Source organism: Manihot esculenta, chromosome 1 (assembly GCF_001659605.2).
Source record: "Manihot esculenta cultivar AM560-2 chromosome 1, M.esculenta_v8, whole genome shotgun sequence".
NCBI classification, from domain to species: domain Eukaryota; kingdom Viridiplantae; phylum Streptophyta; class Magnoliopsida; order Malpighiales; family Euphorbiaceae; genus Manihot; species Manihot esculenta.
Window position 1 is genome coordinate 19,619,010 of NC_035161.2, and position 72,089 is coordinate 19,691,098.

General features: G+C 33.8%; 2 protein-coding genes across 3 annotated transcripts; both read left to right on the forward strand.

Annotated features, from left to right (window-relative positions):
* The first annotated feature begins 21,687 nt into the window (after positions 1-21,687).
* On the forward strand, positions 21,688-26,426 carry LOC110626519 (rab GTPase-activating protein 22). 2 transcript variants are annotated; one of them, XM_021772476.2, is made up of 5 exons: positions 21,688-22,076; positions 23,665-23,800; positions 23,902-23,951; positions 24,755-24,808; positions 24,923-26,426. In XM_021772476.2, the coding sequence occupies exons 1-5, from the start codon at positions 21,769-21,771 to the stop codon at positions 26,163-26,165; spliced, it is 1,791 nt and encodes a 596-aa protein (XP_021628168.1). In that variant the 5' UTR covers positions 21,688-21,768; the 3' UTR covers positions 26,166-26,426. The 2 variants fall into 2 exon arrangements, with proteins under 2 accessions (XP_021628168.1, XP_021628177.1); XM_021772485.2 differs by having other exon boundaries at positions 21,722-22,400.
* Positions 26,427-29,236: 2,810 nt separating this feature from the next.
* On the forward strand, positions 29,237-48,919 carry LOC110626531 (protein HLB1). Its single transcript, XM_021772497.2, has 14 exons — positions 29,237-29,806; positions 32,575-32,700; positions 32,982-33,051; positions 34,952-35,065; positions 35,543-35,626; positions 35,991-36,041; positions 36,161-36,190; positions 36,401-36,463; positions 36,606-36,671; positions 36,831-36,959; positions 37,160-37,195; positions 38,847-38,966; positions 47,650-47,832; positions 48,644-48,919. Exons 1-14 carry the CDS (start codon positions 29,460-29,462, stop codon positions 48,752-48,754), a joined length of 1,530 nt encoding a protein of 509 aa, XP_021628189.1. The 5' UTR covers positions 29,237-29,459; the 3' UTR covers positions 48,755-48,919.
* Positions 48,920-72,089: the final 23,170 nt, after the last annotated feature.

The following is a 72,089-nucleotide window of genomic DNA, read 5'->3' on the forward strand; positions in this document are numbered from 1 at the left end:
TGTAAAAGTTGTTTAGAGTATTGTAAAAGTTGTTTGGTCCCTCATTTGAGTCCATCTATGTAGGATCTAACTTGGAAGACCGTAGAGGCTTGCAGTGAGATATCTATGTCAATTTTAAGCAAGCGTCAGCCAGAGTTGAGTAGAACTGAACTGATATATTATTTTAAAGAAATTAAACTTTTTAAGCATGCTCATGCATCACGAATGCCATGTACATGTAATTAGGTTGTTTGCATTAGAATTCACTAATATGATGCAATGCATAATTTATTTGTTGTTGTGGATGGATGTTGGATGACCCACTAGCCCTCGAGTATGATATGATATGCTATGACGGATATGGAAAGACCAGGACTGTCCATTCTACACCCCTGGCATTATGTAAGGGAAAGAACAAGGCTGTCCATTCTACACCCCTAACATTATGGACATGCTATGATATGTTCAATAGGAAGTCCTAATGAGCACCCGTCGTGGGCCGGACACTATTGAAATTTGTAGAGGGTTACTAGTGACAAATTCATCTTGATGTAAATTGTTTGTGTTGTGAAACATTCATACGATCATATATTTATTGAAATATTTTTATATTCTGCTCACTAGACTCTTATAGCTTATCCCTTTCCCCTAATCCCAAGTTTGCAGGATCAGAGTTAGCTCGAAAAAGTCAGTTGAGTTGCTAGTATAGTTTTTGTAATAGTATAGTTTTTGTAATAGTATAGTTGTGGACATGTATTGTTTTATGGATTAAAATTGTGTTTTACCCTAGTGTTTATCTTTCTAATCCCTGCTTTCATGATTCTTTATGTAAAAGTTTTTAAATGAGTTTATGTTTGAACTAAACTTGAAGTATGTTATATTGACTATACTGGAGTATTTGATAAGGGCTCTAATATGGGTTTTATATCTTCAGTTATGATACATACACAAGTCGAGTCTTAGTTCATGAAATATTTAAATTTTTTATATCATGTGATCATGTATGGAAATTTTATCAAGTATAACAGTATGTACAGTAGGCTTGCTACGGATTTAAGTCGATTTGAACCCTAACGCCAATAGCGATTCGATTTCCGAGTCGTTACAGTCGTATACATGCTCATCTTGGGACTTGTATTCTTCAGCAACAATCTCATAAGTAACTTAATTATTATGTCTTTGATCCAAACATAATTCTATATTAATTAAATATATATATATATATATATCATAATTGGATTGATTGCCTCTAATAACCACAAATACCCAACCAAATGAACATCCCCAATCTATTTTCTCTTATTTATTTTAATTTTTTTTATCTCTTTATAATTTATATTTTTATACTAGGCAATCTTATATTTAGCACTAGAGAATTATCTTTTAGCATTGGGCTAATAAAATTTTAACATATAAATAATTTTAATTTATATATTCTTAATTTTAATATTAAAATTAGAATAATATTTAATTCTATCATTAAGTAATCCATATTTTATTTTTATTGCTTTTATATAAACTAAATTTGTTTCTCTCAATTTTTTACAGAAGATTTCATAATAAAATAATAAAAATATAACATTATAATATTATTGATTAAATATATAAAAATTTGGGTTCGATTAATTAATTATATGATTATATCATCATTTTAAAATACTAAAAAAATTACATGTTCTTGATAATGATTTATAATGTATATAGTTATATTAATGTTATTTTAAAATAATATTAATAATTTGAAAATTACAAATGAACCAAAAAATAAATAATTAAAACAAAGTTATATGTATATACCATATACAATTATAAATATGTGAAATAAATATATTTTCTTAGATTATAATTTATATAATAACAATGACTAGTTATTATAGCATTAAGAGAATAACTTATATTTACATGATTAAAGAAGTAATAACTTAATCATAATTTAAACCAATTAAATATAGTTAAACAATGTCAAACGAAAATTATAATAAAATTCACTTCCTTTATATAAATAGATAGGTATTATTATAGATATAAATCAATATTTGTTAAATAAAAAATAAAATTATTTATATATGATGTTGCAGAAATTAAATTGATGATGTGGTCGGAATAGGATCATACTACGATTGACCAGAATCTACAAGGGAAATAACATAAGGTGGAAGTGGGCGTCCACAGCAGCCACTTCAACGCTTAAGTTAGTATACTAAAGAAGATAGTGAATGTAATGAATGATTTAGAACATTAGTATAAGAGAATAGTGTACCTTAGTATCTATTGTTATTCTACCTTTATGTTGTAAGAGATAGAGATGAGCATTGTATCTTTCTGATATGTCGATAGTAATGTAGCCATTTACTTGCTAGGGGGCATCGCCAGCATTTAGATAAAAATTTTGTGATTATAAGCATAATTTGAGGATACACTGGACCATGCCTAATAACAGTAACTTCGTGTCAAGACTCGCCCTATCCTGGGGAAGGCCGGTCTTATTGATGAATCGAATGTTAAGGTGTCCAAGTCTTATCGAATTCTTGCCACGTGATCCTGTCCTATGGTGACAGCTCATGGCTTACTTTGGGCAATCGCTATGTAGCATCGGAGGTCCCTCACTGGTCTTTGATTCTTTAGGTTCGAAGGTGGTAATTTTCCTTTTCGGTTTAGGACACGTGGCGCTTACTTTAGTTTATTTTTGTTATGAGCATCGTTTTACTTACTTGTGGTTACGCTAGTTGCCTTATCTTTTGTACCACATTCAAAGCTTTTTCGGCTATTTCGCTATATAAGAACCCTTCTTTCTTTCTTTTGGCTTACAATAGTTTCTTATGGGAGAGATGAATGGTGGTCCTTCTTTTTCTATTTTTGAGGATAACCAGATCTATGTGGAGGATATCATCATGCTTTTCAAAGAGCAACTGAAGCCGCCTCTTCATAAAGGTGCAAGTATATTGCTTAGCTATGAAAATTGCAACCAGTCCAACTATAGCGGCTTTTCGGCTACGACCCTTGGGGCAGGATTTGGTTTCTACAATATTGATTTTGAGGGCAAGGCTAGAAAGGTAGTTGGAGAGATAGCTCTTCTCATGACCTTTCAAACGGTACATTCCCATAGGGTGAGATAAATTTTGAAGATTCTGATGTAATAGAGACTTTATTCAAGTCTCTTTTTGTCTCCTAATATTTTGTAATGAAAATATATATTTCGTATGCTTTTGTTTGTTTTCTTTATCGCCACCATTTTTGCCGAAAGGAGGGGCTAAAGAGTATTTTATTTGCAGAGCTTTAACACTGACTGTGCGGTTGTCGAAGCCGGTAAAAAATAACCTTTTTGGTTACCCACAATTTTACAACTATAGATAGTGGTAAAATGATCGAATCCACAGGGAATTGATACTTACCTATTTTCCTTATTAAGACCAAGTAAATAAACTGAAAGTAAAATAAAATGGGGGTTTTGAGATTGATGAATTGAACTAGAATTAAAAGCAACAAAGTGAAGCAAATAATTAAAGTAAAGAAGATTCAAATATGAGAAAAGCTCTAGTTGAAGAATTGGATCAACTTCAGTTGTCGGGATTGATCATTGACACTTAGGTTCCTTTATTTGATTCAATAAATTAGTTATAGAGGTGAAAGACGCTTCTCACCACCATATCCCTCCTTAAGCATAGATTAACTAGGGAACGTTCTCCAATTAATCACTAATCAACAAGTTGTCAAGGAACGTCCTTGGGCCTTTGGCATCTAACAACTGTCAATTGCATTAAGAAATAGAGAGACCTAATTCTAGCTACCCAAACGTATGGTGATATTGCTAGATCATGCAATTTTCTTAGTTTTTACACCAAGAGTTACTTGTGTTTGAATAATCCAAGTAATTACGGACTTAAAACTATCCAAACTAACAAATTATCACTTTGCAATCAAGAATCAATGGGACCTATTGATCTAAACAATAAAGCAACAATGGAATTAAGCATGAAATTGCATAAATATTGATAAACAAAAGATAAACATAATATGTTCAAATCTCTCAATCCATAAAACAACTAAAGTTTCACCTAATCTTCAACTAGAAAAAGAGGTTTCAACCACTCATGGCTGAAACAAAACACAAAAAATAAAAGAAAGAGAAGAGGAAGAGGAATCGGTCGGCGGCTTGGAGAGGGAGGCGTGCGGCTCTTTAATCCGAAAGGTGTCCAAGCTTCTCTCTTGCTTGTTTGTGATCCTTTTATAGCTAAAAGTGTTGCCCTGGGTTTCCTTGTTGAGATGGGTTTTGAATTTTAAATTTTGAATTTTGAATTCTTGGAAGGCAAGTGTATCTAAATAGGCAGAATTGAGTGCTGAGGTGTCTTCACATTTTTAATAAGGGAAAGACTTCTTGAAAATTTTAAATTTGAATTTTTCACTACTCTGCTGTCTGTACTTTTCTTATTTATCTTCACTTCAGCTGCAACTTGGCTTGGGCAAACCATGTTTGTTCTCCTTTATCCTCTTTTAGACAGTTTTAAGAGCATTTTCATCAAATTACCTCTTTACACCGTTTTCTGCAAAATAATATCAAAACCACAGAATTAAGCAGAAAATGTGTAAATTAACATTAATAATAATATGATAAATGGGTCTAAATTTGGTCTGATCAAACACCCATTTTAATAATCATAAAATAGTTTTGAAGAATTTTCTGAAAAATAGAATTAATACTTGGACCTGTGGCCTAGCAGACTGTCGTGAATGCCTTGGGGGAATTTGGTAATAAGAAACTTTCACCGGATCTAGGTCTTTAGTTGACACATTCGTCCTTTGTCTTTTGGAGACTGGTATACCCGCCTTTCCAGCTGTCTGGCATAGATGACTCGATTGATGGGACCAACGCCTGAATTCGTAGTCTGGCAGGAACCGCCTTGTGACCTGACCTAGTGAAACTTGCCTTGTGTCCTTGTTTAGTAGGACCAACACCCAAATGGTCTAGTGTAAAACTGCCTTGTGATCTTGTTTACTAGGACCAATGCTCGAATGGTCTAGTGAAAATCGCGTTATGACCTTGTTTAGTGGGACCAACGCTCGAATGATCTGATGAAAATCACCTTACAATCTTGTTTAGTGGAACCAACGCCCAAATGGTCTGGCGAAAACCGCCTTGTGATCTTGTTTAGTGGAACCAATGCCCGAATGGTCTGGCAAAAACCACCTTGTGACCTTTTTTGGTGGGATCAACGCCTAAATAGTCTATTAAAAACCTCCTTATGACCTTGTTTATTGGGACCAACACCCAAATAGTCTAGCGGGAACTACCTTATGACCTGGCTTGGTAAAAACTGTCTTGTGGCCTTGCTTAGTGGGACCAACGCCTGAATGGTCTAGCGGAAACCGCCTTGTGACCTAGCATGGCGAAACTGCCTTGTGGCCTTATTTAGTCTTTCTTTGAGGAAAGCAATCCCATCGTTCCTTGTTCCTGAAGAACACAACTTGGTTATTAATAAAATTTTCTCATATTACAGAGGTTCTAGGAATAGGGAATGACTCGACCATCTTACTTGGCCAGCTTATATGACCCTAGGTACATAAGCTTCGAGACCTTGAACTGTCATTTCCAGTTCTCGCTCAACTTACCAGACCCAGCACTGCCACCTGTTACATCTATTCTTTTAAGGACTAGATCCTCCATGTTAAAAGTGCATGGCTTGACCTTATTGTTGAATATTCTGGACATTTTATTTCTGTAAATCGCCATTCTGATTGCGGCCTTTTCTTACAGAAATTATGCTTGGTCCAAATTGAATTTCATTTCTTTAGAATTCTCTGGAATCTCAGGATGTTGTGTCCTGAAGCTGCCTACTTGGATTTCCATGTGAATGACGGCCTCGGCCCTGTATACAAGAGAAAATGGTATTTCTTCTGTAGCTATTCTGCATGTGGTTTTGTATGCCCAGAGTATGTGGGGCAACTCCTCGGGCTAGTTGCCTTTGGCTTGGTCGAGCCTTTTCTTTATCTCCTGTAGGATGATCTTGTTTGTCACTTCAGTCATACCATTGGTCTAAAGGTGATAGGCTGAGCTGAATCTTAAGTCAATTTCCCATTTATTGCAGAAGTCTTTGAACATGGAGCTTACAAACTGAGTTCCATTATCGGTGATCACTATCTTTGGTATTCCAAATCGAGTGAATATGCTTTTCCTAATGAAGAAAATCACTTGTTGGATGGTGATGGACTGTACTACCTCAGCCTCAGCTCATTTACTAAAATGATCTACCGCCACGATTATGAATTTTCTTGACTCGGATACTTTAGGGAACAAGCCAAAGATGTCTATCACCCACTAAAAGAAAGGTAGGGACTTCTAATAGTTGCCTGCATTTCTCTCAGAGTCCTTGAAATGTTTGCATGTACTTGACATCTTCGACACCTCTAGATAAGCTGCTTCACATCTTGGATTATCATTGGCTAGTGGAACTCTTGTCTGAATGCTTTTCGACTGATTGTTTGGGCTCCTTCATGGCTCCTGCAATCTCATTCATGGATATCCTTCAGGATTTTTTGGCCTTCCTCTTCTATAACACACCGCAACCATGGATGTGCCAAATTCCTCCTATACTAGATTAGAGCATATTTGGAGGACTTCCTTATTACTTGTCTAGCTGATAACTCATCAGCTAGAAGTTCATCTTGTGTCAAGAATTTATATTATGGCATCATCCATGACTCCCCCTCCTCTATAGGAAATTACTCTTCCACCTCCGTCGTTGGGGTGTGCAATTCCTCAAACTGGAATGGTTGGGTCAAGTGTTGTTCTTCCGCCGCTGCTATTTTGGTTAGAAAATCTACCTCTTTGTTGTTGCCTCTGACCACCTGGCGGAGTTCACAGCTGCTCTATTCGTCTTTGATCCTTTCCATTAGGGATCGAACATTTTCCTTGTACTTGATAAGATTTAGTTCTCGGATTTTAAATTGTCCTTGGCACTGATTAATAACTAATTGTGAGTCATTAAAAATAATAAATTTTTTATATACATATTTTCTTGATGATTCTTAGGGCCATTATTACAGCCTTGTATTCGACTATATTATTGGTGGCATTGAATGTGAGCTTTGCTGCATACTGAAATTTTGTGCCGGTTTGAGATTGCAACAGAATCCTTATCCCGAAACCCCCAACCCCTCAAGCTCTGTCTTCCTAGACTTTCCATTCCTTTATAATTGACTCAGGGGACTCCAAAGGTTCTAATGGTGGAGTCATTTTCGCAACAAAATCAACTAGTACCTATCCTTCATTACCTTTCTCAGAACATACCTGAAATCATAGGCTGAAAATATTACTGCCTAAGTGGATAGCTACTCTGACAACACCAGCCTGTGTAGAACCTTTCGCAAAGGGTAATCTGTTTTAAGTTCTATGGTATGTGATTTGAAGTATGGTTGCAACTTTATGGTTGACATCAGAACTATAAACGATAATTTTTCTAGGGAGGGTAATTCAATTATGCTCCTTTCAACATTAGGCTGGCATAATATATTGGGCTTTACTCTCCATTGTTTTCACAAACAAGTACCGAGTAAATTGTTTCCTGTGTCACAAACAAGTGTAGAAAAAAAAAATTTTGCCTTTAACAAGCAAGCTTAGCAACGGAGGGGATGATAAAAAAGTTTTAGACTTTTAAATTCCTCTGCACACTCTTCTCCCCATTCAAACTTACCTTTGCCTTTTAAGGCTTTGAAGAATGGAAGGCACCTTCTGGCTGAGCATGATATGAAACGACCCAGGGTAGTGACTCGCTCATTCAGCCTTTGTACCTCATTAATGGTTTTAGGTGCTTCCATATTTCGAATGGCGTTGATCTTCTCAAGTTTACCTCTATACTTTTTTCTGAGATTATATACCCCAGGAACTCTCCACCTTTTACTCTGAAGGTACACTTTTCAGGATTCAGCTTCAACTTGCCTTGTCCAAAGTCCAAATCTTTCTGGATATCTTCTAGATGGTCTTTCAAGGATTAGCTCTTTACTACCATATCATCCACATATATGTTGATTGTTAATCCCACCATTTCTTTGAAGATTCCTGAAATAGTCTTTGGTACATCGCCCCTGCTTTTTTAATCCAAAAGGCATTATTTTGTAGTAAACTCCTTTATCTGTTATGAACATAGTCTTCTCTGCATCCTCGGTATCCATTATGATTTAGAGGTATCCTGAAATGGCATCAAGGAAGGAGACCATTACATAACTTGAGGTCAAGTCCACTAATCTGTCGATGGACGGTACAGGTAATGATCTTTCGGACATGCTTTATTTAGATTAGTGAAATCTACACACATTCTCCAATTTTTGTTAGCCTTATTTACTAGGACCGCATTGGCCAACCATGTGGGATACAAATTTCTTTATCAATCCTGCACTTAAAAGCTTATTAACCTCTTCTTTGATCACTTGTTACGTCTCTGGTGAGAATTTTCTTTTCTTTTGTTAGACTAGTTTGACGATCTTGTCAATCGATAACTTATGGGTAATGAGTTTCGGGTCTACACTTGTTACATCTTTTAAAGACCAAGTGAAAGTGGTTACTCAACTCTTCAGCAACTCTATTAAATGAGCCTTCATTTCTCTAGTTAACACAGTGCCAAATCACACTTTTTGCTCCTTACCTACTTGGACCTCCTCTACTGGGTCCATAAGTTCTAGCTTTATGTGAGATTTCGGCTTCTCCATCAAGTTGATGGGCATGGTTGCTTTTTCAAAACTTTTTGTAGGGTGTCCATAATCTTCTTTGGCTAACCTCGGACTGCTTCAAACCACTGCTATTCCCTCTAGAGTTGGAAGGTTAAGACACATAGCACCCATGTTAATAACGATATCATGGCAATTTAGGACTGGACGACCGAGTATCATGTTGTATGCAAATGGGATGTCTACCACCACAAACTCTATATACAACTCTCACCTATACTTTTCGTCTCCTAGTACCAGAGGAAGATTAATGGTACCCAGCATTACCACGGTCTTATCTCCTAATCCTACTAAATGATAGGAGACTCTGATAAGGTTGTTTTTATCCAAGCCTAACTTGTTCAAAACATTTAGGATGAGAAGGTTAACAGAACTACTTGTATCCACTAATACCCTCCTTACCTCATACCATATTAGGAGGATTTTAATGACTAGCAGGTCATTTTGGAAGAATATGATCGCTTTGTCAGTGGGACTGAACCTTACTTTTTGCTTGGTCCATAGTTCTTAGTGGACAGATAGGACATCCTCTTCTACCCACTTATTTTTCCTTTTATCTTTGTAAGGTCCTCCAGTGATGACATGACAATTTCGACCATTTTCAGGAATAGGAAAGAAAAGTTCCTTCTTTAGAAAGAAAAAAGGGACAAGAGCCTGGTGTGAACCCAAATGAACAGAGAGAATCCAATGGATTTTCCGGTAGCGAGACCAAAAAATATTGCGAAAATTAGATTGATGACATGGCCGGAATGGGATCATGCTACGATTGGCTAGAACCTGTAAGGGAGACAACGTGAGGTGGCAGTGAGTGCTCACGACAGCCACTTTGACGCTCAAGTTAGTATACTGAAGAAGAAAGTGGATGTAATGAATGGTTTAAAACTTAAGAGTAAGAGAATAGCGTACCTTAGTATCTATTGTTCTTCTACCTTTATACTGTAAGAAATAGAGATGAACATGACATCTTCTGATACGTCGAGGTTAGTATAGCCGTCTGCTCGCTACGGAGCATCACCAGCCTTTAGATGGAAATTTCGCAATTATAGGCATAACTTGAGAATATGTTAGACTATGGCTGATAACAGTAATTTCATGCCAAGACTTGCCCTATTCTGATAAAGGCGGGTCTTGTTGATAAACCGAGTGTTAAAATATCCGTGCCTTATCGAATTCTTATCACGTGATCCTATTCAGTAGTAACATCTCATGACTTACTTTGAATTATCACTATAACATCAATATCTTTAATAACAAAATAGCAGAATAAAATTTTCAATACTTTCACAATGTCAATGACAATTATAATAAAATTTGCTTTTTTTGCAACCATCCTTGCGTGTTATTTTTAATCTTTGTATTAATGGTTTGATTTCTTTTATTATTTTTTATAATATATTGATTTTAATAACTTATAAAATTTAATTATTTATTATAATAAATTATTATTAATTATTTTTACATAAAAATCACTATCTAGTATTAATAGAAAGAATAAAAGATTAATAAATTAAATTAAATAATAGAAAATTTTGGTACAGATTATAAGCATTATTAAAATAATATTAAAAAAATACAAATTAAACATTAAACGTGAATAACTATATTTTTTTCACTTTTTAAATATTAATGATATTATTTTCATATTTATTTTATATTTAAATATTCTTATCATAATTATTCAATATTTTAATATTATCTATTAGTCAAATTTGCATCTATTTCAAAATAATCTAATATTTGAATTAATAACTCATTTTAATATTTGGTAATACTTATCTAAATTGTTTTATATTGTTAGATTTGTAATTATCAAAATAAATTATGGGCATTTAAGTTCTTTCAAAACTAAACTCTCTTTTAAATTTGATACAAGAAAAAATTAGAAATTTTCGATATTTTGTCCTATCGAATATATTATTTACTCTCACGGCTGAACTATATTATTACTTTATTATTCTATAATTTTTTTTTAAAAAATATTTGCTTATTATATAACAATTTAATATTATGACAATTATTTTAACATTTTGATGCGAAATGTCAGTATATTATAACCTTCTTCAAAAATCTATAATTGAAAATAATTAATATTTTAAAGTTTTAACATTATGAAAGTTATTAATTTTAATAATGACTCTAAAATTACATATTTTTATAATCCTTAAAGTTTTTATTAATATCAAAATCATTAGTATCGCTAGTGTAAAAATGAATCTAAAATAATAATAGTAAATTTTTATATATTTAGACTGTAATTATATAATAATTATAACAATTTCATTGTTATATTTATCTCTTCTATTATAGTGAATTAATTTTTTTATAATAAATAAAAAATATCACTGAAATTATAATTTTATTAAATATAAAATAGATTATATTTTTAAGTATGATTATTTTTTTATTTAGATCTTGAGAGAGAAATGCAACTGAGTATTATTATTTTTTAAGTAAAACTGTATGTATATTTGTCAAAGATAGGTTCCATTGCTAGAAGGCATAAGCCCAAAAAAGGATACACAACAACTGGACTAGCAAGGACAAGTATGTCAAGCCCAGTCTAAGGACCAAAAAAAAAGTCTAAAAATTTTATCTCATCATTTTAGAAAATTTTCTATTGGGAGAAATTTTTAAATTGATATTTAAATTTAATTAGAGCAATTGAAAAAAATATATTTTTTAATAATAAAAATAGTGTATAAAAATTAATTAAATAATAAGTGAATAAGTTATCTTAGGCCATCTCCAACCCTATGCACCATTTTTTGCACTATTTTTGTGCTTTGCATTAAAATGGTGTAATATTCTCTCCAACCTTCTGCACTAATTTTAACACCAAAAAAAATATTCTATTTATATTCTTCTATCTCTTTAATATTATATTATTTATTTTACTTTAATTTTATTTATATATTTCATTTAAAAAATTTATATAATTTTATATATTCACTCTAAATATTTATATATTTTATATTTTCATTCAATATTTAAATATTTAATTATTTTATAAATAAATAAAAAAAATTTAATAATTGTGAATATATTAATTTAAATTAAATTTCAATAATTATAAAATATAAAATAAATTAAAAATATAATAAATTATGAGAGTGAAAAAAATTAAACTTAATTAAAAATATATATAAATTTTAAATTATATTATAATTTAAAAAATAGAAAAAGATATAAATTTTAAATTATATTATAAATTAAAAAAAAAAAGAAAGAATGGCGCTGCAACAGTGTCACGCCATATTTGGCGTGACACTATAGCGGTGCGCCAAAATCCCGTAGGATTTTGGCGTGCGTTGGAGGGCCATCTCCAACGCCAAAATAGAAATTGGCGCAGCGTTGAAGATGGCTTTATAAATACTTTTAAAAAAAATTAAATAAAATATCTGGAGTTAAAATTTTAAAATTTAGAAATAAATTTTTTGAATTGAAAAAAATAAAGATGGAGAGGAATATATAGGTGAGGATAGTTGCTATGAAAATAATATTGAGAGTTAGAAGTTTTATTTATGAATTATTATTGAATTTTTAAGTTTTTAAAAAATTTATTAGTTCGTCCTTATATTAAAATCACTTTATTAAAATATTTTTATATTTTATAAAATTAAATTGTTTAATATATTTATAAAAAAATAATTAGTTAACTTATTTTAGTCTCAAACCAAATAATATAAATATTTGAAATTATAAAAACTAAATAATACATATAATTAAAATTTTATACACTAAATAATATAAATTAATAAATTTTTTAATATAAAAATTAAAGAATTTAATTTTATAAAATATAATGACTTTTTAATGAGGTAATTTTTAAATAGAGCTAAATTAATAAACTTTTTAAATTAAAAAAATTATTTAAATCTCCCTAAATAACTTAAAAAATTTCAGAGTTCCATAGCCCTTTGGTCCATACATAGATCCACCCTGACTATATCGTCTCTAAAAGAGAACGTTACTAAACACTGTAAGCCTAACAAGTAAAACCAGAATCTAAGGAAAACCCAACCCAATAGAAATTGCCAAAAAGAAGCAGACAACCACCGTCTGGTTTCTAAATATAAAAAACAAAAGCATGTAAACCAAATTATAATAGCCTAAAGCGTACCCTAGAAGAAAAATAAGCAATAAAAAGTCCCAAATGTGCCAACCATAGAAGAAGCAAGATTTTAACCAAGAGAAATACCATTTAGCTCTTAAGAGATTAAGAGTCAAGGATGAGCGATGATGGAAACATCTTAGAAGTTATTGGCCCTCTAAAACAGTCTTGACCATAAGTGGTGGAAGAAATTCAAAAGTCCACCTATAAACACAGAAAAACAGCTCAATGCAAATGCGGGAGAGGTTACAGAAATATATATAAATAAAAATTTGTCCCTTCAATTCTCTACGATGAGTTGAAGGAGAGAACCCACAATAGGACCTGTTATCACATGCAAGCCTTCCGAAGGTTTAATCTCCATGATCTAATGCAGAAGAGATGAAAAGACCCACATTGAAAGGGCAGAAGAGAGTTACACGCCTGCTATAACAAATGGCTGCAATTTAAAAAGAATAAAGGAAAGGTGGTAATTAAAATAAATTGACTAATAGTTATTTTAATAAATAGACTAAATAATTTTATTTTATTAAATACATGAACGTTTTAATCGAGTAATTTTTATAAAAATAAGAATTAATAAAATTTTTAAAAATTTAAAATTTAATAATAATTCTCTTATAAATAAAGTTTTAATATCAATACTATTTTAAAGCCACCATTTTAATTTATGTCCCTTTTCTTCTCTATTTTTTTTATTTAAAAATTTACGTTTAATTTTTGAAATTTTAACTTTACATATTTTATTTATTTTTTTATTTTTAAAATATTTATAAAGTAAATTATTCACTAATTTTTTTATTTTTAAAATATTTATAAAATAAATTATTTATTAATTATTTAATTTATAATTTAATATATTCGTGTATTCCAAAAGAGTTGAAATTAACTCATTAAATATTTAAAATTATAAAATTATGATAATTAAATATAAATTAACTATTATTAGTGGAATGTTAAATTGATTATATATATTATTAATTATGCTCTAAATTTATTAATTGTATTCTAAATTTTTATAAATTGATAAAATTTAAACGATAATTATTTTATAATTTCATAAAAAATTAAAATATAATCAACCTCACTATTTAGTGTAAATATATATTTAACTTAATTTATTTATATACACCACTTGTTATCTTTTTATTATTAAGAAGTGAAGATATTTTTATTTATGTTTAATCACGTAATTAAAATTATATATTAGACTATTTAAATTTAGAAAATAAATCTTAAATTTATGGAAAAAATAGTTTTAAGAGTAATAGTTAGATTGTTTAATGAATTTTATGAACTATTTAGATTTAGAAAAAAAATAAAAAATAATAATTTAATGGTACACAGTTATATTTAAAATTTTAAAAATTTTAAATATAAATTAAAATATTAAAATCAAATAATATTTTTTAATAAATAAAAGTTTAAGCAATTCATGTTAAAAATTTTAAAAATTCATATTAATATTTAATATAAATAAATTATTTTAATTTATTTAAAATTAAATTTTACTTTAAGAATAGTATGTATATAAATAAATATTTTTTATGAATTAAGTGAAATTAGAGTTTTATAAAAATAAAATTAAATCACTAACTTAAATTTTCACATCCGTTGGGTTGCTGCGTGACCAGCTCATTCAGATAATCAAATCCATACACAAATAAAATGTTTCAATTTTCAAGCATATTGCCATATCCTCCTTTTTTTTCTATTTTTTTTTTAAAAAAAAAAGAAATTTACATTAATATCACGGCATAGAATCTCTTTTTGCAAACACCATGATTCCATGTCGGCTCAAACACCATGATTCCATGTCGGCTCAAACACCGTAACTATCGGTGGCCAAGAGGACAAAAGAGGCTGCATTTGATCCTTTTACAACCTAAAACAACTACCAATGGACATAAACTACGTCATTTTTAATGAACTGCTCAAAGAAGGGCGGCTGCCCATCTCTCTACTTCTCGTATCAACCAAAAACAAACAAAATAGACAGCATCAGCCTCTCTCCTTGTAACATATTTGCTATTAGCAGTCGATTCCCATCAAAGATTCTATTTACTCTGCTGGCTATACCTGTGAAATACGCAGCATCCTGATATGAAGAAATTAAAGTGGTTTTGTTATAATTCTTTATTAAAGTGGTCCAGATCCAGCATACATGAGTGTGTCCTTGATCTCTATGGGGTCTTTTACTTTCAAGTTTCATCCGTATTTGCGGTGGGGGCGTGCGATAGCATTCACCTTCATATTTGCTTCTTTATCTTTGTTTACTTTTGTTTTATGCCTACTCCTTTTGCTTTCCCTACCATGTTTAGGATATTTTACTCCAACATCAAGGGAACAAACATTCGATCGATTCGGTTTAAAATCAAATTGAATTGAAATAATAAAAAATTAAATTGAAAAATTTTATAAAAACCGAATCAAATCGAATAAGAGGGATAATTGAATCGAACTGAATCGATCTGATTCGGTCGGTTCGATCAGTTGAACCGATTTTTAAACTTTTCATTATTTTTTGTTGGCATTGATTTTTAGTGTTCTAAAATTCAATTGTTTTAATATTACATTTTACGAATAAAAAATTAATAATAATTATAAAATAATATAAAAATTAAAATTTAACATCTCTAGTCTACTACTATAATAATCTGTTTTACTATTTTACAATTTACACATTATATTCATACATGATATAAAATATAGTCTATAGTCCAATATAAATATAAAGAAAATTACATAATCCAAAAGTCCAAAATTACATGATCCAAACTACTGAACGAACATAAAATTAAACAATAAAAACATCTTCATTTTTGCCATCAAGTCTCCAACCACCATATTCTTCAAACTTAAATTAATATTTCATTTACAATTATAAAAAATATTAGAATAGCTACAAAAAATTGTCAGAATCAATTCAATAATAACAAGAAAAAAAAATCTACCTTAAAATCATTCCATTTTATATCAATCATCCAAATGGATGGTATTTTGACTGTTTTCATTAGTACTGCTATTTACCTCACAATTTGCAAATTCTGAAAAAATAAGAGAAAAATAATTTAATATTTATCGTATGAAACATTTAAACCAATAATAATATAAAAAGTTAAATAAGATTCTACATACTTTCTTCAAATCTTTCCATATCTGCTATTTGTTCTTCAATGGACTCATGACAATGAGATTTTCGAAGCCAATCTTGTGCACATATTAAAGTTTCAACAACTTTAGGAGTCAAAGAACTCTTAAAAGGATCAAGTACTCTACCCCTAGTACTAAAAGTTTATTCTGATGCAACAGTAGAACTAGGAACTGCTAAAATATCTCTAGCCATATGGGAAAGGATAGGAAACCTATTAGAATTAAGTTTCCACCAAAGTAAATGTCAAATCCATCCTTCTCATCCACTACTTGAATACTTTCATTAAGATAGCAATCTAGATCTGACTTATTTTTAGTTTTTCCAATCTCAATTTTATGTTTCAAAAATTGACTACCCAAATTCATCCTTGATCTCTTTTTTTATCCTTCCTCATCCAAAATTTCAATTGCAATTGAATGTGCATGACCATCATTTATGTTTGCATTTTCATTAGCAAATATTCTCTTATATTAATCAAACAACTTATACGCAACTGATTTAATCTTATGTATTAAATCCAAACCCTTTTCATTCCTATACACAACAAAGAGTGCAAAACCCATAAATTCCATCTTATATCTAGGATCCATCACAACCGAGAGTGCAAACCCATGAATTCCATCTTATATCTAGGATCCATCATAACTGCAATATAAATAAGTTTGTTTATTTTATCAGGATCCCCCCAATATTTATCAAACTTCACTTTCATCTTCTCACCCATATTTGTCAGTGAAAAAAGGGTCCATGGAGAATTGAAGACTCGCCTTCAATTGCTCTCGTAAACCATGATGGTATCCTCCACAGGGATCTAGTCATTTGTGCAAACGCTCGGGGATGGAGCAAAGATGTGAAAGGTTTCTTGAGAAATTTAGTATTTTTCGTGAAGGTAATCTATATCTTTCTATGTCAGTATGGAGGGGATGTCGCTGATCAGGCTGCCTTTGCTTTCATGAGCCACCCTTAGTGAAATGATAGGAGCTGCGGCGCTAATAGGGCCGTCGGAGGAAGAGCTTGAAGCAGAATTTTCATTGAGAGCAAGGGAAGAAGAGGAAGTATTCCTATTCATTTTAAAAGGGAAAGCAAACAGAAATAACTTTAAAAGCAAGGAAGTGTGAACGAAAAAAGATGAATGGTCAAGTTTTTCTAAAGCCAAAATGTCAATTGTGAGCAAAAGTGATATCTGGAGGAGAAGAATGGTTCTTATATGGTGGCTTCACCGGCAAGTTTTGAATACAGTTCGAGAAACAGGGCAGTCATTATTGATGGGCAGGAGCAGGCGAAGCGACGTGAGCAGGAAAAGGCCAATCTAAATTAGCCACGTGCCCCAGATTGTGAAGGCAACTATCACCTTCGAATATGAAGAATCGAAAACCAGTGGGAAACCTCTGATATAACACAACAATCGCTCAAAATAAGTCATGAGTTGTCACCGTAAGACAGGGCCACATGGCAAGGGTCTAATAAGCCGATACGTGGTCCTCTCGTAGAAAGGAAGATCCGGACTGTGACATTCGGTTTGTTGAGTTCAAAGAAATGCTCCGTTTTAGCTAATACGCAGCGTTTTATTAATATACAATGGGAGATGTGATCACGTGTTGGTCACGTGCTCATGTCGGAATATATAAGGAAGCGAAACTTCCAGACATTGTAATTTTTCTCATTTTTACAGAAATAAAGATTTCAAATGTTTTCTTCTCTCTCTGTACGCTCCTGTTCGTACACGGTTCTTCATCAATACTCGCTCTCTCTTGAAATGGTCGAGTGCTCTCTCTTGAAATGGTCGAGTCTTCATATAAAGTTACCATTGACAGGCACAATTCAGCAGATCCTCATTACGCCTATAATTACGAGATCCCAATCAATTAGCTAGTGGGATCCCTTATCAATTAGTCGGTATACGCCGAATTTCTAGAAAATACTATAATTAACTCCATTTTTTTACAATATAAAAACTAATGATCACAAAAAAAGGTACGTATTCTCTTACACTATTACTCTTAAATTCTAAATAATTCCTTATACTCATCCTATTTTTCGGCTTACTGATTTGAGTATCGAAATGGTTACCGTAGACGTCAACCACCTCACATTCTTTTTATTTACAGAATTGACAAATCACAGTACAGTTCTATTTCGATTACATCAATAAAAAAATCTATTATTGTTTAGTAAGAAATCTATTTATTCTATTTGTTCATGAAATAGACTTAATTTTCTATTTTTATCTATCTTAAATTATAGATTTTCTTTTTAAAATATAAATTTATTTATAAATTTACTTATATTCTCCTATTCAATATATGACTTGAACAAAAATTATTATCTTAAAAATAATTAATAATACAAGTTATTGATTTTGATAAAATAATATGAACCGAATGTATATTAAAAATAATTGAATAAGATTTATTTTTAATTATATTAATGTTATTTTCTTAGATTAAATGAAAGTGAAAACATATTTATTTTTATGGAACAGGGTGTGTGTGTGCGTATATAGCATTTTTCTTGTAATTACAAATTATAGGTAATAATAGCCTAATCAATTATTACAGATGATAATTCAACAAAACAATGAAGAAAGCTTAAGAAACAAGATAACTCCGAATTCAATTGACTTCAAATTCTTTTTGGACCTCTTGTAGAATAATTTTTATTTATTTATTTTCATTTAGTTTTACTTTTTTCAACTTATCAAAATCACCGTACAACGCAAGCTTCTTGAAGACTTCAACACATGAATACTGAAGGTGGTTATTAGATATTAGCAAAACAAATGGCCAAAATAATACTGTATCAGTATTCAGTTCAAATCGAAAAAATTAATTAAATTGAATTAATTTAAAAATTCAGTTTGATTTTTTATTTATTTCAATTCAATTTGATTTTTAATTTCAAAATTTTCAATTATTTCGATTCGGTTTATTTTAATTAAAAAAACCGAACCGAATCGATTTAGTAATAATAATATATTATTTTTAATAATATAGAAAAATTAAATCATATTAAAATTAAAATATTTTAATTAAATTTTAAAATATTAAAAATAAAGTGTAAAAAATAAAAAATTTATTAAAAATCGAAACCGATCAAACCGAATCGAATCGAATTAAATCAGACCGGTTCGGTTCAATTTGATTTCTGACCAAAATTAATTCGGTTCGATTTTTATAAATATTAAAATTTTGATTTTCGATTTATTCAATTCGATTCGATTTTAAATCGAACCGACCGAATGCTCACCCTAGACCAAAAGCCTCCCAATAATTAATTATTTAATGGAAGTTTTCTAGTAAGGACTTGCTAAGTAGGAGGTTGCAGAATCCCCCCTCTCCAGATTTCCTTCATTGTGGTGAAGAGGGACAGTAAAGTCCTTATATTTTACATGCTTAACATAGAGGTTTGGGTCAATTCCCTCTCAGGTTGGATTAACTTTGATTGAGGGATATGCTGTGAAGCATATCTGGGAAGGAATATTCCGTATGCAGTGATCCGCTTGTCTTGGAAGGGATGCCTTCTCTTGGTCAGAAGCATTGGGTTTTAACGAGTTACAATTGGAAGGGACTCTTTAAAGGTGATTTAGGCCTTATCAAGTTTACATGCCCTTTTGGGCAGGTGAGCATTCGGTCGGTTCGGTTTAAAATCGAACCGAATTGAATAAACTGAAATCCGAAATTTTAGTGTTTATAAAAATCGAACCGAATCGATTTTGATCAGAAACCGAACCAAACCAAACCGGTCTGATTCGGTTCGGTTTGATCGGTTTCGATTTTTAATAATTTTTTATTTTTTACACTTTATTTTTAGTATTTTAAAATTTAATTAAAATATTTTAATCTTAATATAATTTATTTTTCTATATTATTGAAAAAATATATTATTATCACTAATACGTTCGATTCGATTTTTTTTTATCAAAATCAAACCGAATCGAAATAATTAAAATTTCTGAAATTAAAAATCAAACCGAACCAAAATATATAAAAAAATCAAACTAAATTTTCAATTCAATTCGGTTCGGTCAATTTTTTCGATTTGAATCGAATACTGCTCACCCCTACTTTTGGATATTTAAGACTTATTTGCGAATATGAAAATATCAATTTATTGTATAAGACGTATTATAGTTAAAAATAAAAATTTAAAATATAATAACTTTTTCCACATATATAATTTTTATCATAAAATAATGAATAATATAATTAGTTTAATTATTATTTATAATATCTTTAATTTATGTATTATGCATTATAATTTTAATTTCTTAAAATAAAAAATTTTAATTTTAAAATATTATTATTAATAAATTTTAAAAATAATATAATTTAAATAAAAAATAAAATCAAAATAGAAAACAACTCAAAATTTAGAGATGATCCGAAATGCATGTGAAAATGTCTCGTATTAGCTATTCACAATTATCTTTTATCATTTTTTGAAGTTATCAAATATTTTCATTTATCTATTTAGATATTTATTAACTGTATGCTGCATCTTACAGATAAATCAAATATCCCATAAAACTATTTTTTTTTTTTAAAATATTCTTTCTGTATTTAAATTAATTGAAAAATATTTCAAAAGATTGACTCTATTTGGTGATTGAGATGATAAAATTATCTTAATTTTACTTTAAGTAGTTAAAGTATGTTATCTCTAATAAAATTTATATACATTCTGTTAAGTTTTTGTTTATTAGTTGTTTTTTTTAGTTTCTTTACCTTTCTCTTATTATTTATTTGTGTGGTAGGTTTTGTGTTCGTTGATGGTTGTTTGAGAGTAATCAATTTTTAATGATTTTGAGATAAAATCGATAATTGTTATTATATTTTTTAAAAGTTATACGCTATTAATTAGTTGTAGGTAGTTTTAAGATAAAATTAGTGATTACGCATATTAGAGTATCATTTGCTCTCTTAAAACATCAATATGACCGGATGAAATTGTGAATATTATGAGTCGATTTCTCTATGTGGTGAATAATGGCGATAGTCCATGGTAAATTGTGATTTCGGTCCACTTTTCTTTGATTTCGGTTCACTTCTCTTCAGCGAGTTAGTTCTGACTTTTTTATATTGCTTGTCCTAATAAATTTAGTATTATTGATGTTTAGTTAGTTTTTTTTAACTAGAGAGAGCGTCGTCATGGCATGTCTTTTCTTGATTTAGAGTTATAATTATGTTGAGTTTTTATTAATTTATTAGATTTTTTTATTTATGTTCTGTGAATTTATTTTTTGAATTATCAACCACTTTCTTTGAGTTGTATTTTTTACAAAACCGGTTAAGCTTTTTTTAAGTAACTTCTCTTACATATAAAAAAAATAAAAATTCAAAATAAAATATATTTATAATTAATAATGAAAATTGAGAAAAATAAATAAAAAAATAAAAAATTTACAAAAAAATAAATGCGGTAGCGAATTGTTTGACTAATTTAACTATTGGTGATGATTTTAATTTGAAAATTCATCAATGGCCTCCTATTTCTATTAAATTTTTACGGATGCTGATAGATTGAAACTTTCATAGCCTAAATTAATAAATCAAGGTCTCTATCCCTCTTTTTCTACAAACAAAAAAGGAATGAAAATGTATGAGGGAACAAAAGTTAAAATTAATAAATATATTTTTTAAACAATACCAAAACTAATTATTTTGTCCCGCAGGATTAAATAGTATTTTTACAATGAAAATAATATTTTAGTGGCTTCCTAACCGCTGTACTTATTTCGTTTCATGGAAAAGGAGAAAAAGAAGCTCAAAGACCAGGACTAAGGCCTCCAAGGGTTCTCACTTTGGTGATGGTGGTGTGGAAGAAACAGGAACAACCTAGGGGCTTTACTGTAATTTCGTTGCTGATCCTCTCATTGATGCGCTTCTCTGCCTTGGGTAGAAGCAGCATCAACGTTGGTGGCGCTGGGAAATGGATCGTGTTTGCCGAAGCTAGCACTGGAATCGGTGGGAGAGGGAGGGGTGCTTCGTTCGTCGGAAGTGGAGCCGGCGGCGGGTTCCGGGGTGTTGCGGCGACTTCTTCTAATGTTGGTATAGCTATCGCCGTGACGGTCATGGCCGGTCTCGCCTTGGCTGCCAGTGTCGTCTATTCTCATAGGTAAAGCAGCAAAAAACTTCAAGAGAAAAGAAAATTCTACTTCAAATCCTAGCCAAAATTTCAAATCAAAGGCTCCAGTCAAAGTTGTTCCCTTCTTCATTTTTATCACCAAAGAATTTAGACGCTAGGTAGGGAGATGTTATCGGAACGGAAACCATTAATGAGAGCCCTAAGGCGAAGCCACACTTCAGCTTCGTCGACGTTAAATTCTTCGTCACCGTCGTCGTCTTCTTCGTGGATTCATCTGCGATCAGTCTTTTTAGTTGTTGCTTTCTCATCGTCGTCGTCTGCATCATCATCTTCCTCACCTCTTTCCACTGACCGGTGAGTTCCTTTCCGGCTCTCTCTAATTCTCCTTTCCATTTTAATCAACTTTGCTTTCATTTTTTTTCTTCATCCATATGAAATGAATAGTACTTACAGTATGGTGGACTTAGATGCTTCCTTCTCTTTATAGAACAATTTTGATATTAAATCTTAATCTTCAATGAGATGAATTCTGATTCTTAGATCTGATCTGAAACTGCTTTAATAGTATCTCTGTTTTAGTACTTAGGTATAGGTTTCTACATATTTTATAATTTCTTCGTTTGATGAGGAAGATTACCCTGTGTTTGGATCCTTAATTGTGCATGAGAATTGGAGAGAAATTTAAGAGAGGAATGAAGGGAAAATAGAAGAAAAGAAATATGATTTCTTTTATGTTGTTTGCATAGATTAATAATTTAGAGTAGAAATGAAGTTTTTCTCTTAAAAGGATGCAGGAGAAATAACAATTATACCCATGATTCTTCGGTAGAACTTAATCATCTATTCTTTATAAGTGTTTCCAGAATATGAACTCAGAACTGAAATTGACATTGAAACTAACACACACAAAAAAAAAAGTCTGAGATGTAAAACTAGCACTGAAGAGTCAAAATATCCATAGTTTTATTCCCAAAAAAAATAAAAAAAGGAGAAAAGAGCAAAACCAACAATATTGCAGCACAATGATCAATGATGCAAAGGACATTGTTGGCTTAAATTGGAAAGAACATTGCTGAACCAGAAAAAGAAAATGAAAGCAAATACATACTTGCTTCACTAAAATGCAGAGCATAAATGGTAGAGAAAACCACAGATTCACGATTTTCTTATATTTGGAGAAGAGAATTAAAGTATGTTTCCTTATTTCTTTCCAATTCCCACCATTTTGGATGGAAATAAATTGGGCCATTTGCATCTGATTGGGAAATGTAATTTGCATCTTTTTCCTCTCCTTTCTCTTCATTTCTCTCCTTATTTTCTGTCCAAACAAGAGAAATTTCATAATTTTCATTTCTTTTCCTTTCTCTTCTCTCTCCATTTCTGCCCATCCAAACTAAGGGTTAGTGTTTTTCTCTCCTATCTTTGAATGTGATTTACTGTCTGTGCACAAACGCCAATTGGCTGATTACTCTTGCCCTTAATTTATTTTGGGATAGAGTCCAATTTAATCCTTTTTTTCGCTTTTCAATTTCCATATTGGAGTTTTCGTTACTGTCTGTACATAATTGGTAATTGCTGTTGGTTTATACTGATGAAATTAATTATGCTTTTGTTTCAGGGGTGGTCATAAATCACCTTGGTCATTTAGAAGAAGAAAACACGCACTTCTTCCAAAACAATGGAAGGGCTTTTTTACATCTGATGGAAGACTCTATGATGGTGGTATTAAGTTCTTAAAGAAAGCCCGCAGCGGAGTATGTTATTGATTTTACTGGAGCCTTCTCTTATCCCTATTTTCCCCACTGCTGATGGATTGCATTTTCACTTTTTTTTTTCTTAAAATAAAAACCTCCAGGGTGTTGATCCAAGCATTAGAGCAGAGGTTTGGCCGTTTCTTCTTGGAGTGTAAGAATTATCATTCATGCAGTAGTTTATAGTCTTTTTTCATAACATCAAAGTACCATATTTTTGTATAATGAGTGATCTTTTCCATTACAAAGAAAATATTGCATTTTTTTATTCAGCAAGAGAAGTTTTCTGTCATGTTAGGGAAGTTCTAGTTCGGTTTTCATTGGCGAGCCTGGTTTTAAGAATACTATGAACCTGGTTTATGATGTCCTTACTCCTTAGTCCTCACTCCTTAGTCCTCACTCTTTCCAGCTTATTATTATTTTCCACTATTTTATAGTCTTGTCCAGCTTACCTTCCCCTATAAATTGTTGGTCATTTGGATGTTTGAAGTGCGTAGGTCTTGACAAAAATCATGTTTCTGTCATGGTTTTGATGGACTCAATATCAGGTAGAGTGCAGTTGTTCAGTAAGTTTTCAATGTCAAAATGAGCTAGATCGACAGGGGCTTGTGTGATAGCTTCCATATTTATTCAAGTCATTCGATATTGATATTGTCAGGGTGTAGGATGATACAGAGGTGTAGGTTGAGTAGGAAACCTCAATCTTTAATCTATGAGTCTCAATGGTTGAGCAACTCATCAAAGTCATTTCTGGGCAAGAACCATGCAGTTGCTACCTTTGTGTCTACTTAATTTTACTGTTCTTGTAGAAAATACCTTGAAATGTATAATGCTCTTTGCAAAATGCAGTTGCAATTTAATGATTTTCTTTAGTTTGTGCTTCTGGATTTTCAATTGATGGCATGGATCCATTGGCAATTCTCATGTGTCTTGATTTTTTTTTTTCCCGTTCAACAGCTATGATGTGAATAGTTCTAAGGAAGAAAGAGATCATACTCGAGCCCAGAAGAGGTATCGTAATTCTGTGACTACACTAGGGTTTATTTCCCTCTTTTTCTTTTCTTCCTAATTTCCACTTTTTGAGTCTTCCCCTGACTTAATTTTTTCCTTGTATTGTGGATGCAGGAAAGAATATGAGAATCTTCGGAAACAGTGCCAGCGAAATATCAAACGTAGAGAAAAGGGCTTGAAGTTGAAGGAAACTGCTCTAATCAGCAGCAATGAGGAGAGCGGAGAGTTTAATCAAGTTATGGATACTCCTGAATTTGAAGATGATGTTAGTGCTACAAGGTCATCCTTCACCGAGGGATGCAGCTTAGCTGCTGAGGGTTTGGATAACTGTGATAAAATTTTGCAGAAGTCTGACTCAATTTTGGAAGAAGACTGTGACAGGAGCATGCTTACATGTGAAGATGGCTTGGCTGGCAACACTGATTCTACTGTCTCAGACTCCTCTGAAGAATCTGAAAACATGGAACTTTTCTTTTTAACTGAAGTTATTGAGGAAAATGATCTTAGCATGCCTGCACTGGATAGTTCCCCATCTGATGCAGAAAGTGGATTCAAAAAGGAGGAAACTTTTGCCACATGGCAGAGAATCATCCGTGTTGATGCTGTGCGGGCAAATGGTGAATGGATCATGTATTCCCCAACTCAGGCTGCAATACCTGCGCTGAAGGCAAGGCAGTTGGCTGAGAGTGTTGGTTTGAAGGATTATGATCATTTGGAGCCTTGCAGGATATTTCATGCCACTCGCCTTGTGTCTATCCTCGAGGCCTATGCACTATATGATCCTGAGATTGGCTACTGTCAGGGAATGAGTGATTTACTCTCTCCAATTATTGCAGTGATAGAGGAGGATTATGAAGCCTTTTGGTGCTTTGTGGGCTTCATGAAGAAGGCCAGGCATAATTTCCGGCTTGATGAAGTGGGAATCCGGAGGCAACTGGGTATTATTGCAAAGATAATTAAGTGCAAGGATATCCATCTCTACAAGCACCTAGAGAATCTCCAAGCAGCGGACTGTTTTTTCGTGTACAGAATGGTGGTGGTGCTTTTCAGGCGAGAGTTAAACCTTGAGCAGACACTGTGCCTGTGGGAGGTGATGTGGGCTGACCAAGCAGCAATATGTGCAGGGATTGCCAAGTCTGCTTGGGGGAGGATAAGGTTGAGAGCCCCTCCTACCGATGATCTGCTCCTTTATGCAATAGCAGCCTGTGTATTGCAGAGGAGGAAACTTATCATCGAGAAGTATAGCAGTGTTGATGATATCATGAGAGATTGCAACAACATGGCTGGGCAATTGGATGTATGGAAGCTTCTTGACGATGCACATGACTTGATTGTCACACTGCATGACAAGATATAGGAAAACTTCCCTTTGTTTGGCCATTGTTTCCAATCTTCTTACTAATTTGCCATTTCCCATTTTCTTATCATCTGTTATGAACTACACCACTTGGATGTTCCTTCTAAAATATGGTCTCTGGGATCAGCTTTGAAGAGCTGCATGAGACGAGCGTCTGATAGGCAATTTGTTTTTAGGGTAAATTATGCAGTAATGAATGCTTTGCCCGCACCCAACCCTCCTTGGAGTGATAGTGGCATCTCTGCGAAATTAGCATCTTAATCATCTTTTCACTTTTCCTTGTTATTTTCATGTGCTTTCATTGCCTTGATGCACTCGTTGGGGATGGTATTTAGATGCATCCCTCATTGTACGCAATAAAATACACTCGCTGATTGTGTCCTTCAGAAGAAGAATCAATTTACCTAGAATTGGGACCATGGTCATTTGAGGCTAAAATTAAGGTGCTTTTTCAAGCAGCCTCCCAATTATTAGATTGCCAACCCCAACAAATAATGTTTGATTTGGTATTCATGGATTGCAACCTTTGGCTTGCTTCTAGTCTGAATGTCAAGCTAACTACAAGACTTCAGACGAAATTGTGGATGAGTTCTATTTATGATTGCTTTTACCTTGTCTTAATTTGTTTGTAGTTTAATGACCGATATTTCAAATCATATCATCCCCAACGCATTTTAGTCTTGAAGTCTGTTAATTAGTACCTCCCTGATCAAATCGTTTATAAGATTGCAGATTTATCGCAACCTGGTGTAGGCTTCAGTGATCGGTTAACACTACCAACATCTTCATGTCTTGGAGGTCTTGCATCACTGCCAGTCAAAATACTTCAATTATTTTAAAACAAAAGACATTAATTTTAATGTATGAAGGATAAACAAGTAATTTACCATTTATCATTAGAATGCTTATATATACATATATATAAATTGGTTAAAAAAAAACTAACATTTACATTATTTTACATTTTAATTTTAGATAAATTGATTTATTTTTTATATTTAAATATAATTTTAGCTATTTTTAAAAATAAAAAAAATACAAAAATTTAGATGGCATGCCATACCCATATTGAAATAATATTAATTTTCACTTATTCATAGTTAAGTGCTATATTTAATTTTGAAAATAATGATAATCCAATGGTTAAATATGCGATATTGAAGGATATACGCCTTCAATAGTAAGATTGATTTTATTTTGTAACAATATTATGAAGAATTTTATAGTAAACATGTTATTTAACCAAGTCAAATATATTTTATTTATTATAAATTGATACAAAATAAAATTCACCCCTATTAAAAATGCATACTATATAATTAATAACTAGGTTACTTGTCATTAACTAAAATATATTAATTAACTAGAGTAAAGTGGATTATTTTTCGCATTGCAGAGTTAGTTAAGAGTGAAAATTTAGTCGAATCAATTTGAAAAAATAAAAATTGAATTTATAAAAAATTTTAATCACTATTAAACTAAAATTAGAGAAAAATGAATCAAATTGGTTTGATTTAATTTGCCCGTTATATCCACAAAATACTCTTCTACTCTTACAATAGAAAAAAAAAACAAATACAAAACTCAAACAAAGCCCAACCTAACCCAGCAAACCAATCTAAAAATTTAAATTGCTGAAAACAATCACCACATCAAACTAGCCTCACTCGAGAAATTGAGAAGCATTTATGACCTTGCAATGATCACCATATAACCATTGTCTCAACCATTTTAACTAGGAAGAACCAATCCAAAAAAAAATCAAATGCCAACTTTATAATCAATGTAGTACATCTCTAGGAGAGATGAAATAAACTTAGTCTCTTAATCTCATGCAACCTTAGTGACAAAATAAAGACAAACCATTGTTTCATTATCAACCATGTAAAAACTCCTTACGAAAAGAAAACAAATCTTTAATGACTCAAATTATCTGCAAGAGAAGCAACTTTTTCAAATTAATGAGAAACGCCTCTACTTTAAAGCTCATATTTGCAACAACCTAAAGAAAAAAATAAAACCCCACCAAGACAGAGAGAAACTGCCATCAGAAGGAGCAACCAAGATAAGAGCCAAAACATAATCGTTTCTCCTCGAAAGGGCAAAAAACTTCCGGCTACTCCAAGAAAAACAATAGCCTAACTCTCCTTCTTCGAACCAACCCCATTATATCAAACCACAAATAACAAGTTCTAATCTCGCTTTCCTTTTCATCTTTCCTTTACTCCCTATAGTCTTAAAATGGTAAAAATATCAAGTATAGAAATGGAGGCTTGAATTAAAAGTAAATTCTTGCAAAAAAACAAAAATTACGAGTAAATTAAAATTAAAATAAAATCAAATTAAAATTGAGAAGCATTTATGACCTTGTAATGATCACCACACAACCATTGCCTCAACCACCTTAATTGGAAAGAACTAATCCACAAAAAGAACTAAACAACTAACTTTATAATCAATGTAGCATATCTCTAAGTGAGGCGAGACAAACTTACCTCTTAATCTCATGTAACTTTAATTATAATATAATTCGACAAAATAGAAACAAATCATTGTTCCATCGTAAATCATGCAAAGAACTTCTGATGAGAAGAACAAAAACTTTAACCACTCAAATTATCTGCAAGCGAAATAACTTTCCAAATTGATAAAGAAACCCTCGGCTTCTGAAGCTCAAATTTACAATAAAGAAAAAAGAAAATAGAAAACACAATCCCATCAAAATAAAGAGAAATTGTCAGAAGAAGCGATTAAAATAAGAGTTAAAACATAATCTTTTCTTCTCGAAAGGGTAAGAAAAAAAAAATTTAAACATATATGCCAGCTATTCCAAGAAAAATAATGGCCTAACTCTGCTTGGCGGAGCCAATCCTATTGAATCAAAACACAAATAGCAAGTTCTAATCTCCTTTTCCTTTTTCTCTTTGGTCTTAAAATGGTAAAATATCAAGTATTGGAATGGAGGCTTGAACTGAAAGTAAATTCTTGCAAAAAATAAAAACTGAGTAAATTAAAATTAAAATAAAATCAAATTAAAATTGAAACTGTATAACGTTATTTGCAACCAAATGAGAACTAAAACCCAAAATTAATTTCGAATCTCTGAAAGCGAATTCGGGCAGGAATCAAACACCCCAAACACATACAGCTGATGACTGATCCAAGGGCAGGCAAAAATGGAAAAGTATTATTCAACGTGTCATCTCTTTTCCCCCTTCAACAAATCTCTCTGCTTCCAACTTTGAATCCGCTCATCAATTTCTTACCTCTACAAAACCCTTTGCCTCCCCTGCAATGTCCACCGAAGAACCCCAGTTGGAAAATGGAGCCAAACCTGAACCTGAACACAACCCAGAATCTAATCCCGTACGTGAGCCTGCACCTATATCAGAGCCTGAACCTAATCTTGCTTCTCAACCACCATCTGACTCAACACCGGTGGCAATAACGGATGCAGATCCCAAGGCGGAGGAACCGAAAGACGCTTCGATCCAATCAAACGAAGCCGACATATCTCAATCCAACGACCAAAATGCACGTCCCGAGCTGCGAAAAGACGACGGAAGCAGAACGTTCACGATGAGGGAATTGCTTAGCGAATTGAAAACCGAAGAAGGAGACGATGCCAGCACTCCTCGAAGGTTCGGTAGTTAAGGATTTTTTTGAGTTAAGTTTAGCATGTTCCGTCGCTGATATTTAGCTCACTGATAAGTTTTTCTCAATAATTTGCTGGATCTTTGTTGAGTTGAGCATAGTTACTCACTAAAAGACTTAACCTTTTGATTGAATTTGTGGATCATCAACCGTCATTAGCTTTTACTGTTCGTGTCCATTGAATAATTGAACTCCTGATACTTGCAGCAACATAATTCTTGGCAACGTTATAGCATTAACCCATCATTTGTTTTTGCCGAACAGAATTGTTAGTTAAATGGGCTTGTTTCAAGTGTTTCTTTGGTTAATAACCATCTTTGGTTGTATGTATCTCTTAGTTTTTACTTTCTCGTCTCTCTCCTTAGTTGTCAAAACAAATTTCCGTTGTTTTTGTCTATGTTAGTCTCTTAATGCTGGACTTCTGTGATACTAACTCTTGAAGGATTATAGATAGGAATTTTAGAGAAGAAAAGGAGAGAGAAAAAAGTGTTATCATTCAACCCTATATCTCCTTCTGTTAGTAGCTTTGGATGTTGTTACAGATTGATTAACAAATGCAGCTAATCATCTAACAGACTAACTGATATCAGAAAATTCTTGGAACTGCTATAAATCTGTTTCAAAGCCATCAGAACCATTGTACAGCTGCCTAATTCTCACATTAGCCAAAATGCACTTCTTTGTGGAGAACATGGGAACTGCAGGGAAAGCTCATCAGCATACTCCCAAGTAGCATTTGTAGGTGAAGGCCTTTGAACCAGTAGTTGAGTGGCTGCTGCATTTAAACCTGTTACAAATCTATTTCAAAGCTATCAAACCATTACAGAGCTTCTCAATTCCTGCCTTAGCCAAGATGCACCGTCTTGTTTGCTTTTATTTATTTATTTATTTTTATGTTATTGGCAGACAAGTTATGTCATGTGACATTGTCCGACTGTTAGTTATACTGTTGTTTTTTCTCAAAATTTATGGTGGGTATTAATGCTGTGCCTAAAAGGCACTAAATTGAGAAGATCGTTTGGTAGCTAGGAAAACACTAAGGTATATTTAATTGAGATTTAAAATTTAATGGAATGAATAAAGTTCAGAATAATAAAAAAGAAAGAAAAGTAGAATAAACAAGGATAGGAGAGATTATTGAAACTCTTTCGATAGAATTAAATCACTAGAAAAGAGGAATCAACAACCCTTTGATGCCACACCCAAAGAAGGATGATAAGCTAAAAATTTTGCCATACTTAAATGAGTGATAAGAAACAAATAAGATTACATATATGAATATTCTTAACCAACAACTTAAAATTGCATAGCATACAAGCTTATTTATAAGCTTTCAAAAGAGTGTTAATTACTATAAACTTCTGAATCTTACTAGCATATGATTTAAATAATTCTATTAGAACTAGGAATATAACACATAATCTAATTAGGAATGCAAACTATGTGATGTCGCCTGAATACAATCCTTTGATCGTGTGATGATTTGTAAAAAAAAAGAAATGTGAGGTGGCTGGTGTCTTGTTGGCAATTATTTCGATGCTCAAGTTAGTAATCGGTAATATGGCGTGTATAAAGCTTGAATAAAGAATAACTTGAATGTCCTAGAAATTGCATTTGTTGAACTTTGCATTCTTGTTGCTTTTCTACTGTAAGAGAATAAAGCTAGTTAGCTATTTTTTCTTAGAATTTTGAGTTACTGGCTAGTGAATAAGGATAAGGTATCTCGTGCTTGTAAGGATTATGTAGATCGTGGGTAACAACTGTCAGAGTTATGTGATAATGGCTAAACTCGGCCAAATAAAGGCGAGACTTGGAGGTCTAGGTACTGGTCATCCGAGGAACGATGACCTACAACGCCAAGTACCCTTTGACCCAGTCAAGATGGGTGATGGGTGAGTCACGAATACATTGCCATTGGGAATCAATGAGGGATAGTCAATGAGTCAAAATTGATGGGCGAGTATCTGGTTATTTCTCTAAGTAGGACATAAAAATAGTAGTCTGCTAGTAGAACTAGGAATATAACTAGAAATATACAAACTAAGTCTGGAAACAAAAATAAGAGTTTGCTTGCTACAACAACAATTAGTTGCACTTGCCACTCCTGAAAGGATAAGAAATTATTGGTAGTCTTCAACTTAGTTTAGTGCTATGAAATTCATTTATCTCAATAGCTAGTCAAAATCCCTCTTCATCTAGGAGAATCTTGTTAGTCAATGATGCCAATTCGACTTCTAACTTATATGAAATTATAAAATACATCAAATATAAGTTTTCTAATCTAACAACTAAGGGCTAAAAGTAGACCCATAAATTTTAATAAAAGTAAGGCCCAATTCTTTTTCTTCTTTCAAACATGCCATATGGAATTTGAGTTGGACACACACCTCTGTTTGGTCTTGGCCTTCTTTATCTTAGTTAGGCCCATTCCTTTTAATCCAATCAGGCGCAAACTCCTACGACTTGTGGATGAACCACGCTTCTCCCAGTTCCCATGGTTATAAACACCATTTTAGGTGCATGATTGTTTGAAAATTTTTTACCCTCCCTTGCTGCTTGTCAATTAAGTTCTAATTATCATTTTTCTAGTGTGCATTATTTTAAAACTGAAATTCCTTGTTGTTATTTCTTGTGGTAGCAGCTGTCTCTTCTTTTGTGCGATGCCATTAGTGGAATTTTCTTTCTGTTTTTTATGCGTATTTTTACTTCCGTAGAAGCTGTAACTTTTTCATTCTATGCCTTTTACTTGTTTCAGTCAACAAAGCACACTGCACCCGCAGGCAGATCAAAATAGTGCAGCAATGGAATTGATCAATAGTGTTACAGGGGCTGATGAAGAAGGTCGGTCTCGCCAAAAGATTCTTACATTTGCTGCCAAGAGGTGCTTTTTTTTCTCTTTGTTCTTCCTATTCCACTTGGCTGCAGATTTCATATGGGCTGAGGCTCTCTCTCTCTCTCGAAATTGCTATTAAGCTTTATAGAATGTTCTCCTCTGTTTTCTTTCAGAATTTTGAATGATTAATGATCTGATTAAGATGATAAATGGAAGTAAAAATTGGAAGAATTTCAGTTTGTGCTCCATCATTGTGAAATATACCTTGATTTTAGCTCCTTTGAAGTTTTGCTAATTTCTAAAATTATACTTTTGGAGCAAAATTGCAGGTATGCTAGTGCAATAGAGAGAAATCCTGAAGACTATGATGCACTGTACAATTGGGCATTGGTTCTTCAGGTTTGAAATATCTCATTTGGTTCTTGTAACATTGACATCCTATAACTATTTTTTGTTTTCAAGTTAGATAAACATGCTATCAGCCATCTTGCCTGATTACATGTTTCATGGGAGTTCCAAAATTGCATTTTTTTTCACTAGTAAAATAGTTCGAAAATTTTTGTTTAGCTCGGGTATTTTTATTTATGTTTCTATATCTGTATGTGGTAGTGTAAGGAATCTTGAGCGAGGAGTTAAGAAAGAAAGAGAGACAATTATGGAATTTATAAAGCAAACAAGAACAATGGAGCCAAATAAATTTGTTCATTCTTTCTGGAAGAATAGAACATTCTTTTACAGAGAACAACTAAAACTCAGTTGATTAGCAGTACTAACTTCTTTTCCCCTAAGCTCTAAGCTGGAATTCAGAATCAAGAAAAAAGGTCTATCCTCTCCTTCCCCATCCTACCCTTTTAAAGGTCTATTCTTCTGTCTGTCATGCAACACTTGGCCATGTGTTCTTTTTGCTCCGATCAATAGGATTCTGATCCATATTTATTAAAGGTGCAGGGAGTCGCCAGGCGAGGTGCTCCTGGCTCACTTTGCCTCGCCTGGGCTCTCACTGAAGCGCTCACCTCAGTTGGCAAGGTGCCAGGCCTTTTCTTTTCTTTTTCTTTTTCTTTTTCTTTTTTTTTTTTTTATAAATTTTAAAGGGTTTTAAGAGCAGCTCCCGATTCCTTCTCCATTCCAAACAGCAGCCAGCCGAGAAAACCACTAAGAACAGGTATGTACTCATTCTTCTCTTCTTCCTTCTCCTTCCTTCCTCTACACTCTCCATAGTTGACCCAACATTCTCCTTCTTCTTCTCCTCCCTTCCTTCCCTTTCGTTATTCTCCTCTCCACGTCACTGTCTCCCGCCAATCTAAACACTAAAGCTGAGCTGAACAATTTTTTTTTTCTTTTTCCATTTCCCTTATCCTCCTCTTCTCTCCTTTCTTGAGTTCTTGTTGTCCTACTGTCCTTTTTTTTCTTTTTCATTCTTTTTAAATTCGAGTTTATTATTACTTGATTAATATGTTGCTATTTGCTTGGTTTTAATGTTTAATTGTTTATCATTCAATTGATAAATTTTAGAAATTAGATATTGATTGTTCTGCTTATTTATTTCAAATGGGTATGCTTAATTTGTGAATTGTGATGAATCATGAATGTTAATGTTTATTTAGAAATTAGAATGGGTGTTGTTATTTGTGATTTGTTGTTCATTTATTTGTGAGAATTTTTGTTTATTTATTTAGAAATTAGAATGGGTGTTGTTGATTTGTGATTTGTAGCTCATTTATTTGTGAGAAATAAATTATTGTTTATTAATTTATAAATTAGAATGTATTTGTATGCATAAATAAAAAATATGTAAAAATTTTAGCTTCTAACGCCTCTTTCAAAAAGGCATCGTCTCACCTCTCGCCTCTCGCCTAAGGTGATAGGAGACCTTGTCGCCTCTCGCCTAAGGTGATAGGAGACCTTGTCGCCTCTCGCCTAAGGTGATAGGAGACCTTGTCGCCTCTCGCCTAAGGTGATAGGAGACCTTGTCGCCTCTCGCCTTGATAACACTGTAGCTGCCATCTGTTTTCACCTCTTTTGAGCCTTTCTTCTGGGCTGTGAACTCCTTCCCTATCAATATGCATGAATATGAAAGGGTAATGCTCTTACATGTCTGCAAACAGAATGTTATTCTATTAGTTCTATTTATGGCATGAGAGAGGATCAAGTATGCTTTGTATTGTGCACTTAAGGTAAACTTTAAGTTGTGGACCATATTCAAAGTAATGTTTTTTAGAAGTTGAATGACAGAGACAATTTATGTTATATAATATATTCTTTTTCCAGCATATTTATATGAACTGCATTTGGCTTGCAGGAAAGTGCAGATAATGTTAATCCAGATTCTACCTCACCTTCTAAAGATGCTTTACTTGAGGAGGCCTGTAAAAAGTATGATGAGGCTACCCGCCTATGTCCTACACTTCATGATGTGTGTATCCTATTCCTACATCCTTCCGAAACATTATTTTGATGGCTTAATTTTGGCAAGAACTACTCACAACAGATATTTTAGACAAGAAATGGAATTGAACAGAATTTTTCTTGTGATTGTTTATTCCTGTCTTGAGAATATCCTATCCAATATCTGTTGGAGTTGTGACTAGTGTAGCACTTTGGATAGCTTAAGTTTGCATATACTTTCTTTTTTATTCTGGTAGATCATAAGAACTGTATTAAACAATAAGGTAAATATACATGAAGTACTAGCTAGGTTAGGGTCATTGGCTGTTTACTGTGCATTTTGGGATATTTTCTCATGGCTAATGGGCCTTAACACCTTACAGAACACATTTTTTTTTTCAATTGAAAAGGCATGTTTGTACATTGTACATTCATGTGATGAGCTTACAAATCAGCATTGATGATCTCTTGATGTAAAATTTTGTAATTTATGATTACTTGACAGGCTTTTTACAATTGGGCCATAGCAATCTCTGATCGTGCAAAAATGCGTGGTCGTACAAAGGAGGCTGAAGAACTGTGGAAGCAGGTTGACTATAATATTTCAGTAATTCGTTCACAGAGACAAATTCACATGCACATATGTATTGTTTTGTTAATTGTGGGTGTTGCTTTTGTGATTAGCTGGAAATGATGAATAAATTACTTTTGTAGATTAACCTTTTGAAATGAGTGATATGCTACTATTTAATTTGCAGTCATTTGTAAGGTATAGGACCTTCTTGACATCAAAAGTAGCAAGCAGTACTGCTGCATACCAAATCCTTTCCTCTTCTGTGTTGTCCTTGTTAAGCACTTTGGGCTGCATGTGAAGTGGTTTTTGTTCATGCGTACCCACATTTTCCTTTAGGCCCTATTAAAGAAGTTAACTGGTGGGTAATGTAATTTTGCAGGCAACAAAAAATTATGAAAAAGCTGTCCAACTTAACTGGAACAGTCCACAGGTATATCCCATTTATTCTTGAGTCTTATGAAACCCGAATACACAACTTTCATCTTCTTTTGAGTTGCTTTGTCTTTTCTTGTTTAATGATTCTAACCTTATGTGAAATTTTTGTCTCAGGCACTTAACAATTGGGGACTTGCTTTGCAGGTATTTTTGAAGTTAAATTTAAATTATTACCACTTCCAAAAAATTTAAATTGCTACAGCTTTCAAATTTATCTATCACTTTTTTTCCCAATTATTGTAATTAAATTTTATGACTTATCTGGGGCTTCTCTTTGGGTGAATGGTTGAGGTTGACCTGGTGCATGGTGCTATTGGTTTCATTTAATATTACGATTTGGATTTACAATTTCAGGAACTCAGTGCAATTGTTCCTGCTCGTGAAAAGCAAAAAATTGTCAGAACTGCTATCAGTAAGGTACAAAATTCACTTGAGAGAATAGGGATTGTTTGGATGAATACATAAGAAGTAAAGTAATTTGGAATCTGATAGCTTCTTAGGATAAGGTCTACTAATCCCTTCTTTCTTTATGGTGCCTTTCACGGGTCTTATAATACAGTTTCGTGCCGCAATACAGTTGCAATTTGATTTCCACCGAGCAATCTACAATCTTGGAACTGTTTTGGTCAGTATTATCTGTTCAATGTGTATTTGGAATCCCATGGTCTATCTTCTTATTCTTCTTCTTACTCTGCTTTATTTACTTTCTTGGCCAATAATCATAATTTTTCATTTTATTATCAGATAGGATATTTATGTAATTTCTTTATGTTCTTCATTACAGTATGGATTAGCAGAGGACACATTAAGAACTGGGGGTGCAACCAATCCTAAAGATGTTTCCCCCAATGAGTTGTATAGCCAGTCTGCTATCTATATTGCTGCTGCTCATGCATTAAAACCAAATTACTCTGTAAGTGTTGCATATATTTGGTTCTTAATCAATTTCCTCTTGATGTATCGCAGACTCCCATTTTGATTTCCTTTTGTGATTTGATGGCATAATTGTCTCCAATTAATGAGCATGTTCCTGATACTAGTTTCCAGTAGCAAGAAGATAATAATACTTTAGTATTCAGCAGGCTAAGATTCTATTTGATTTCATGATTACAGGTATACAGCAGTGCCTTGAGACTTGTGCGATCAATGGTTAGTATTATATTTGTTTTAGTTATATTGTATATACCTAATGTTTTTATTCCTCGTGCAAATCCTTGCAGGCATTGACATATTTCTGGTTGTTGGGTACAATGGTAATCTTTTTAGGATTTATTTTGGTTGTACACTTTTCTAGGACCTTTTAATCGTTGGATGAGACACATGCCTTGGAAGCTCTATGGAACCTACACTGGTCTTTTTGGTCTTTTAGGATTGTTTTGGTTTTATTTTCTTGACCTTTCAATCATTGGATGAGACACATGCCTTGGAAGCTCTATGGAACCTACGCTGGTCTTTTTGTTAGTTGATAAGTGACTTCTATGCAGACCTTGGATTGGCTACTAGATGCCTAGATCTGGTTTTTCCATGTAACTGGTATTACAACAAGACCAAAACAATTGTCAGTTTGTCACCTTTCCCTTAAGCTAAAGCTACTGTATCTTGAAAGTGGATCTTATCAGAGAATAAGACATTTTGAACCTTATTTTTATCATCCCTTTGGCTTCTGGTGAACTTACTACCACCCTGGTTATTATACTTTATTTGAAGTATCTCATTTTTCCTTGAACAACTCTTTCTATATTCCAAGTGATTGCTACTTGTAACTTTTCCTTCTTTTATTAGGTCAGCTGGTCTCTTTTTCTTCTTTCATTGGCTGTCCTTTTCCTTTTTGTACTAGGTTGAGCTCTTCTATCTTTTTTGTTTTTTCTTTGTTTTTATTCTTTTTGTTTGTGTTTGCGAATTGGTTGAATCTATTGATTCATTAATTAAGGAAGCTTTCAGAAGAGTCCGTCATGTGTCTATTTGCATCAGAATCAATAATTCATGGAGTAGAATTAAGAGATGAAGCAAAAGCATCGTTAGAAGTCTTTACATCACCCACACAAGTCACTGTCATTTACTGAAGAAAGAATTACTGTTCATCGGTGAAAAAGCACAGGTCCAGGCTGATCAGAGACGCAACTTGAAGATGAGTTTGCCGCAAAGAATCATTGTCCAAAAAAACCACCGGAAAACATCTCCCACGTCGGAAAAAGGTGAACCAAGTCAGAGACGCGACTTGAAGATGAGTCTGTCGAAAAGGATCGCCGTCGAAAAAGACCACTAGAAAACATCACACGTGTCGGCACGTGGGAAAGATGCAGGAACTTGTGACAGCGCGTGGCTTCATGCGCGTGACCTAACGACGACGGCGATGATTGGAATAGGCTGGAAATTGGATGGGTTTTCCTTTGGGACGGGTGGTGTCGAATAACTCTTTTGATATAGTCGCCTATAAACTTGACCTATCAGTTAATCCTAACTTTTTTGTGACAAGTTTGAAACTTATGCCAATTAAGGCGGCAAACCTTTAATATAATGAAAAATTTTGGGAGAAATTTTTTATTCTATTCCAATTGAATTGATCTTTACAAGGTTTGAGTATTTCTACATAAATAATCAACCTAAATTAGAAATATTTATAATAAGAATCAAGTCCTTGTAATCAAGTCTAATTAGAATTCCAAAGATCGGAGTCCTCGTAACTAGAAACCTTGTATGTTGGTCAACACTTACTATTCTTAATGGTTTATTAAAAAAAAACATTTGAAGAAATCATTTTTTTTAAATGAAATATCTGACAGGATATAATTGTTGACAGTTACCGTTACCATATCTTAAAGTTGGATATCTTACTGCACCTCCAGCAGGGGAATCAATTGCACCTCATAGTGACTGGAAGAGATCCCAATTTGTATTAAATCATGAAGGGTTTCAACAGGTAAATTCTTTTTTCCCTTTTTTGTACATTATATCTAATAATAATCCCCTTTATTATAGTCCATTTGGAACTCGAGTGTTTTCACTTATTGTATAATTTCATCTTATAGTTTCATCAATTTTTATTTAGTTCTATATATCTCCCTTTATGCATACACCTTGTATGATTATCCTTCAGATGGTAATTTACTTGCTTAACTCTGAAGGGAGTTATAGAGAAAATTTGAAAATTAAGGATGATCACAGTTTTAAAATATTGTACTTGTCTCGTCTGATAGTTGACCTTCTTATACAAGATGCTGACTTATCCTGGATTATTTTGGTGGTATAAGCTTAGCTGACCTCTTAACATAAGGCAGTCTTGGAAATTAAGTAGCCAACTATGACTGGTGCTTTATCTATCATTAAATGTCTATCACCTAAGAGCGATTCCTTAAGCTGCAGAGGATCAATCTCAAATATTACACTTCCCTGCATTGAATCTCCTCACCAGCTTGACTGCCTCAGAAAGATCTTCTGCTTCCCCAACAATTGAAGAATCTTCCTTAGTGTCTGCATGTCCAAGGACCAATTGTCCTCTAGAATTTTTGCTGATACTGCACTTCCAGCCTTGCAGATTGTGGCTTAAGGGAACTGGGGAGATGTGGCAATTAAATTTAAAAAAGACCTTTTTGAGGGAGGATACCAAACAAAACCAGTATCAGGGCCTGCTTGGCTGGAATTGTGGGAATGAGATTGTTAGAGCAGGACTCTAACAATATAGGAGAAAGAGAAATTACTGGGATTGGGATAGAACTAGAGAAGAGAAAGAAGAAGAAGAAGAAGAGTGTTAGGGAAGAGAAAAGAAATGAGAGAGAAGTAAGTTGTAATTGTATTGATAATTCTCAATGCCTTTACATGTGAGTGTGATAGAGATGCAGGTGCGCCCCAGCTGCAAGGCATGTTAGGCCCTTAGCACAGCGCCTTAACAGCCTCCAGGCGGGCTACTTTCTTGAGGCGAGCCTAGGTGCACCCAGGCGCAAGGTGCCTCCTAGGTGCGCCTCAGCTACACTAGGCGATTCAACTTATGAGAACAAGAAGAAAAAGAAGAGGAAGAAAGAGAAGAAGAAGAAGAAGAAGCAATCCAAATTCTAGGGATGGGTAGACGAAATAACAAGTTCTTTCTTTGATTTCATCATCATCATCTCTTCTTCTTCGGACATCATCTTGATTTCTTGATCTTCTCCCTTTCTTCGTTCTTTCTTCTTGACTTCTCTTTCTTCTTATCCTTCCGAGTTTCACTCGAAGAAAATCTGTCGTTCTATTTTTCTAATTCTTGAAGGCATATTTCCTCCTCCGCTTTTATGGTCTCTGACTCTCAGCAAGTGATACATTGCTATTGCTTTTGCTTCTAGAGTTTCGTGCAGCTCTGACCCTAACATGCAAAGTGCCACTAGTAATATAAAACAGGCAGAGTGCCTAACCCACTACTAACTACTAATGAATTTTAAATTTTTATGCATTTTTAATTCTTTATATGAATTAAATATTAAAATTATTTTTATATTAAATATATAATTCATAGTACATTTATAAGATTCATATAAAATAATCTGAAAATTAATCAGTCTGCCTACCAATCCACTGATTCACCAATGCATGCATGTAACTTGTGATTGCTCTCAATGGGATTTTCTGCTAGTTTGCAATCTAACATACAAGTTTCTTCCAAAAAAAATCCAGAATATATTTCCTCAGAAATAAAAATTCTCTCATTTGATTCGGCAACCTCAATTCCTTGGAAATATTAAAGTTCTCTTAGATCTTTAATTTCGAATTCTAGAGCTCAGCTTTTTCAACCGAGTCATCTCCTCGGTGTTATCTTCTGTAATTACTATGTCATCAACATAGACTATAAGAAGAGTAGTTTTACCCTTGTAGTATCTGATAAATAGAGTATGGTCAGCATTGCTCTGTTGATAGTAAGGAAATCATAGCTCTGATAAATAGAGTATACATTTCAAGATCTGCAAATGGCTCACTGTCTTCTGTGGTAAGTTGAAAGTTAGGGGTCATTGGAGCACTACAAGGCTTAACACTCAATATTCCTGTTTCTGCCAACAAATCAAGAACATATTTTCTGAGATAAGAAGATGCCTTTCTTACACCGCATAACTTCGATGCCCAAAAAATATTTCAAGGAGCCCAAATCCTTTGTATGAAACTGCGTTTTAAGAAATTTTTTTAGTGTTGTGATGCCAACAACATCACTTTCTGTGATAACGATATCATTTACATATACTACAAGCAGAATTACTCCACTATCAGAATTTCTATAAAACACTAAGTGATCAGACTTACTCATCTTCATTTCAAACTGTTGGACCACCTCATTAAACCTGCCAAACCATGCCCGAGGACTCTATTTCAAGCCACAGAGGGATTTTCGAAGTCTACAAATTTTGCCTAACTTCCCCTGAACAACAAAACCAGGTGGTTGCTCAATATAAATCTCCTCCTGAAGATCACCATGAAAAAAAGCATTTTAATATCCAGTTGATGCAAAGGCCAATCATGTGTAGCTGCCAAGGAAATAAACAGTGGAATAGATGCGAGCTTGGCAATTGGAGAGAATGTATCAAAATATTCAACTCTATAAGTTTGAGCATAACTTTTAGCCACTAAACGGGTCTTGAGGCGAGCAACAAATCCATTAAGGTCTACTTTTACTGCAAACAACCATTTACACCCAATAGCCCGCTTTCCTGGGGGCTAGAACATCAACTCCCAAGTACCATTAGCGTCTAGGGCCGTCATTTCCTCTTCCATTGCAGCATGCCAACTAGGATAGGATAAAGCCTCAATAACAGTTTTGGGGATTGAAATAGAATCTAAAACAGTGACAAAACAACGAGAAGAAGAGGATAATTGACCATAAGAGACAAAAGACGAAATAGGATGAGTGCAAATACGTTTACCTTTGCGAATAGTAATGGGCAAATCCAAATCAAACAGTGAAGGATCAGTGGGAGCAGGATCCATCGACGAAGAAGTGGGTAGTGGAGCAGAGTCAGAGTCCTCTTAAGCGTCTAGAATAAACATGAAAGATGGGAGGGCAACCTGGCACATGAGCGAAAGATGCACGAATAGTCTGAGGAGACAGAGAGCGAACAATGTATAACAAGAGGTTATCTTCCTCCCCCTGGGTGTCATAAACAGATGATGGCGGAAAAAACGGAGTGGACTCAAAAAATGTTACATCAGCAGACACAAGGTACCGATTAAGATCAGGAGAAAAATAACGATACCTTTTTTGACGTCGAGAGCAGCCAAGAAAGACACATTTAAGTGATTTGGGATCCAATTTAGTAACATGTGGATGAACATCACGAACAAAACAAGTACAACCAAAGATACGTGGCTCAATGGGAAATAAAAATTTAGTGGGAAACAACATGTTATAAGGGATATCGCCATGAAGGATGGAGGAGGGCATGCGATTGATAAAAAAACAAGCAGTAGTTATAGCATCAGCCCAAAAGCATTTAGCTACTTTCATTCGGAATAAGAGGGCTTTGACTACTTCAAGAAGATGTGCATTTTTTCTTTTGGTAACTCCATTCTGTGAAGGAGTCTCAACACAGGAAGACCGATGAAGAATCCCTTTTTGTAACAAATAAGATTGGAATTCCCCAGAAAGATACTTTTTAGTATTATCACTTTGCAATATCCGAATGAAAATATTGAATTGAGTTTGGATTTCAACATAAGACACAAAAGATAAATAATAATTTTGAACAACACTTCATTAAAAATAACTAAGTAGTGCGAGAAAAATCATTAATAAAAGTGACAAAGTACTTGAAGTCAGACTTAGATACATCGGAATGTACTTACTCAAAAGGAGATGAAGCCCGTTTATTGTCTTGAGACATTGTAGGTAAATGGTGATGTTTGGCAAATTGACAAGACTCACAATCTAAAACAGACAGAGTGAAACTGTGGATATAACTTCTTCAAAGTTGAGAGAGAAGGATGCCCCAAACGACAAAGAACATCAAAAGGTGTTAAACGCGTGGAACATGGAAGATATCTAGGTAGTTGCTGATCTAAGACGTAAAGACCCTCTGACTCATGCCCTCTATTAATAATCTGCTTCGTCGAAAGATCCCGAAAAATACAATGATCAGGAAATAATGAGATACAATAATTCAGTGCACGAGTGAGTTTACTAATGAAAAGCAAATTAAAGACCAACTTAGGACAACATAATGCAGAGGATACAAAAAGGGAAAGGATTAAGTTGACATGTCTAGAACCCATAACAGAAGATTTAGTGCTATCAGCAAGAGTAATATAAGAAGACGATGCATGAGACTTAAGATTGGACAAAATGGTAGAATTACTTGATATATGATCGGTAGCACCATAATCAATAACCCATTTGGAGGATGAAGACATAAGACATGCAGTAGAGTTACCTGACTCGGCAATTGCAGTGATAGAGTTAGAGGATTTTAGAGATGCCTGGTATTGGGTGAATTGTATATACTCATCTGCATATATCAAAATTCTCTGATTAGAAGAGGCCTCAACTACCATATGTGCCATTTGTAAGCGTTGATTCTTATTCTGAAGTTTTTGGCATGTCTTCTTTGTATGTCCAGGTTCATGACAGTAATAACAAATTATTCCACTGGAATCAGAAATAGGAACTGCTTCCCTAGGACGCTGAGATCCTCTACCACCATTAAAACCTTCCCTGTGCCCACCTTTGTTATGCTGTCTACCACTATCATTGCGACTAAAAGAGCACTAGGGGTGTGTGAAGAACTTGGAGATTTCGTACGCAACACCCTAGTGAACACATCATGTAACGATGATATTTCGGAATCAGAAAAGATATGAGATTTAGCTATCTCAAACTCTAGAGAGAGACCCGCAAGAAAGCTCATAACAGCCATTTGCTCTCATTGAGCTTGTTGAGTTTTCACATCTGTACTAAAAGACATCAAGACATTAAGTTCCTCGTACACTCTTTTAAAATCCATAAAATAGGAGGTCAGAGTTCTATCATTTTTCTCCGCTCGATAAAACGCCTCACATTATAAATACGAAAAATATTCTCTTTACCAAAATATAAAAATTCCAAATACTCCATTAATTCTTTAACAAATTCACAATGATTAATAAGGCTTACCTCACTATGAATAGAATTTTGGATTTGCAAAAATAATTGAGCATCATCCCTCATACAATCTCTCCTAGTTTCATCAATTGGAGGATTCTTGGTAAGATGATCATCCATTCCGATACTCCGTAAATAAATATGGATAGTTTTACTTCAATCCAAAAAATTAGATCTATTTAATTTGTGTTCCGTGATTTTAGTCATTGCAGGAATCACATTAGTAACAGTGGTTTTAACTTCAGCTATGAGAATAACTAACCCAAAACGATAGCAACAAAAGAAACACAAAATCAGAATCAGAACAGTACTCGGTGGCGTGAACAGTATCTGACGTGAATAGTACCAAAAAGGCCTCCACCCAACAACCAAACGGCAAACGAACCACAGATCTGACAAGGGGGCTGCAAAGCGACTTTGGCGTCCTCTCTAGGTGGGCGGTGAGACAAATATTACCCTAGATGGGTAACCCAAAATATCAAGAGCCCTAAGTCCAAAAAAAAAAGTTTTAAACTCGACGGGATAGAGAAGAAAAAAAAATCTCTATGGGAATGGCTCTGATACCATGTAGAAAGGTAATATTTTATTATCTATTATAATAGAGATTACAACATATTTATACATGAGAGACCGTATCTAGAAAGGAAAAGACATCAAGCCTATGATCATGCAATCTCTAAGATTAAGCAACTAACACATCTATCAATATTTACTTTCTATATTAACATATTTACTTCCTATAACTCATAACAACCATTTATATTATTAGAAATAAAAAATTAAAACTCAATAGAAGTTGCTTTTGTGATGTAGCTCGCTGTCGATCACTGCTCGCCGTTTGCTACTCTAGTTGTCTATTGCTCGAGTCGCTAGTTGTTTCCGTTGCTTGTCACTCAATGCGCCTCCCATCCGCGTCACTTACGCCTTGCATCTTTGGCTACTCACACCACTCGCTGATCGCATCTCCAATAACTCGCGTCGCTCATTGCTTATGTCTTCAACCACTCGCATTGCATCTCCAACAACTCACATCACTCGCTGCTCGTGTCTCCAGCTACTTGCGTTGCTCACTGCTATTATCTCCATCCGCTTGCATCACTTGTTGTTTACTGCTTGCGTCTTTGACCACTCACATCACTTGCTACTTGCGTCGGTTGCTCGTGTCACTGGCTGATCCTTCATCTCCTTTTCAACTATTGAAAAATGAGTTCTTAACATACAAATTTTGTAATTTTGAGTATGGGTTAGACATGAATAATGAAGAGGGTTGTGGAAAGTAGACGAAAGAAATCTGAGAATTTGAAGGGTAGAAGAAATTTTTACTAGAGAATTACTACTTAGATTTTATAGTATGGAGAAAGTCATTGGTTTAAAAAGTCAACTAGTTAGTCATTCCGTTAATTTTAGTTGCTAAGTATTATAAAAAAAATCTAAAATACCTCTAATACGAAGGGACTAATTAGTAAACCTTTTAATAATTTAAGGGACCAATTAATAAGTTTTTTAAAACTATAGAGACTAAATAGTTTAACGATAAAATTAACAGAGGGACTAACCAGTAGACCTTTTAAAACGTCATGGACGTTTTAATGTATTTTTCAAAATTGAAAGACTAACTAGCGAGTTTTTTCATACTATAGGGATTAATTAGTAATTTTTTCATTTTATTATTAATAAGTGTATTTTTGGGATTATATTTAATCTCTTTCCTTTGGCCAGGTGTAAATTATTGACTTAATAGAAATTTTTGACAGAAAGAATTTGGATTTTGACGAAGTTAAACATTAGGGATGAACGTGTTGGATTGTAAAAATAGAGAGATAAATTCGTTAATTATGTTATACCTCGCGGACTAAAAAGTAATTTTTCATATGAAAAATCTAAAAAGAAACTATTAGATAAATAAAATATGTTTGTTATGGATTTGATCTATCTATTATCCATAACATGCTCTCACTATTTTTGTGAATTCCCAGCTGTCTATTTTTGTGAATTCCCAGCACGCTGATAGTATCTATCCCACGACTTTCCTTTAAGGCATGCACAAATAATGTGGCATCAACACTCTTCACCTCCTACGACTCCTCTTCAACCCCATCCTCGTCTTTTTCTTCTGTGCAAATAATATGTAATATTTTGGTTTTGCATTGGTTCCCAAGAAAAAATTTTTCTCCATACCTTAAACATGTTTTGGGTTGGTGTTTGGATTTGAAGTAGAAGAGTTACTGATACCAATTACTGATTGTTTAGTAGCAGTGGTATTAGAGTTGTTTTTCTGGTCAGTGTTTCGTAGTCTTGAAGAATACTGGTGTGTTTGGTATGGCTTGGAATAAGTCTTTGCGGGGTTTACGTGGGCTGTTTGGCTGGTATTTGTGGTTTTAGTAGGTTTAAAAGAATTGGTACTGCCCTTGGGTTTATTTTTATCCACCAATCGCTCCTATAATCTTGCTATCTCCACTGCTTGAGCTCCAGTTATGAAACCAAGTATCAGCCTTATTCGTTAGGAATAGGCTAGCCAATGACACTCTCTATTTGACAGGAACTCTGTATACCTCAAAATACTTCGTGCACTTTCTTAGCCAATCTCTTAGCTCCTTCCCTTCAAAAGTAACTAACTCAATTTTGGGCAGCATTTGAGTCATTTCATTAAAGCAAAAGAGATTAGGAAGGGTACCTAAGATGCCTTTATCTTAGCTGGAATAGGCTGGTTCTCTTTTTGATCCAAGAGCAGTCCCCTATTGTCCAAAGAAGCTGATTGGGGTGCTCTGTTTTCTAATGTACTTCCACCGTCACTAAAACTCCCAGCTTCTTTACTCTTCTCGACCACATGTTTGATCATTAAGGCTCGCAATTTATCCAGAATCGCATTAGTATTCTGAGAATTTTTCCTCACCTCTTCCTAGAATTCCTCAAGTTATTCTCCAATTTTCTGGATCAATTCCTGTTACATTCTCACTTGTTCTTCCAGCTCAGCTATTCTCACTATCTCCTGACTCACCACAGTAGATCGGGTCATAGTTACGGAACCCAACAACAATTACCCGGTGTATCCAAGAATGCACTGACTCTGACACCAATTGTTAGAGAAAGAAATATTACAGGGATTGAGATTGAATTAGAGAAGAGAAAGGAGAAGTATAAGAAGAGTGATTGGGAAGAAAAAAGAAATGAGAGAGGAGTAGGCTGTAATTGTATTGATAATTCTCAATGCCTTTACATGTGAGTATAGCTGCTATTTGTACTGTTCTACCAGATGTCAAAACAGAAACAGCTGTATCAGCTAGTTATAACAAACAATACACTCTAAGCACTTCTATTCTCTCTCTTCTTCAGCCTATATTTCTTTCTGTAGTACGTGACAGATTTATGCTTTTTTTTTGTTGTTGATGTTTTATTTGTTAATTGCGTTATCAAACAATCAATCTGTCATGATATTTGATGGAACTGCTTGCACTAACCAACATTTCCTTTATTTTTCCCTCTATACTACTTTTGTGTTTTATCATTTCCTTGACAGGTTAACCAATTAGAGCAAAAACAAACTCAGAACCTCTCGGGTAGACCACATATTACAAACAGTGAAAACAGGGCTATCAAAGTGGACATTCCTGATATTGTTTCTGTATCAGCCTGTGCTGATCTAACTTTGCCACCTGGTGCAGGCCTCTGCATTGATACAATTCATGGACCATTTTACTTTGTAAGTTATAGTTTTTCATTTTATTCGTGACATATATATGCAATTAATAGGATGATGTTTTGTTGCATCTCGATTCTTAACCTTGAAATGATCATGTCTTTAACACTTGTACATTACAACTATTAGCATTCTGCCATAAAAACAAACGTTATTTTGGATTGTATTTTCTCTAATTAAAGCATGCATAATAGTCATGGATATATTATCTGAATGATACTATTATGTAAATGAGAAAATGTTTTGGAATGGTTCATTTTTTTTGCAAGAAAATAATTTAAATGAATTCTTACAAAATCATGCATAATTTCATTTTCTATTAAAATGAAATTTTTTTTAGTAAAAAAGAATTGGATTCTTCATTCCAAATAAGAGAATTGATTGGAAAGAAATCAACTAATTTTGAATAGGGAGATGGACTTGTATTTTTGCTTTCCATCCAAGCTCGTCTAGCATTCGATCATTGCTTAAATTAGCTGCACGACAAATGGGATAACATATCATCATTCATTATTTTGGCACTTGATTCTGGTGAAAGTGGCAACCTATGCTTTGAAACGGAATATAGTTGGATAACGGCATGGGGGGGATTGCAAACTAAGAAAATGGTAAATAAAAGAGTTTACACCACCAAAGCTCTTTAAATATTTGTAATCTAAAGCACAATCTTAAAAATTAGCTCTTTGATGTTGCAAAATTAAAATAAAGAATCATTTTTTTTTATAATAATTCTTCTATTATTTATTTACGAAAATTTGGGATGGAAATTACTGCCTTTTACCAATGTTTTAACATCTGCTCAATGATCCTGCAGGTTGCTGATTCATGGGAATCCCTGGAAGGATGGTTGGATGCAATCCGTTTAGTTTACACAATCTATGCAAGGGGTAAAAGTGAAGTCCTAGCGAGTATTGTTACAGGCTGATAATGTTCATGAACCAGTGCACTATATACACTGTCAAGATTTATGGTTCCTGTATTCAGATTTTTTTTTTTCCATTTGAATAAGAATTCTGTATATTATAGAATTTTTGGCACCATAATTTTTATCAATCTGCTTGATATATTGAATGTAGATTCCTCTGTTTTATACGGCTTTTGAGTAGATGTGATGTTCAAACTTTTGATTGTATGACACGAATGGGATGAGTTGAATGTATTATTCACTTGGATTGGATAATGTGCTTGCTTTTGAATAGGATGGTAGAACTTGTTCACCTACAGAAAACCCAAAACTAGTTATATGGCAGAGTTTCATGTTTGTATATATGGCGGAGCTTAATCAAATTAAGCCGAATTGAACTTTAAAAAGTTTACCAATAAAATTTTATGTAAGCTCAAATCAAATTTGAACTCTAATATTAAAGCTCGAGTTTGATTCAATTAAATTTTATTAAGTTTGAATTCGATTTGAGATTGATTTAAGATTGATTTGGTAGAAACCAGTTAATCTTGAAAATAAGTTTGTTAAAAGGCTCTTTTTATTAATGCAAAGTTCGAATTCGATTTCGATAATATAACTCGGAGTTTAAGTTCGATAATATAGAATTTGAAAATTAAATTAAACTTTGTAGTTTATTTCCGTGATTTATTAGTTATTAATAGTAATAATACAAATAACAAAATAAAGCAATTAAAAATAAAATAATCCTATCAAATAATACAAAGTAATTAAATTTAGAAAACAAGCTCGATAATTAATATAGTATCATTTATTTTTAATTCAATTATATTATATATATATATATATATATATATATATATATATATATATATATATATAAATTATAGGAATTCTTTAATTTAGAAAATTAATTACACAATTAATAAAATATGAGATAATTATAAAATTATATGTATAAGGATATGAAAGTAATAAGAATAAGAATAATAAAGTAAGAGAAATTTAAAAACATATATATGTTTTTAAATGTAAAAAAAATATGTACTCAAAGAGACATATTACAGATTTGCATGATTTTGGAGAGTTTAGAAGCACAGTGAACTGTATCGAAATCGAAAAAAAATTGATATTATAAAAATTAAATTTTATTAAACTGAATTTATTTAATTATTTAATTATTTAATTATTTAATTTTAATTTTTTTTATCGATTGTCATATTAAAATTATATAAAAAATCAATTCATATATATATATATATATATATATTATTTAATAATTTTAATGATATTATAATTCTATTATATAGTTTTAATAATATATTTTATATTTTATATCTTCATAAAAACGTATTAATTATTTTACAGTTTTTAATTATATAATAAAATATACGTTAGTAATAAAATAAGTATTTTATATATTAAATACACATGTGCCTTTCCATCAAAATTATATAATTAATAATTATATGTAAAATAATATAGTATAATATTTTTATTAGAAATTTTATATAATATATATTAATATTAATATTAATATTAATATTAATATTATTCATTTAAATATTAGTATTATGATTTGCATTATTTTTTCATATTAGTTATTTACTATTTTAAAATAAATATAAGGATATTAATTTTATTTTTAAAAATTAAAATTAAAATTAAAATTTTAAAAAAAAATCAAAATAAAAATTAAAACTGATTCGGAATTGTATTGAAATTTAATTTCAAATATAATTCTTAAAAAATAAAAAATAAAAAATATAATTTTTGTTCTAGTTCTTAATAAGTGCCGTATCAAAACTGAAACTGAACAATGCAAGTCTTCATATTATAGTTGCTCAATTAAGGAAAATAAATATATAGGCTAACAATATATAGTTACATATTTTAATATTACTTAATCTTTTAAAATTTAAAAAAATATAGAGAAAAATAATATAATATATTTTAAAAATTGAGTGAATATTTAAAATAATATTACTTATATAAGAGAGTATTTATTTATAACATTATTTAATATTTACTATCTGATATTTATTATTTTATATTAAGAATACATCTATTATCTAATATATTAAATTTATTCACTATACAGTTATAGTATTAATTTAATTTTTTATTATTAATAATTATATTTCTAATTATTATACTATCATTTTAAATAATATTATTTTTAGAAAAATTATAATGAAAATAAATATTTTTCATATTTACAAAATATAAAATTAATATAAATATTTGAGTGGATCACAAATGATCTAACTCATGAACTTATTGAATGAGTTTATAAATGAGTCTATTATTAAACTTGCTTACAGAATTACTCATAAACTGACTCACCAACTTGACAAATGAGTGTGCTTACAAGACTACTTAACAAAAGCATGCTTAAAGAATCGAACCCACGAGCCAAATATTGATGAGTTAAATTCAACTTTGTTGGATCAAACCACAAATAGAAAAAATGCATAGAGAAGTATTCTTTTGGTAGAAAACTTATCTAAATTGATCTGATAAATTTATTAAAAAATTAACATTTATAAAAAGATAAAAATAATAACAGTGATTGCTTATTTTCTTGAACTTGATAATACCTCCAATTTATTCCATAATTATTTGCTAAAAATCTGAAACTAAAAAATGCCCGTTCTTCAAAACTCCTCCTTGGCATTTTTGTGATAGACTCTAATCATTGTCTAAGAACTTCAAACCTTTTCTTAGGCAGTGCTTTAGTTAGCAAATTAACAAGTTGATCTTCAGATGAACAATGAGCCAAAATCACTTCATTGAATTGTTGAACTTCCCAAATGAAATGAAACTTGATCTTGATGTTTTTTGTCCTGCAACGAAACACATGATTCTTTGAAATTGATACTGTTGAAATATTCTCACATCTGATTTCAGTTGGACCTTTTTATTGACAGCTAAGATCCATTAAAAGCATTCTTAATCAGATGTCTTGATTCGCAACAGAGGCATCAACAATATATTTAGCTTCTGCTGTCAATTGAGCTGTTGGTTATTGCTTTTTCGAGCTCCAAATGAAGATACCACAATCCAAAATGAACAAATTCCTAGATGTACTCTTGCAGTCATCTAAGCAGCCTCCCCCAACCACTATAAGAATATCTTAATAGCTTCACATCTTTCTTTCTTGCACTTTTAAACATAATATCAAAGTCTATAGTGCTTTTCAAGTATATAAGTACTCTTTTTGCTGCTGAAAAATGTCTTTCAGATGGGGAATGCATATAGTTAGACAAGACACTCCTAGCAAACATAATGTCTAGTCTTATTGTTGTGAGATATAATAGTCTGCCTATGAGACTTTTGATTAAACTTTCATCAGCTTTCTCTGCATCACCATCTTTTCTTAATTTTTTAGATGTTGGAATTGGAGTAATCATTGGCTTGCAATCTTCCATGTGAAATTTCTTCAAAATATATGTTGCATATTTCTTTTGGCACATGAAAATACCATAACTTGGTTGCTCCATTTCCATGCCCAGAAAATATTGCATCATTCTTAAGTCTATCATCTCAAAAACTTGCTTCATTTCAGTTTTGAATGATTGAATAAGATCATAATCTTCCCTAGTTATTAACATATCATTAATGTACAGAGACACCACCAAAATTCTGTTGCATTCTCCTTTGACATATAAGGTGGCTTCGCTATTACTTCTCTTTAATTCAAGCTGCAACAATTGGCTGTCGATTCTTCTATACCAAGCTCATGGAGCTTGTTTAAGGCCTTAAAGAGAATTTTTCAACAAATAGACGTAATTTTCCTTTCCATAAATTACAAAGCCCTTAGGCTACTCAACATAAATGTTTTCATCAAGAAATCCATTTAAAAAAGTAGATTTGATATCAAGTTGATGAATTTGCCATTTTTTGAATGCAGCAACAACAATAATTAATCTGATAGTGTCATACCTAGCCACCGATATAAACATTTCTTGGTAATCAATACCTTGTTGTTGTGTATATCCCGTCACGACAAGTCTCGCCTTGTGTTTGCATATAGAGTCATTAAGGTTTAGTTTAATTTTGAAAACCCATTTGACTCCAATAACTTTTTGCACTTTAGGTCTTCTAATTAGCTACCATGTTATATTTTTGTTGATCATATCAATCTCCTCCTGCATTGCTTTTCTCCAAGCTGGTGGAGATTTTGCATGATTGAAGTTGCTAGGTTCTAAGACAACGAGATTGCACCTCTGATATACATCTTGCAAGGTTCTTATACCTCCAATGGGCTCATCATCCAAAGTTTCATCATCTGTAATAGGTTGTGGCTGGTTTAGTTGGATATTAAGAACTTCAGGTTGCATTAAATTTGACATCCCTACTCACAAGAATTTTGTTGGTTTTCAAGCAATAAATTTTGTATCCCTTTGTAACAAGGCTATAACCAACAAAAATTCCCTTTTTCTACTCTTTTAAGAAGCTTGTCTCTCTTTTGCTGTAGAATTTGATAAAAACAAATGCACCTGAATACTTTGAGATGATGAATAGATGGCTTCACACCATATCAAGCCTCATAGGGAATGGTGTTCTTGAGAACCTTAGTAAGTAATCAATTAAATAGATACAACGAAGTGTTTACGGTTTCCGCCTAGAAGTGCTTCGATAGGTTTTTCTCATATAATAAGCATTTGGCCATCTCCATAACAGTTTGATTCTTCCATTCGCTCACACCATTTTGTTGAGGTGTGTAAGTGATGATCAGCTGGTGTTTAATTCCTTCATCACTATAAAACTTATCAAATTAGCTAGAGTTGTACTCAGTGCCGTTATCAAATCTTAATAATTTTTAATCTTCAAATTGCTTTAATTCTCAACATAATTTTTAAATTTTTGAAACGTAGTAGGAACTTCACTTCTAGCTTTAAGAAAATAGACCCAATATATTCTGGAAAAGTTATTAATGAACAGAAGGAAGTATCGATTACCATTCATTAATGTGGTTTTCATGGGTCCACACACATCAGTGTGTACAAGTTGTAGCTTTTGAAAAGCTCTCCAAGCTTAGCCTTTTGGAAATGGAAGCTTCACTTGTTTTCCTTGCTGAAAAGCATTGCAACCATGAGGAACAAATGTGATTTCTGGCATATTTTCCACCAAATTTTGCGTTTTGTGGTTAGTTAAACTCCTACGGTTGAAGTGCTCAAATCTTTTGTGCCACAAATTTGAGTCACTCAAGTTTGAACTTGCATAAGCTTTAGCCCCATTCCATTCTACAACAAAGCTTTTCTTTTTCATTTTTGCACAAAATAATTTAGCTCTATTGCTATAAAAATAATGCAAAAATTGTCTTTAAATTCAAGAGAATATCCCTTTTTCTAGCATTTACCTAACACTCAGTAAATTTTGACTGAGTTCAAGTATATATAACACATCAACAATAAGTTTGATACCTAAAGAAGCTCTTACTTCAACTGTAGCTTTGCCTTTCACATCTAGGAGGTCTCCATTATCGATTCTCACAGTGGTCCTAAAGCATTTATCAAGATTCTTGAACACTACTGCATTGGATGTCATATGACTTGTGCATTTGTTGTCGTTGAGCCAACTATTGTCAATATCCACGCTTTGAAAATATGAAGCAATAAAGAGTTGTTCCTCTCGAGCTGTAGATTCAGCTACCTGCACTTGCTGGTTGTTTTGAGAACCTCTCATCTTATTTTTGCATACATTGAAGATGTGCCCAAGTTGTTTGCATTTGCTACATATCTCATATGGTCTCCACCAACAGTATTTCTCCACAAGTGTAGTTTTTTTACAATGCCTGCAAGGTGAATATTTTTTTTGACCATCAGAACCTTCATTTTTGTCTTTCAACTTCTTGTTAAAGTGCTTCTTGCCTTTGTTTCCCTACTAAATATGTGTATAAAAGGCTCATTCAGTAACCTTTTCTTGTCTCAGAGCCCTCCTTTGCTCTTATGCTTGAAGAGCACTCATAAGTTTAGCTAGCGTTGTAATACCCGGCTAGACCCCGGTATCGGAATTCCTACCTTCCGGTGGAATCTCTGTTGGAATCCAGAATTTTCCGGATGTTGGAGTTTTCTAGAAGGGTAAAATAAAGGTTTTCTAAAATATTTTTATATGTTTTTATGGTTTTAATGAAGAAAGAAATTGAGTTTTGAAAGAAAAGACCAAGGAGGGAAAAGCCAGGTTCGACCGCCGAACATTGGGCTCTTCCGGAAGCACCTTTGGCCCCCGAAGGTGGTCTGGCCAGCTACCTATAAAAGGCTCCATGTTCGAAAATGGGCGAGTTTTCTCTCTCTATTTTCGGGCATAGGTGAGATTTTGCCCTCCCATGGTTGATTTTGTGTTTCCCTTCAATCCCTTCAAGTTTTTTATGAGTTTTACTTTGTTTTGAAGATTTTTAAGCTTAGACCAAAGTTTTGAAGCTTGGAGACCCCTGGAGCTCGATTTCTCCCAATCTCCAAGTTTGGATCACCTCTCCTCTCGATCTTTAAGAGGTAAGCGTAGATCCTCACTTTCTTTCATGTTTTAAGTAAGTTTTGAGGGGCTTTAAGGGTGTTTAATGCATGTTTAGAGTAGATGTAAAATGTTAGGGTTTATGCACCCTTTATGCTTGAGGTGATGTTTGTTGGGGTTTAGGCTAGTTTTATGCCCCTATATGCTTGAATAATGTATTTATGCATGCTTTTGAGTGTTGAGTTTGAGTTTGGAGGGTTTTGGGAGGCTAGATGTGGGATGGCAGAATTGAGTTCTGCCACCCAGGAGGATCCAGGTTCGGCCGCCGAAGCAAGGTTTGGCCGCCGAACTTTCCAGGGGAGGCAGTTTTGGCCGCCTAAACTCGCCCTCGAAAGTTGGGACTTTCGGCTCTGGAGGGGAGTTTCGGCCTCCGAACTTGCCCTCGAAGGTTAGTGACTTTAAGATCTGTGAAGGCTTTCGGCCGCTGAACCCTGCCCCTGAAAGTGCCTGACTTTCGGATCTGTAGGGACCTTCGGCACCTGACTCGCGGTTGTCGAAGCCGGTCAAAAATAACCTTCTCGGTTATCAACAGTTTACAACTGTAGATAGTGGTGAAGGATCGAATCCACAGAGAATTGATTACCTAATTATTTTTCTCAATCAAGACCAAGAGAACTAAGTGAAAACACAATGGAAAGCAAGTAATCAAAGAGAAATAGAAACAAGTGCAAATAAAGTAAAAAGGGGGTTTTGAGATTTGATTTAACTAACAACTATTGTGAGCAATTAAAACAGTAAGTAATCAAAATAAAACAAGAAATCAATATGAGAAAAGTCTAGTTGAAGATATGGATCCACTTTGGTTGTTTGGGTTGATCATTGAAACATGGTTATCTTGATTGATTCAATAGGTTGGTTATGGGGGTGGAAGACGCTTCTCACCACCATGTCTTTCCTTATGAACAAACTGATTAGGGAACGTCCTCTAACCAATTACTAATCAACAAATTGCCAAGGAACGTCCTTAGCCCAAAGGCATCAAAACAATTGCCAATTGCATGGAGAACAAGAAAGATCCAAACCCTAGCTACTCAAACGCATGAGATGTTGCTAGATCATACAATTTCTTAGGTTTTTACGCCAAGTGTTCTTAGGTCAGAATATTTCCAGCAATTATGGACTAACAAATATCCTAATCCAACAATTAATTAACTTTGCAATCAAGAATCAAGTGGCCAATTTGATCAAAACAACAAAGCAATCTTGGAATCAAAGCACAATTGCATGAATATTGAATAAATCAAAAGCAAACACTTTATGTTCAGATCTCACAACCCTTTTAAACAACCTTAGTTTCAACCAAACTTCAACTAGAGAGAAGGTTTCAGCCACTCATGGCTGAACCAAAACAGAAAATTAAAGAAAAGAAGAAAGAAGAACCGAAATTGAGGGGAGAAGCCCCTTGGAGTGTGGCTGCCCTTGCTTGGCCGAATTTGGAGAGTTGAATTCTGTCTCTTCTTGTGTTCTTGAGGCCTTTAAATAGGTGTTGAGAGGCTTCCCAAGGTCCCTTGACAGCTCATGGATCTTTTAGAGACTTTCTAAAGTGCCCTTGGTTGAACATGTGCCTTCTTTGTGCATGTGCTAAGGCAAAAACGTGGAGCATGTTTTGAATTGCAAGTGGGGGTTCTTTGGTCTTTTAATTACTGGCCAAGATCTTCAAGTTGCTGTCCAAGATATCCAAGAAGTCTTTTTTGGAATTCTCCTTGCTGCCCATGCACTAATAAGGAAGGTGGAGCCTCCTTTTGAATTTTGAATTTTGAATGTGCATGGCATGAAGTGGGAAACATGTGATCTTCAAGATTTGGCTTCTTGAATGAGCTGGATCTTGAAATCCAATATCTGAATATGAATCTTGGAGATTTGAATTTCAAAATACTTTCCTTCTTTGGCTCTTCAATTATGGCAACTTAAGATATGGCTTCTTGAATAAGGAAAAGGCAATTTGCTGATTTGAAATTCGAATTTCAAATGGCTTTGGCTGAATGTTCTTTCCTTCTTTGCCACTTTCCTTATTTAGAACTTTCCATATTTAGCTTGACTTGATTTTAACTTGGCAGGCTTGCTCTCTTTTGCTCCAAATAAGGCAGTTTTAGGGGTATTTTCTACAGAATGTCCTTTTACACAATTTTCTGCAAAATAATATTAAAAGCACTAAATTAAGCAGAAATCATGTAAATATTCATCAATAATATTAATATAAAATGGACTAAATTATGCTCTATCAAATACCCCCACACTTAGCCTTTTGCTTGTCCTCAAGCAAACAAACATAGTCAAATAAGCTTTCTTACTCTAGATCCTTATTTCCACTTAAGCTCTTACTCAAGACACCTATTTTGAAGCATTGCAGTGAAGAATATATGCATGAATATTACTTACCTCTTTTCCTTGTTTCCCTTTGCTTACCATGGCTAGGATTTGTTTTCCTCAAGAGAGACATGCACATTAATTTGTTAAGACTTTTTCTAGCCTTTGGATTGACTTGCCCTTACCTTGAAGTACTTTATTCAGGCTTTTGCACTTTAGATCTTGCTTGGAAAGGTCACCAACCTATTTTTGATGTCATGGTTTATATTTTTCAGTTGGTCACCCATCCAAGTGGCTACTAGCCTTGTTCATAGTCTTTTGACCATTGGAACAGTTTTTGATTTTGTGCTTTTGAGGTCTTTGCCTTTGCTAAATTTTCTTTCTCTCAATGAATTGGGCAAATCAACACCAATTGCTAAATCAAGTCACATTAAGTTCATTCACACAATTTTCAATTTATTCTCAATCAATTGAGGGTCATCAATATATTTTTCACCATGGCAAACTCAAAGATTCAATTCAAAAGGCAATTCTCAAACATGAATACAACTCACTGCAATTGATTCAACATAAGTTTAAAGAGTTATCACATTAATGGGGTCATGGAAAGAAAAACTCATCCAACATAGTTCATCAGTTTGAGTAGAGCAAAACAAAAAAGATGAAGAAGGTTGTGGTTGTGTGTGTTTTATTGAAAGCATAAACAACAAAAATGAAAAATTTTTCCTAATGCAAGCAAACTAGAGATTAAAGCAAAAATAAACTTAAAAGTAAAAATTCAGATATATGCACCCCCACACTTAAATCATGCATTGTCCTCAATGTATAAGAAATATAAAAAAACAAAGGAAACTGAGTACTCCCCTGGGTGTGGTGTGCATGGTGCGATCCTTTTGATCAAGGCTCAAGTAATTGGGGAAGGGAAAAGCGTCCCAACTGCATTGAGCAAAAAGTGTAGCACTCCTTTTGATTTGGTCATGAACCATCCTACTTTTTCCATGTACTCATGAAGTAACATGATGAGCTTCTCTCCTTTCAGATGAGGTGTGCCTCTAGCCCTTATGTTTGCATTTTTGAGATGATTGGGCAGAACTTTGAACTCCAATTCATGTTTCTCCATGTGTAGCTGTAAATTGGTACTAAGATCTGGCAAAACTAATTCTACCTTATCCGGAGGTTTTGGAAGGCATTGATCTGCATGCTTCTTTGGTTTGGGCTCTTGGCCTTCCATTTGTTCCTTGTGAGCATGGGCTGTTTGCATTGGATGGATGGTATAATTGGGTTCAGTATCCTCCTTTTGCATAGGACCTAACTGAGGTGGAAGACTGATCTGCGTTGGAATCTGTGGAACAAGGTTCGGCAGCCGAAAGATGGTGGAGTTCGGCGGCCGAATATCTTCTGTTTGTGCAACCTCTATTGGCTGAATGCTGTAGATGGTTTCTTTCAGTTTCAGATTTTCAGTCCTGCAAAGATCATCATTCAAAATACAATTTTTATTTTCATTAAACATATCTTGGCTCAAACGATCAATAATATCAAGACTATCAACAAGTTCTGCTTGATCAGTTTGTTTGGACAAACATTTTTCTGGTTGTGTCTCTTCAGCATCTTGTTCTTGAATTTGCCAACTTTTCTCATCTGTCTCATCAGCTTGAAGCTCTTCCTCTTTTCTTACCATGTCTGCTCTCCATTTGGCAGCTATTCGATCCACTTCTTGTTGGACATTTTGCAAAGTTTCCAACATTTTATAAAGTTTAGTTCTGCGATCTTCAGGTATTGCTTGGGCTTGATAGTTTTTGTAGTAGTTATCCCTTCCATAGTCATAATTTGGTTGGTCTCCCCAACATGGACGTACTTCAAGAGCTTGTTCAGCTTGGTCTATAATAAAACTTCTTGCAGCAGCGATTTGTTCATAAAGTTCCGCAAGGCGAAAAGGTGTACTTGCCTCGTCCATGATTTAATTCAGTGATGGTGACTTACTTGGGTGAGATGATGGGCAGCAGAATGTTGATGAAGTTTGGCGGCTGGAGTAGAGGACTTTCGGCGGCCGAATGTTGGGGTGGTTCGGCGGCCGAAGGTTGGGCAGAATGTCCTTCAGGCGCCGAGGCTTGCTTTCCTAATCTTCTGAGAGTGTGTTCAATTTCTAGATCAAAGGGCAGAGTGTCCCTATGCTCAGATCTGGTCATGAAAGAAAATAAACAAACAAGTAAAATCAATTCCCCGGCAACGGCGCCAATTTTTTGACTCGTGGTTATCGAAGCCGGTCAAAAATAACCTTCTCGGTTATCAACAGTTTACAACTGTAGATAGTGGTGAAGGATCGAATCCACAGAGAATTGATTACCTATTTATTTTTCTCAATCAAGACCAAGAGAACTAAGTGAAAACACAATGGAAAGCAAGTAATCAAAGAGAAATAGAAACAAGTGCAAATAAAGTAAAAATGGGGTTTTGAGATTTGATTTAACTAACAACTATTGTGAGCAATTAAAACAGTAAGTGTAACGACCCCAAAATGGACCGTCACCGGGGCTAGAATTCAGGTCGGCTTAAGGCCGCCAGAACCCGTAGCAAGCCTGCTATATTCTCTGTATACCTGTAAAACTCATACATGATCATACATTTTATGTGAAAATAAAAACTCTTTTCTAAACCAAGGCTTAACCTGTGCATGCACTATCTCTGTACTCTGTACTCTGTACTCTGTACTCTGTACTCTGTACTCTGTACTCTGTACTCTGTACTCTGTACTCTGTACCCCTGACTAGAGCTTGCTCTAGATGGGTTAACTCATACCTGTTAAGCCTGGTTTTTCACATACTCAGTAAAACATATATACATATACAGATCATGTACATAACAAAAGAGTTACAACACAAACATCACTAAGTCAAGCACAATTCTAACTTTATACACAATTGTTACATCTCTTTAATCTTACATGTCCACTCTAAGCTATTACAAATCTCTTTATTCTTTCTGTACTCAGCTGATCTCCTCTGTACACTGTACACGGAACCTGCAAGACTGGGGTTAAGGGAGTGGGATGAGCTCTATAGCCCAGTGAGTAGAATAGTAAAACGTATCATTAAAATATGATCTACTGGAATGCATCATATCACAGACAATTCACATCAAGGGTAAACCTGTCACCACATAGTCCCGGTAACTCTGCCGTGCCAGGGCGTAGAATCGAGCACCTGGTCTTCCTGTCATATATGTATATGTGTATATAACACCTCTGTACTTACCATTGCCAGGGCGTAGTCAAAGGCTCCTGGACTTTACTATACCTGCCAGGGCATAGTCAAAGGCTCCTGGACTTCTCTATACCTGCCAGGGCGTAGTCAAAGGCTCCTGGACTTCTCTCAGAGACTATTGGATCATTCAGCATTCACCCACATCAACAAATAACTATGCAATGCAACATATTCGTGAATTTTAATGCAATCAACCTACTGTATACTCATGATGCATGAATTATGCTAAAAGCATTTTATTTCTCAATTAAAAGCATTAACTTTAGTTCCACTCACCTCTGGCTATCTAGACTGACTCTGCAGGCTCTGAAACCTCTGGAGCAGTACTCACTGCTGCTCTCTCTGGTTCCTCTGGTCTGTGTAAGCACAGATAAACTCAAATGAGGGACCAAACTACCACAAGACCAACTCTATGAAACTCCCCAAGAATCCCCTTAAACTCACTTTAACATCCATGCAAAGCATGCAAAGGAAAGCTGGACAGAACACTTTCGGCGGTAGGTTCAGCGGCCGAAAGTCCTCTTCAGAGATGAAACTCATACACCTTCAGCGGCCGAATCTCTACTTTCGGCAGCCGAACCCTTTCGGGGGCAAGTTTCGGAGGCTGAAAGGCACTCCAGAGACGAAAGTCTCTAACCTTCGGCGGCCGAACTCCCCTCCAGAGCCGAAAGTCCAAAAGCTCGGAGGCAAGCTTGGGCAGCCGAAGCCACCTCCTCATGGGTTCGGCGGCCGAATGTACCTTCGGTGACCGAACCTGAGTTCATCCGCAAGGCAGAAACTTGCTTTGCCTCTCGCCAAAAGCACATACCTCTTTCACTCTCAAACACCTCACTCCCTCAACTTGCATATACCCAAGTATATGCTCAAAGGGGTCAAAAACTACCTTAACACCCCAAACACACAACACATACAACACAGAAACAAGCTTTACTCACAAATTCATCCAAACCTCACAAATAACCCTATTCATGCAACTCTCTCCCATAACCTCATAAAACCTTCAGAAAACATAAAAACAAGCTCAGGATCTTCACTTACCTCTTGAAACCAAGAAGATGAAAGATCCCAACGTGGATTTTTGGAGCAACTCTCCTTCAAACTCTCTAAACTTCAAAATTCAAGTTTCTAACTCAAAACCTTCAAATAATCATGAAAATCAATCAAATCTTGGCATGATTTAATGAAAACATGAAGAAATACTCACAAAGGACAGGGTCTCACCTCAGAAAGTGAAAGAAAATGGTGATGTTTATCCTTTCAACCGACTGAGGGCCATTTATAGGTGGCTGGCCAGACCACCTTCGGCGGCCACACGTGAAACCGAAAGCCATGCATGTTCGGCGGCCGAACCTCAACTTTGGCGGCCGAACCTGGCTTTTCTGCCTTAGTTTATTTCACCCAAAAACTCATTTCCTTATGCTTTAAAACTTATGAACATATCAAAATAAGATAGAAAAACATAAATCGAACCCTGCTAGCGTCTTCCGGCATCCGAAACTCCATCGGAAAGTAGAATTCCGATGCCGGACTCTAGCCGGGTATTACAGTAAGTAATCAAAATAAAACAAGAAATCAATATGAGAAAAGTCTAGTTGAAGATATGGATCCACTTTGGTTGTTTGGGTTGATCATTGAAACATGGTTATCTTGATTGATTCAATAGGTTGGTTATGGGGGTGGAAGACGCTTCTCACCACCATGTCTTTCCTTATGAACAAACTGATTAGGGAACGTCCTCTAACCAATTACTAATCAACAAATTGCCAAGGAACGTCCTTGGCCCAAAGGCATCAAAACAATTGCCAATTGCATGGAGAACAAGAAAGATCCAAACCCTAGCTACTCAAACGCATGAGATGTTGCTAGATCATACAATTTCTTGGGTTTTTACGCCAAGTGTTCTTAGGTCAGAATATTTCCAGCAATTACGGACTAACAAATATCCTAATCCAACAATTAATTAACTTTGCAATCAAGAATCAAGTGGCCAATTTGATCAAAACAACAAAGCAATCTTGGAATCAAAGCACAATTGCATGAATATTGAATAAATCAAAAGCAAATACTTTATGTTCAGATCTCACAACCCTTTTAAACAACCTTAGTTTCAACCAAACTTCAACTAGAGAGAAGGTTTCAGCCACTCATGGCTGAACCAAAACAAAAAATTAAAGAAAAGAAGAAAGAAGAACCGAAATTGAGGGGAGAAGCCCCTTGGAGTGTGGCTGCCCTTGCTTGGCCGAATTTGGAGAGTTGAATTCTGTCTCTTCTTGTGTTCTTGAGGCCTTTAAATAGGTGTTGAGAGGCTGCCCAAGGTCCCTTGACAGCTCATGGATCTTTTAGAGACTTCCTAAAGTGCCCTTGGTTGAACATGTGCCTTCTTTGTGCATGTGCTAAGGCAAAAACGTGGAGCATGTTTTAAATTGCAAGTGGGGGCTCTTTGGTCTTTTAATTACTGCCCAAGATCTTCAAGTTGCTGTCCAAGATATCCAAGAAGTCTTTTTTGGAATTCTCCTTGCTGCCCATGCACTAATAAGGAAGGTGGAGCTTCCTTTTGAATTTTGAATTTTGAATGTGCATGGCATGAAGTGGGAAACATGTGATCTTCAAGATTTGGCTTCTTGAATGAGCTGGATCTTGAAATCCAATATCTGAATATGAATCTTGGAGATTTGAATTTCAAAATACTTTCCTTCTTTGGCTCTTCAATTATGGCAACTTGAGATATGGCTTCTTGAATAAGGAAAAGGCAACTTGCTGATTTGAAATTCGAATTTCAAATGGCTTTGGTTGAATGTTCTTTCCTTCTTTGCCACTTTCCTTATTTAGAACTTTCCATATTTAGCTTGACTTGATTTCAACTTGGCAGGCTTGCTCTCTTTTGCTCCAAATAAGGCAGTTTTAGGGGTATTTTCTCCAGAATATCCTTTTACACTATTTTCTGCAAAATAATATTAAAAGCACTAAATTAAACAGAAATCATGCAAATATTCATCAATAATATTAATATAAAATGGACTAAATTATGCTCTATCAGCACCTGCCGCCGAAAGTCCCCTGACCAGTCTTTGCCTGGTTTCTATGCATGTTTTATGATGTTTTAGGGGGTTTTTGGGGAGATGTTTAGAGTCATGTTAGAGTATGTTTGGTTCCTCATTTGAGTCCACCTGTGTAGGATCGGACCCGAGGAACCGAGGAGGCCAGCAGTTTTAGCTGTTTCAGAGTCAGCCAGAGGTGAGTAGAACATAACTTCTTTTGTTTTCAAAGCAATCAAACTTTTAAGCATGTTCATGCATCATGATATGTAATAGGTTGTTTGCATTAGAATTCACAAATATGACGCATTGCATAATTTGCTGTTGATGTGGATGGATATTGGATGACCCACTAGCCCTCGATATGATGTGATACGATATGATATGTAAGTCTAGGTCGAGGCCCATGCTACGCCCCTGGCACGGTGTAAGAGAAAGTCCAGGTCGAGGCCCATGCTATGCCCCTGGCACGATTGGTTATGTTATGTTATGTTATGTTAAAAGAAAGTCCAGGACGAGGCCCATTCTATGCCCCTGGCATGGTTGGATAGGTAGAGGGTTATTGGTGACAAGTCCATCCGTGATGTGAATTGTTTGTGATGTGATGCATTTCTTGATGGCATATGTTTAATGAACCGTTTTTACTGTTCTGCTCATTGGGCTTTAGTAGCTCACCCCTTTCCCCTAACTCCCAGGTTTGCAGGATCAGAGATAGCTCAGAGAGTCAGCAAGGGTAATGGCTATGGCTATGTTATGTAATAGTCTAGTAGTGGACATGAAATGTAAAATGATGTAATGTAAAGTAATGTAATGAGGATTAGTATTGTGCCTGGCCCTAATGTTTATTGTAAATCCCTATTGTACATGATCTTTATGTAAATATTTTAATGATGAGATTTGTTAAACCAGGCTTGACATATGAGATGTTGACCCAACTGGAGCATTTGATGAGGGCTCCAGTAAGGGGTTTTATGTATACAGTTATGATGCATGCACAGGTCAAGCTTGGTATATGAAAAGTTTAAGTTTTTATGAAAATGTATGATCATGTATGGGATTTTATCAGGTGTATAGGATGTATAGTTAGGCTTGCTACGGGTTCCGGCGACCTTAAGTCAATCTGAATCCTAGCGCTGGTAGCGGTCCGGTTTCTGGGTCGTTACCAGCGTAATAGTGGAAAGATCATTAGATTATTCTAAAGATGAAATATTCGACTCGAACCTTTCAAGAAGGGTCACTAGAACCTTTTCCACAATTCTGCTATCAAGAAAATCCACACCCAGCAACCAAATTCAGTTAACAATTAAAGAACTTCAGTCGGAGAATTTGCTAATGGATTCATCTTCTTTCATGCTTAGGGCTCCAAAGTCTCTTTTCAGATTTAAGCATGCATTTGACAAGTTCAACTGCTTCCATGATATTTGGCCTTCAATCTGTCCCAAGTTTCTTTAGTTGTCTTGTAAGCCATGATCCAAGAGAAAATTGAATCTGATACAAAATTCTAAATAGTAGTCTTGGCTTTAGATCCTTTGTGTAATATCTGGCTAAATTTCATTGTTGGAATTCTAAATTTTCAATAGAATCTCCATTGAAATCTAAAATCTCAGAATCTAGAAATCTTTAGAAGGAAAAAATGAGTTTTTATAAAAATAAATTTTAAGTATTTTAAAAATGTATTAAAAAATGTGTTTTAGAAGAGTTTTAAGGTTCGACTGCTGAATCTGCAGATTTGGTCGCCGAAGGTGGCTTTTCTAACCAAACTATAAATAGTCGTTAGCCCGAAAGAGGGAGAATTTCTCTCCATTTCAAGTAGAGGACAGTATAGTAAAAAATTCTTGAAACTTTGAGTTTTGTTTCTTCAATCTTCTCCAAATGACTCATAATTCTTCATTCTGTTTTGAAAATCAAGGTTTTGAGTTTAAAAAGGCTACAAGCTCAAGTTTTCTTTTTAAAACCTCCCCCTCCTTCCTCCTTCCTTTTTGTTGTTAGAGAAGAACCTGCTCAAGGTAGGCTCTAATTTTGGTCCATTTATGTTTTTAACTTGTATGTAATATTTGCCCTTGCATGTGAGTCATGTGGTTGGTTTTAAGTTTAAAGCTTTTGGCTTATGGGTTGTTTAAAGAGAAAATTTGTAACTCTTTGATTTGATGAATGCATGCTCAAATTTAGGTTAGTTTTGAATAATCCTTTGTGTTTTGAGTTGCAATATATGGTTTTTAGCTATTGCATGTAACTTTGGTTGCATTTTGGAGGCCATTGATAGAAGGCAAAATCAGGTTCTGCATTATAGAAGAATCCAGGTTCGACTGTTGAACCTGCTTGTGAAGGTTGCTTAAATTTCAAAAGTTTAACTTTCGAATCTGTAAGGGGCCTTTAGATCGCCGAAAGTCCCTTATGCAGCCGTTTTCAACTCGTTTTTTACACTCTTTCTTATATACTTTTAGGGATTTCTTAGGATAGTTTAAGAGTTGTAAAATTTATGTTTGGTCCCTCATTTAAGTCTATTTGTGTAGAATGTGACTTTGAAAACCGTAGAGGCAAGCAGTGGGATAACTGCTTCAAAGCTGGGCTTGCACCAACTAGAGGCGAATAGAACTAAACTAAACTATTATTTTAAAGAAATCAAAAGTTTTAAGTATGTTCATCCATCACGAATGTCATGTGTATATGAATAGGTTGTTTTGCATTAAAATTCATGACTATGATGCATTGCATAATTCTTTGTTATTTGTGGATATATGTTGGATGACCCACTAGCCCTCAAGCATGTTATGATATGCATGACAGATACAGAAGTCTAGGTCAAGGCTCATTGTACGCCCCTAGCACTATATAAGAGAAATACCAAGGTGCCCATTCTATGCCTCTGGCACCATGGATATGTTATGTTATATTTAAGAGGAAGTTCTGAGGAACACCCGTTGTGAGTGGATCACTATTGAAATTATGGAGGGTTACTGGTGATAAGTCCATCTTGATATGAATTGTTTGTGTTATGACACATTCATACAATCATATATTTTATTAAACTATTTTATGTTATGTTTCTACTCACTAGGCTCTAGTAGCTTATCTCTTTTCCCTAACCCTATGTTTGCAATACTAGAGTTAGCTTGGAAGGTCAGCAGTGTTCTTTAGTATAGCTCTTATATAATAGTTTAGTTGTGGATATGTAATGTATTATGGTTTAGAATTATGCTTTGCTCGGACTTTTCTTTTATGATCCCTTTGCCAATGGACAGAGGCATGTAACGATGACTATACCGAAACATTTAATGAGAGCTCGAGTATCGGTTTGTATTTTCATTTATGTATGTATGCACATGCCAAGCGCTGGTTCATATTATGAAAATGTTTATGCATATTTTTAAGATCACATTTAGGATTATATCATATGTAAGAGGATGTATAGTAGGTTTGTTACAGGTTCTGACAACCTTAAGTCAATCTGAATCCTAGCGCCGGTAGCGGTCCGAATTTCGGGTCAGTGCAGTTTTCCCTTTTCTTCATTGTGATTTCTAATTCATGTCACAGTAGGATTTGTGGAAGGAGAACCACATGCCTGTCTTCATCAATGATCTCCCAAAGATCAAATTCTTCCAAATAGGGCATTCTGATAGACCAAATTTAGTAATTTTCTCATGTAAAGGTTTGTGACGCTAACAAGGAAGGGCTGGTGTTGGTTGACATTTGAATTTGAAAGTATGAACTTCTCTTGATTTTTTCCACAAAACCTTAAAGACCAACTGAGGCTCTAATACCACTTATCGGATCAAAACACAAATGGAAAAAATGTTGAGAGAAGTATTCTTTTGATAGGAAACTGATCTAAATTGATATGATATATTTCATTGAAAAACTAATATTTATAAAGAGAGAAAATAACAATGGTGACTGCCTATTTTCTTGGACTTAATATAACTGAAAATAAAATATAAAATAATAAATAAATATCTCTAAATTTATTCCATATTTATCTGCTAAAAATATGGAACTAAAAAATGTTAATTTTTCAACAAATTTGTTTACTAAATTAGCCTAAAAATTAAATTTAAATTTTGCTTGTTTAGAAAATAAGTTGAGTCTAATCAAACTTTTATCGAATCAAATCTTGAATAACTCACGAATATTTTAGTTTATTTACAATTTTATATTAGAGTTTTTCAAAATATAACTATAATTGGAAAATAACTTTAAAGATATTTTTCATTATTTTTCTTTATTATAAAAGTTATGTTGTTCAATTGTTTTCTAATGGTTTATTCTTCTCTTATCATTAAAATTAAATAACTATTTGAAAAATATTTATTTATAATAAAAAAATAATCTTATTATTATAAAAAAAATAAATAATTACGTGCAAAATCTTAAGTTTTTAGATACATATTTTTAAATTGTGGATGATATTTTTTTTAATTAGAAAATTAATTTTTATTATTTTATATTTTTTATATTTTTTCATATTTTTCTAAAATAAAATCCTATAACTAGAGTTTTATTACAAAATGAAAAATAAAAAATAAAAAGATGGAATTATTTAGCTCTGGCTTATAGTGGACGAGGTGGGATTCACAAGTTTGTGAGACGGAAGGACCCTGCGTCCTACCTGTAATTAACTTCTTTTTTTTTTTTCTTCTCACAAGCTAATTAAGATTGATTTAAGTGGGAGATTTTTCATCTCCCATCTCTCTAGTTGTTACTGTTTGAGGAGGGTCGGATCTCCCCCTCTATGTAGTTTTTTTCAGTTTCTTGAGATGTAATTTTTTCGTTTGTGTTTTATTTCTTTTGCTGTTTTTCAATCTCCTTTATGGAGTTTTAGTTCTCTTTTGTTAATGGATCTAGTTTTGTAATGAGTAAGGGTATAAATGAATCGAGTCGAGCCAAATTTTGAAGAGTTCAAACTTGATTCGTTAAAATTTTTTTGAATTCAAGCCGAATTCGAACTGTACTCATTTCGAATTCGAGCCGAGTATTAAAAAATTCAAGTTTGGCTCGTTTAGCAAACGAGTTTAGACGAGTCGAGATTTTATCGAGTTTAGTTTCAATAGTTCAATTTAATTATATATATAATGAGTTTTAGTTTAAAATTAATAAATATAATACTAAAATAATTTTAGTTAAATAAGTATATCTATAAATTAGTTCGTAAACTTATAAAGATGAGTTTTTAAATCTTAATGATCCAAATATATACAAGTTTAAGAGTGTAAATAAACTATATAGAGCTGAATTTAAGAAAATTTAGGTTTGGTTTATAAAAGTATATGCAGAGTTTGAGTTTATTTTTCTTATGATAATAATTTCAACTTACTTAACGAGACTGTTCACGAGTCTATTCGCGAACCTATTCATGAACTCAGAAAAAAGTCGAGCTCACAAGTCTCAACGAATTGAATACTATGGAACTCAAGTTTGACTCGTTTATCAAATGAGGCTCAAAATTAAGTTTGAGGTTAACTCGTTTAGAAATTGAGTTAAGCTCGATCGAGTTTTTATCGAACTGAATCTCGAGTAACTAATGAACGATTTGGTTCATTTATACTCTAACAATAAGTTTATAGTCTTTATGCAATTTGCCGACGGAGCTATAAAAACAGTGTAGCCATTGGATAGTGGTTTCACTGGAGGTTGCTTTTAGAGTTGTTGAATTGGGGCTTGGAGTGGCAATTCCAAGATTGGTCTTCTTCTCTATTTATGCTTGATCGACTTGTTTTCCCAGCTAATCCGGCATTGGTCCAAGTTCTGGTTCCTACTCGGATTTCTCTAGGACTCCGGATTGTTGGGCTTAGATTCCTTTTTCTTTAGCCTTTTAGGGTGGGTTAAGATTGTAGTGATGGTTATTGAGCATATTTTTAACGGTATTCGACTCGTAAAATCTTAATGAAATGGATTTAAATAATTTTTAAATGAATTTAGTAGGTTAGAATCAAATCTGATTTCAAATACTAAATACCTGTAGATTATTTAATAAGATTTGAACTCTAAAATTCAAAAAGGTTAAATTCAAGTTTTACCACTAAATGAAACACCGTTATTAATTTTTACTTACTCAGTTATTATATATATTTTTTCATATCTATTATTAATAAATTATATATTTTTATAATTTAAATATTATATTGCGAATATCAAACATACTATTAAAATATTTTTGCATATATTCCCTATTTTTGTTATTATATGAACTTTAATAAAGTAAAATTAACATATAATTTTGTAAAAATTTTAAATATATTATTGATCTTCATTTCATTTTAATTTTTTAACCATACATTATTATATATGTATATATCTCGTGATATATCATACTTTCATCCATCATACTCCACTTGTAAATGAGTTATTATTATATTTATATTATTATATTTATATTATATATATATATATATGATATGGCTGAAACGAAACGGTACTGTAATTGGTCACTCTGCAAAAAAGAGAATAAAGGTAGTTGGCACCTATGATAACCATTCAGACGCTCAAGTCAATAAACTGAAAAAAAATGACAAATATAAGCAATTGCTTAGAATTCAAGAGTAGTTGTATAAAAATATGCACCCTGGTTTTTGTTATCATTAGCATTTATATTGTAAGAAGATAGAATTAATTATCGTATCTCCTGAAAATCCGGCTGGTACCGACTAATTGATAGGGGATTTCAAGATTATAGACATAACGAGGATCTGTTTGTAACGATCCGAAAACAGGACCGCTACCGGCGCTAGGATTCAGATCGACTTAAGGTCGCCGGAACTCGTAGCAAGCCTACCATGCATTCTGTGTACCTGATAAAATCCCATACATGATCATACATTTTCATAAAAAATTTAAACTTTTCATATACCAAACTCAACCTGTGTATGCACCATAAACTGTATACATAAAACCCACACTAGAGCCCTCATCAAATGCTCTAATGTGGTAAACATCACATGCCTCAAGTTTGGTCCAACATAACTTATCATTAAAACTTTTACATAAAGATAAGGATAAACAGGGATATACAAAACATAAACTAGGGCAAAGCACAAATCTAATCCATTACATAGTACATGTCCACTACTAATCTATTACATGAGCTTATACCAGCCTCTAGCCGACTTCCCGAGCTATTCTTGACCCTACAAACCTGGGATTAGGGGAAATGGATAAGCTACAAGAGCCTAGTGAGCAGAACGTAAAAATAGTTTATTAAACATATGCTCTCATGAAATGCATCACAACACAAACAATACACATCAAGATGGACTTATCACCAGTAACCCTCTACATATCCAAATAATGCCCGACCTTCGACGGAGCTCCTCAAGACTTCTTCTTAAACATAACATGTCCAACTGTGCCAGGGGCATAGAATGGGCCTCGACCTGGACTTTCTCTTACATTGTGCCAGGGGCGTAGAATGGGCCTTGACCTGGACTTCCGTATCATATCATATCATATCATATCGAGGCCTAGTGGGTCATCCAATATCCATCCACATCAATAGTAAATTATGCATTGCATCATATTCGTGAATTCTAATGCAATAACCTATTACATAACATGGCATTCATGATGCATGAATATGCTTAAAAGTTTGATTACTTTAAAAACAATAGATTGGTTTAGTTCTACTCACCTCTGGCTGACGCTCGACTGTCAAAGACGCAGCTGGCTCACTGAAGACCTCTATGGTCTCCCTGGTCCGATCCTACACAGGTGGACTCAAATGAGGGACCAAACACATCTCTAACAAGACTCTAAACATCTCCCCAAAAACCCCCTAAAACATCATAAAACATGCATTCAAAATAGGCAAAGGAAGGCTGGGCAAGGGACTTTCGGTGGCCGAAGGTCCCTACAGATCCGAAAGTCAAGCACTTTCGGAGGCAGGTTCAGCGGCCGAAGGTCTCCATAGATCCGAAAGTCGGGCACTTTCGGGGGCAGGTTCGGCAGCCTAACCCCTTCACAGATCCGAAAGTCCTCCCTTTCGGGGGCAGGTTAGGTGGCCAAAGGCTGCCTCCACAGGCAGGTTCAGCGGCCGAACCTTACTTTGGCGGCCGAACCTGGGTTCTTCAGGATGGCAGAACCCAATTCTACCTCAACACTCAACCATCAAAACTCACCAAACTCATACCCAACTTCCTACAACATGCATATTCACTCCAACATGCATAAGGGGTATAAAAACTAGCCTAAACCCCAACAATAACCACAAAACTCATCAAGAAAGCATACATTCATCAACAACCCAACTCA

Excerpts from the sequence above, each read along its gene's own strand:
- LOC110626519 (XM_021772476.2), top strand. The coding sequence starts at position 21,769 with ATGGTGGTGTGGAAGAAACAGGAACAACCTAGGGGCTTTACTGTAATT. Across the intron at positions 23,801-23,901 it reads TAAAGAAAGCCCGCAGCGGA|GGTGTTGATCCAAGCATTAG; the intron begins GTATGTTATTGA and ends AAAAACCTCCAG. Across the intron at positions 23,952-24,754 it reads TGGCCGTTTCTTCTTGGAGT|CTATGATGTGAATAGTTCTA; the intron begins GTAAGAATTATC and ends CCCGTTCAACAG.
- LOC110626531 (XM_021772497.2), top strand. The coding sequence starts at position 29,460 with ATGTCCACCGAAGAACCCCAGTTGGAAAATGGAGCCAAACCTGAACCT. Across the intron at positions 36,672-36,830 it reads ACAATCTTGGAACTGTTTTG|TATGGATTAGCAGAGGACAC; the intron begins GTCAGTATTATC and ends TCTTCATTACAG. Across the intron at positions 36,960-37,159 it reads CATTAAAACCAAATTACTCT|GTATACAGCAGTGCCTTGAG; the intron begins GTAAGTGTTGCA and ends TCATGATTACAG.